Source organism: Cannabis sativa, chromosome 4, assembly GCF_029168945.1.
Source record: "Cannabis sativa cultivar Pink pepper isolate KNU-18-1 chromosome 4, ASM2916894v1, whole genome shotgun sequence".
Classification (NCBI taxonomy): domain Eukaryota; kingdom Viridiplantae; phylum Streptophyta; class Magnoliopsida; order Rosales; family Cannabaceae; genus Cannabis; species Cannabis sativa.
In genome coordinates, this window is record NC_083604.1 from 51702624 (window position 1) to 51774712 (window position 72089).

Consider the following 72089-nt stretch of genomic DNA (forward strand, 5'->3'; position numbering starts at 1 on the left):
TTTAATATAAAATATCATAAAATTGTGTCATAACATGAAATCTTATATGCCTTTATAAAATTTTAGATGACAATCGACAAGTCTTGGACGACATTGCGAAATCGTAGATGTCCGCAATATTGGAATGGTCTAAATGCTTTTTTAGAGATGGCTTCGAAATGTAAAGATTGCGATAGTAGAATTAGGTTCCCTTGTGTAAGATGTGTGAATAATAGGCTTCAAACTTTACCTGTTGTGAAAGCACACATATTCGATTGGGGTTTTTTTACTGGTTACGAGAAGTGGACTTACCACGGGGAAGCTGAATCTAGCGCCACTAATGTAATGAATGACCATGATGGCGCTAATGATGACCCTGAAATTGATGAGATGATTCCAATAGTGGATGACTTCCTTCAGCCGTCATTTGAAATGGATGATAATCCTGATACAAATCAATGGCGCGCCGAATTATTTGAAGAGATTGAGGCTGAGTTGTATCCCGGTTGTGATTGGATATCTTCTCTTAAATTTTTTGCAAAGTTATTGCATTTAAAAGTTAGGGGAAAGATTCCTAACAACATATTTGATGAATTACTGAAGTTATTAAAATTAGCTTTTCCAAATGAAAATAAAATTCCATCAAACTATTATGATGCCAAGAAAAGATTAAAAAAATTAAGGTTGGGGTATGAATCAATTCATGTGTGCAAGCACAATTGCTGTTTATTTTACAATGAACATGCAAATAAAGATTCATGTCCAGTTTGTGGCACTAGTAGATGGATAACTTCAAAAAATTCAGGAGCAAAAAATGTGCCTCATAAGGTGATGCGTTACAATCCGTTAATTCCGCGACTAAAGAGACTGTATACTTCAAGGCATACAACAAAATACATGGTATGGCACCACAGTGGTAAATCAAAAGATGAGGGTGTGATGCGACACCCTGTGGATGGTGCAGCCTGGAAGGACTTTGATGCCAAACATCCTGATTTTGTTAGTGAACCTCGAAATGTTCGTCTCGGTTTAGCTGTCGATGGCTTTAATCCATTTGGCAACATGAGCCAAGCTTACAGTATGTGGCCTGTAGTTTTGGCGAACTATAATCTTCCACCTTGGTTATGTATGAAAGATAATAATTTTATGTTGACCATTCTTATTCCTGAAGATAAATCACCGCGAATGGACATAGATGTATTTTTAAGACCCTTGGTGGATGAGTTGAAGGAATTGTGGGTTAACGGAGTAGATACGAGAGATTGTCGAACCAACACTGTCTTCAAGTTGCGTGCAGCTCTTCTGTGGACAGTGAATGATTTTCCTGCTCGTAGTTATTTGTCTGGTGGAGTGGTCAGGGATACAAAGCTTGTCCAACTTGCAATGAAGATACATCTTCTATTCGAGTAATTGGTAAGACATCTTACATAGGTCATAGAAGATTTTTGCCAAATAACCATCGAATGAGAAGGGAGATCATAATGTTCTACACAAAAAACATTTTCGTCTGTGGTTTCACAAGAAGGTGAATATATATGTGTAGTAAAGGTTTATTATTTTAAGTGGTGTTTGTCATATTCTAATGAGGTACTTATTTTTATAGATATATGACTTGCACAAGTCTGGATCATTAGAGAATGGCAAAGAGTTGCTAGCTTTAGCATCCGGGTCTGATCATATTTTTTTCGGATGCCGCAGGAGGATCTCAGACACAACCTATGGTTGGCAATATTGGAGGCTCATCCCAACAACAATACCCTATGTACGGTCAATTTGGGTCATTGTTGCACCAACAACCGGTGTATGGTCAAATGGGAGGATCTCCACAACAGCCTATGTATGGTCAGATTTTCAGTGCGCAGAGCCAGCAACAACAGCAACAACCTATTTTGATTCGCCCGCATACTCGACAGTTTGTGGAGATCTTACCTACACCGCAGACTAAACAACCTTATTATCCTGCCCCACCAGCTCAATCCCGTGATAATCTTGATTGTTCAAGACATAGCTCGAATGCGGATGAATTTTTAGAATATACTGATTTGAACAATGATAGTTAGGTTTTTTTAATTATGTCAATTTTTACGTTTTAAAGTTTATTTAAAGACAATATTCTAATTTTATTTAAGATAATATAGTTTATTTTGTAATGGACAAATTAATATTAATGCTTAATTTCTTATATTAATGTTTTATTTTTAATTAATAATATATTTATGAAATAATTATTATATATAATTATAATTAATTTAATTATAAAATATTCAAAATATTGTCTTTTTTTAAAATATTTATAAATATTAATACCGGCGGAAACTGATTGTGGTCTGCCGGTATTAATGTATCTGCGTGTAAAAGTGCAGATATTAATACCGGCGAACCCTACCGCTATTAATCCGCTGGTATTAATATCTGCACTTTTACACGCAGATGCATTAATACCAGCAGACCACAATCAGTTTCTGTCGGTATTAATATTTATAAATATTTTAAAAAAAAGACAATATTTTTAATTAACTTATTTAATTTTTAATTTTTTAATTTATTAATAATGAGAAAATATATAAAATTGTACATCTAATTTAATTTATTTTTGAATAGTATGTTTTAAATATTTTTAATTAACTTATTTAATTTTTAATTTTTTATAATTGTTTAATCAAAAAGATATCTTCAAATATTATAGTGAATAAAATATATGAAATTAAAGAATCCCTATATAAAATAGTGATTAAAAAAAGAGATAATTTTACAAATACACAAAAACAATAAAAAAAAAATTATAAAAATACTGTTTAACGGAATTTTAAATATTTTTACGAATTTTTTGATTTTATTTACCGAAAATACGGTCTTTTTATGATGCATTCATGTTAATTTGTTGTTGATTTTTTGTTATCTGTATGTTATTTTTTGTTGTTGGTTTGATGTTATTATCATGTTACTTTTATGTAGTTTTCTTGTTGTTTTCGTGTTGTTTTTACAGAAAACCGTAAAAATGTAAAAAAAAAAATCATTAAACGTAAAAATGTAATTTTTTTTACAAAAAAAATAGTAGCTTATGTAATTATCCCTAAAAAAGATAATTAAATCTACATATAATTACCATCATCGTATGTATCAAGTTCTCTATTTGACGTCTTTTTTGCTCATCTACAATTGACAAAAAATCAAAAGAAAGAATAATTTTTAGTCTTTTTATAAGTACAAATTATATTGAGACTTTTTGTAGTTCTATATTCATTATTATTATTATTATTATTATATAAATATAAATATTTTTAGTTTGGAATTCAATTTTGAACTATCTTACAAAGTGAAAGAATGTTATTTTTAAATTTTTTAATTACTTTCAAAATCTATATATATACATCTAGCAAACTCAAACTCGAAATTATAAATAAAAAAATATTAATAAAACTAATAATAAGAAAATCAAAATTATACAATGTTGACTTTATAAAAAAAGAAATTATAAGTCTAACAAACTAAGTAAATAATTGAAAAAAAAAATAGTAATGTAATTGACTGAAGTAAATATTTAAAAAAAGTTATATTATATAAATATTTTTATTAAATAGACTGTCATACATTATTAACAGTCATAAATATATGATAAACTTAATTTCTTGCCTAGTGTGTTTTACAATATATATTATATAGTTTATAGAATAATTTATATTATATAAAAATATTCATATATATATTAACCTTGTTAGGTTAAATATTATAATAGTTGACAATTTTGTTTTTAGCTAAGTGTCAAACCATTGATATGTTATATAGGTAGATTTCGTATAATACAAATTGTGTGGTTACAAAATATAAACTATGATATATGGCATAATTTAATTTTGTGAGTAATATGAAAGTGTATTTGTCATTATTCTCTTAAAAAATAATATCATAAATAATATAATTGGAACTATGTATAATATAAGTATTTAATTTTGTAAGTAAAATGTAAGTGTACCAATTATTACTCTCTTAAGAAATAATATCATAAATAATATCGATTGAAAGTTGTTATCCTAATTTCTGCACAAGGTAACATGGAGTTTATTTGGGTGACATGTGGAGAGAATCTTGCAACCGAATGAATAATTCCACTCGTAATGAGCCGTGCAAAGAGATTTAATACTTAAAGTCATAACAGAAGCTGAAACATCCAACCAGCTTGCATCACGCATGCAGCTCGCATACACCGACAAGAGAATGCGAGTTGGACAATTTCAAAGATATGCCTCATATATCTTCAAGCTTGTAAGACATGACAATATCCATAATTTCATGAGATAGATACGTAGTATCAATAAAGAAAGAAAACCTACTTAAGTTATATTTTTTCTTATTGTAATTATAGAAAGTAAATAGTTTCTCATTTTATTTCTTATTAGTTTTTAGAAACACTACAAGAAAAAAATATTTACGATAACACTAAAAAAAAAATGTAATTAAATGCATTTTATAATATTTTAGTAATTGTTATGACAACTCATGTAATTAAAAGTATTGACATTTAATTACATTTTTCACATATTATTAAATGGTATATTATAACATTATTTTACTGTTATTTCTAAATTGTTAAGTATTAATTTAATGTTATGGTTCATTTTGTTACATTTATTAATAACATTTTTAAAATGTAATTGTATAGGTTTTAATTACATTATTATTATGATAATCCTGAAAAAAAAAAATGTAACTAAATACATTTTATAATATTTTAACAACTGTTAAGACAGCTCATATAACTAAAAGTATTGATATTTAATTACATTTTTCACATGTTATTAAATGATATATTATAACATTATTTTAGTGTTATACATTCTAAATAGTTAACATTAATTTAATGTTATGGTTCATTATGTTACATTTATTAAGAATATTTTTTAATTACATTATTAGTATGTTATATATAAAGAACCATTACATTTTAATGTTGTTATATATACTTATTAATAACTATTTTTTATTGTTATTATTTCTTTTATATGTTATATTCATTTAATAATATTTTTAAAACATAATCGTATAACTTATTATTACATTATTATTATGTTATATATTAAAAATATTATATTTTAATATTGTTATAATTTCTTAATAATAACATTTGCTACTGTTATTTTTTTGTGTTTTTTTATAGTGAAATTATTAAATTTTGTAATGCCTATTCTTTGTTGAAATAACGTAATTACAATTTAATAAATCTAATATATTTTGTATATTATCAAAATATTTAATACATGTATTCCAAGTACAAAATAATGGCCAAAGCTCATGATCATGTAATGTCTAATGAGTCAAAAGTCTATTTGTAATATTTATCATCAATTTATTATTTGCGTAAACTGGTGTCTCTCCATCATCTCTTCATCTAGTCACTATCTCCATCACCTATAAAAAATATATATATATAATAAGTTTGACAATGAACAAATCTATATATCTATATAATTGTGTTGTTAAGGTAGGTGACATGACATCTTGTATGAACTTTGTTTCATTTTTTCTATTTTTTCTATTTTTCTTATTTATTTAGAGTTTCTAACAAAAAAAAAAAGTTGTATATTAATTACTATTTTTCAGTTTTAAGTTATAAAACTAATGAGTGTATATTGTTTTATTTTAGATTTTATAACATTAATAATGACAATAAAATATCAGTTACAACTTTTGGTTTTTTTATGGTATTTCACTTATTATTTCACTTTCATATGTCTATATATATGTACATATATTTGTTGGAGTGTGTAGTAATATTTTGATTTGTGTTTTGGTATATTTTTTTTTATTGATTGATGTGTAATGGCCAAATGAGTTATATATATACACATATGAGGAGTTTGTAAATACTGAAGTTTTGTTCTAGCAATTTTTTATTTGCTTTTATAATTCAGTTACAATTTTTGGTTTTTTTATGGCATTTCACTTATCATTCTACTTTCATATGTCTCTCTCTATATATATATATATATATGTACATATATTTGTTGGAGTGTGTAGTAACATTTTGATTTATGTTTTGGTATATTTTTTTTTATTGATTGATGTGTAATGGCCAAATAAGTTATATATATACACATATGAAGAGTTTGTAAATAGTGAAGTTTTGTTCTAGCAATTTTTTATTTGCTTTTATAATTCAGTTACAATTTTTGGTTTTTTTATGGCATTTCACTTATCATTCTACTTTCCTATGTCTATATATATATACTAGTATATTGTTACGTGCGATGCACGTATACTATGTTTTATATTAAGTATTATATTATGAGTTCGGAATGAAATAAATAAATCAAAAATAAATAATATTTAATTTAGAGAGATTTGAATAATAAATTTAAATTAAACTTTTATGTCCAGTAAAAACATATTGGAAAGTTCTTAAAATAATAGCAGCAAGAACATCTTTGACCTGGAAAAACAAATATTACAAAATTAAGAATAAGCAAAGCGTGTGTAAATTAGACAAAGAAGGAACCCTCAATTCTCAAAGTCTCGATTATAAAGTAACAAAGAAGTATTAAAATTTCATCTGCTCATTATAAAGCCACCTTCACTCAAAATAGCACAACAAAAGTCAGAAGTATTAAAGGTGTAAATTTTACCAAAAGCAATGAGAATTAACAACTGATGATTGCATTCTGTTTCAGTAGGTGAAATTAAGAGAGAGAGGCTTTTGTTGTGTTTGCCTGTATGGGTCATGAATGGGTTAATCGTAAAGATTATTTAATTTTTTAGTTTAATTATTGGGTTTATTTTTTGAAATTTGAATGAAGCACTACCAAAACAAGTGATACTAAAGATGAGAAGAACAGGACTGAGCAAACTAAAAGCAGATCATTTATTAAAGCAACTATTACAAAATGAAGATCCATCTCAACTTGGTCGATGATGATCCAAGTAAGAAGCTTATACCTTCCCTTAGATATTATTTGTAATATATGTGAAAAACATGAGGAAAGTATCTTCAACAACTCAATATGCATTTGTCTTATTCCTGTCATTAGAGATTGAGGAAGAAGATAATAAAATTGAGGGCAAAAAAAGGACTAAAACTTCATGCTTAAAATACATTCTTAGCTACTAAACTAAGATAATGAGGTTATACTGTCATTAAAGATCATATTGAAATATACCCAAATGGATTTAAATCACATAAAGAGAAAAAAATGTATTACCATTCATTGAGTACTGATCAGTAGCACTTTCATAATCCACAAGTCCGCGCACCAGGGTACACCACCCAAGTGCTATAAAATGATCATCTTTAGTGGCAATAATCTTACCAAGCTTCCTAGCTATTGCTTGGAAAATAAATTCATCTTGGAACAACCAGTTAAGAAGTATCATAGATTGGTCTCCATTAGAATGCTTCACGTTCTTCGATAAAACAAGGCACCGCCCCATTCTAAATAAAAGAAGTTGCTTTATCAATCAAAGCAAACTTAGCGAGATTGTGAGCTAGAAGGTCATCTCTACGACCAAAGCATTTAATTATGCCAGAAAACAAACAAAGAGAATCAATGTCCTTAAGGAAGGAGACCATCAACCTTACGGCAACCTCTAAACTTGGAGTTGATCAACTGAATCGCAGCTAGACAATCCGGCGCAATGCAAGTTTTTGGCAGCTTCTTTTCTACGGCCAAATTAACCTCAGCTCTAATGGCTGTCAACTCAGCCGCAAGAGGAGAAAGAGGCCGCATTTTTACCTCATTAGCAGCAGGAGAAAGTCCATTTCAGAGTATCATTAGAGGAGGCCAATTTGTTTGAATCCAAAGAGGAGTTTTAAAAATCTGCAACATACTTTGTGCACCATTCAACAACATCTTCAGCCTTTGGAATCATCTCTCCATGAACCCATTTATTTCTAGTTAACCAAATATGCCAAGAAAGGATAGAAAACAAATCATATTCAGCAGGGGAGAGTAAGGCCTTCACTAAGTCAAGAAAGTCAAAAGAACTACTGCAATGGTAGCTTCCACAGCCCACTCCCTTTCCATGTTGCAACTGTTGCCGAGCACTTCCAAATGGCATCCACAATATCCTTCTCTTGACTTCCACCACGTCTAGAACACTTCGAATTAATGTCAACTTTCCTGCAAAAGAGAACACAATTAGTTTAGTGGGGAAAGCCAAGGCCTCATTCCCACTTTCCTGAAAATATAGTATGATTTACAGATAATATATGGTTTTTTTTCTTTTTTGATAGACAAATAATAAATAAAAAGGCAAAAACAGAAAAGTAGAACTGAGTTTGTTTAGCAGCATCTTTTTTGAGTGCTTTATTCATTATCAAGAAAATTTAAGCGATCTTTAAACAAAAAGGAAATCCCTTCCTTCTATATGATGTCAATTAATTGTGAGAGGGTCAATCTTATAATATCACCATCATTGTTTGGTGTTACTCCATGGTAATACACATATGACTATTGCTTTCTCGATAGCCTTAATTACAAGAAATGTAAGGATAAAACAGAATAACAGATCCAATTACATGATGCAATTCCCATATGAATGATATTCTATTTTTGAGGTGATAATGAGAAACGATTACAAAAATATCCAGGCCTTTCTCTATGACAAGCATGTATATATCTTATTGTCAAAAACCGAATTATAATATTATGTTGGTATAATAAAATTCTAAACTCTTTTAGAACCCAATGATATATGTAATACCTGGATCATGAGGGAACTTGCATCAGGATCAGGAGTATTGATTTGAGCAATACTCTTCAAAGTAACAGAATTTCCAAAGTACAATATGTAGATAAACATCGATGAAAAGAATACTACAAATAAACAAATGATGAAAAGAAAGACAAACCTGGCTTAGAGAGCACAATAGAATAAAAAAGGGGTAAAGACTACGTTGAAGATTCTTCGATCAGTTAAGCAACTTACAAAAACCCCCTCGTCTCATTCATACCCCATCCCATATCTATATCAATTACAATCAGTTAGTAATAGTCACACCGCAGAAACCCTGTATCAATGAAATTTGGGCCGTCGATCACAATTTGAATTTAGCCGTGTAAAAAAATTTAAAAAAGGGTAGGATTTGTTAGAGAGATATGTGGGTAAGATATTTTTTTTTAATTTAAAAAAAGATTGTTTAATTTTTTGGGTTTAATTATTGGGTTTATTTATTTGTTAAAGTTTAACGTTAACAGTCTGTTAAGTTAATCGTGTAAAGGCTAAATAAAAAAAGAATCGTTAAACCAAGAATCGTTAAACCAAGAATTGCCGTTAGATAGGCACTTTTAATATATAAATATATGTACATATATTTGTTGGAGTGTGTAGTAATATTTTGATTTATGTTTTGGTATATTTTTTTTTTATTGATTGATGTGTAATGGCTAAATGAGTTATATATATACACATATGAGGAGTTTGTAACTACTCAAGTTTTGTTCTAGCAATTTTTTATTTGCTTTCAGTTATAATTTGTAATGAAATTGAGTTCTCTAGAAAATTGAAGGAAGAAGATTTCCTTAGTTATAATGTTCTTTTAATATTTTTTTTATCTATCAATATTGCATAATTTTGTGTGATTAAGTTATTAAATCAATTTTTTTTTCTTTTAATTTGCTAACATTCTTGTATTTGTTGGATTACTATTTTATTTATATACTCCACACTATATATATAAATATATATAAAAATTTGATGTATGTTTATTATTGTAGGGATAACTAACAAAAGGTGAATAGAAGTGAGAGAGCAACTGATGAATTTTATTATTTTGTGAGCTCAAAGCAAGTGAGGTTATAATAAATTTTACTATTTGATTTAAATTCTCATTTTTTTTCTTTCTTTCAATTTTTCATTTAGTTAAAAGTTACTGTTTATTATTTATTATTAATTATTAATTAAAAATAATAATGATGCGAAATTTTCAAAATCTTCATTAGCCCGTGCATGTTTGAACAAATACTTATTTATTTTTTCAAAATTTTTATTTAGTTTTAGGTCTTTATATTAGTTTACTTTTATCATTCATTACTAATTATTAATTAAAAATATAATTATGTGACCTTTGCAATCTTTATTAACCTGTGCGTGTTTCCAGCAAGTTATTTCAAGTCCTCATTTGCTCAATTTTTCATTTACCTTTATATTTAGTTTATTATTTATTACTAATTATACTAAAACTTAAATTTAAAATAATAATTTTGTGACCTTTGAAGTAGTAGTAATAATTATAATAATAACATCATCAAAAAAAATAATCATAATAATAACTATGTATACATATATCACATTACTATCAAATTTATTATTTTTATGTTTTTTTTTTTAACTTCTTTTAATTTTAGTGGAAGTTACAAAAAAATTATTGACCTTCTAGCTTTATTAATTTCATAAATATTAGTTATGTTAATATGCTAACTAATAAATAGAAACATATAAAATTTCAATTATTTATATAATTTTTTTCTCATCTCCAATTCTCTTAATATACCATTTATTCATATTTACTAATTTTTATTAGAAGCATACAATATCTTATGATATTTTACTAACAAGTTAATTATATGTTTTTTTCATAATTTATTATACTTAATTTTAAAGCAGTTATATATATTATGCATAAAAATAACATTTTAAAAGTATTATTTTACTTTAATAGTTTACAAAGTAACAAACAAATTATCTCTAAAAAAGTTTATATATTTATATAATCCTCTCGCAAGACAATCTGATGTGGCATCTTATATTAGTTTCCTTTTATTTTCTTTACTCTATAATTTTTTCCTCATTTTTTGTTAATTTTTCATTTAATCATATAACATTATTTATTTTAAAAAAAAAAAATAGTGACTTTTCATTCTTATAACTTCTATTCTATTTTATTATTTTATTAATTAAACCTCATAACAATCTTAAAGCTAATTAATATAATATAATACTTGAGAAGTATACTTATAGACCTGCTATACTCTTCCACCTTCTCATATTTATGACATATGTAAAATTTAAGCTATATAATACAATAGTATAATCATCATCAATATCAATATATATATATATATATAAAGGAAAACATTAAGGAGTTGAGGTGGCAATTTGTATGAGTTTTTCACCCTCTTATTTGATTTCTCAATTTCTCAATTTTTCTCATTTATTTATAATTTTTTATATATTATCAAATAATTAATGTGTCTTTTCATTTCTATAACTTACACTATTATGTACTCTCTATTATTATATCACTTTCTATAACTTACACTATTATATAAACTATATTATTACTATATTATAATTGGTATGTAAGCGACTTTTGATTGTATTTTCTTAAATGCAAAATGTCATAAGTTTTGACCATTTAGTTTACAAATAATATTATGATCTCTATATAAATACATATTTATCTCAAGTTTCTCCTAATTACTATTACCATAGAATACTAATCCTTCTAAATTACTAAAGAACAAATTATGAGTACCAATAGCTATTCTTAAGATATATTAATACATATACAATCATGCCTATATATATGATAAGAGGATGCTCTGAAGTGGAGAGTCAAGAAAAGTCAACGAGGTTCTTAAACTCTCTTTCAAGTCAAATACAAATATTGGTAGCTTTGAGTTTGATTCGTTTTCTCTAATTTAAAATTTCAATGCATTCATGCCAGTAAGTATGGTCACCTAACCATATTAGATATGAAGTTTTTTCAATTTCTTCTCAAAATATCATTTAAATAATAAATCTTTATTTTTATGGTTTTATATATTTTTTTTTTTTGCATTAAGGAGTTGAGGTGGCAATTTGTATGAGTTTTTCACCCTCTTCTTTGATTTCTCAATTTCTCAATTTTTCTCATTTATTTATAATTTTTTATATATTATCAAATAATTAATGTGTCTTTTCATTTCTATAACTTACACTATTATGTACTCTCTATTATTATATCACTTTCTATAACTTACACTATTATATAATCTCTATTATTACTATATTATAATTGGTATGTAAGTGACTTTTGATTGTATTTTCTTAAATGCAAAATGTCATAAGTTTTGACCATTTAGTTTACAAATAATATTATGATCTCTATATAAATACATATTTATCTCAAGTTTCTCCTAATTACTATCACCATAGAATACTAATCCTTCTAAATTACTAAAGAACAAATTATGAGTACCAATAGCTATTCTTAAGATATATTTATACATATACAATCATGCCTATATATATGATAAGAGGATGCTCTGAAGTGGAGAGTCAAGAAAAATCAACGAGGTTCTTAAACTCTCTTTCAAGTCAAATACAAATATTGGTAGCTTTGAGTTTGATTCGTTTTCTCTAATATAAAATTTCAATGTATTCATGCCAGTAAGTATGGTCACCTAACCATATTAGATATGAAGTTTTTTCAATTTCTTCTCAAAATATCATTTAAATAATAAATCTTTACTTTTATGTTTTTATATTTTTTTTTTTTTGAAAAATTTATTGGTTCAGTTCTATGTTATAGGTAGTCTTCTCAATAGACAAACATGATTTGGTTTTTTTTTACGAAGGCCACCAAGTATTTGGGAAAGATTTGTATATATTAATAAAAAAAAATAACATTAATAGATTAATAAAAAATATGGGAGAACATCGTATATCGTATACCATGAATATATACATATTTATCGAGTGTGATGTATAAAAAATCTCATTTACATATATATAATTATAAATATTATATTTTTTTTAATTAAATGTTAATTTATTTATTCTTCAATTGTACATAATATTGTATTTGAAATTTACTTTGATAGTTATTATTATTGAGTACACTACTATGTGAAATCAATATGTGATGCAATCTCTTAATATATTTGTACCATTTTGTTATTCAATACATTTTCACACATTTTTCTTAAAAAAAAAGTGCATGATGTCAAATAATTTATTGCAAAAATAGTACTTAATAAAAATAGTATTATTATAACTTTTTTCATTAAATATTTTAAATGACTAGCTTATTAGTAATATAATAGATACAATTCAATTGTGTAAATAATGTAAAATATAATGATAATAAAAAAAAAATAGTGGATACTCAAAAATTGATGAAAGCAATGATAAGTGGCAACCACGGGTATATATATATTAAAATATTTAGAAGTTGTGACATTATAATCTTTATGTTTTTATTTTTGATAAATGAGAGTGATATAATTAAATACTATGAATATCAATCAATATATATATATATATATATATATAAGAAATATAAAAAAAGCCATGTAGAACTTTATATGAGCTATCTTCAATCTTTTTTCTATTCTCTATTTTCTTATTTATTTGATAATTTTATTAATTTATCATAACTATTATTTTTTTTTATGAATATTATAACTATTAATTAATTGTACCTATGCTTATAAGTTATAAAAAAAATCAAAAGACATATATACAATTAAATTGCACTCTATATGAGTTATCTTCAATGTTCTTTCTTTTCTTATTTATTTAATGTTTTTATTAATTTATCATAACTATTAATTAATTGTGTCCATTTAAATTATATAATAAATTAAGATTTGATTGAAAAAATTAATAATAATATGTAGCTTATAATGTAATTATTAATTCTATATATATATTTTACATACTAACAATCTATATATGTATAAATATATATATATATATATATATATATTAATATCAATCATCAATAATTATTAATAAATATATAGGAAAATTTTCAAAAAGTGAGGTGGCTGTTCTCTAAATTATTGTTTTTTCTCTCATTTTTTTCTATTTTTATTTACTAACAATAATATGATTAAAATAAAATATTAATTAATAATTATTAGTGAATAGAATTCTAACAAACATATTATATTAATTTTTTATTTTAAAAGAAAAAATGATAATAAATCATCATTTATTAAAAAATTTAATGGTGTCTTTTCATTTTTTATAACTTAAATTATTATTATTATTATTATTAGAACATTTGACGGTTATTAATAACAAAAAATAAACATATTGGTGTATTAAAAAAATAATAATTATATTGTTTAAAAATAAATATATAATTAATAGTTAGGCTTTCTATTTTTTAATTGTCTTCACTCCCTACATGATTTTTATACTTATATATATAAATGTTTCACACTTTAAAACTTTTATTCATTCTAATTGAAATTTAGTTTCTCCATGTAGGCCTAAGAATAGTTATAAGTATAGATTTATTAAATGTAAAATCAAGAACTCCAAGATAAACACAAGGTTCTTTTTTAAAATAAAATTTAAAGTTAGTATATAAATACATATATATATTTGTTAGTCTTGCTATTTTTGAATTGTCTTTACTTTTATATTATTTTTATACTTTATATATATTTATCGTTCTACTCATAAATATTAATATATTTTAATCAAAATTGTAATTTTTGCATGTAGGTATGAGACTGACTATAGGTATAAAATATTGATCGAATTTTAATTCAACACATTCAAAAGAAAAGTAAATTCAAGATTAGTTAATTTATGTATATATATAAATATACAGATTTTTATTTGAAAGTAGTTTTTTTATATTTAAGTGTGTCTATATATTTGTACTATATATGTAGTATGAAAGTTTTTGATATGCGTGTACTCAAGCTATTCTATGTTTTTTTTTAAAAAAAAATCCATATCTATGTAATTATGATGCTATGTAAATTGGGGCGATATCTATCTAAAAAGATTGTAATTTTTTTTTTATATATATTTTGTGGTATTTTTAGATTATAAAATGCACAAATAAATTAGTAATAAATGTAGTAGAATTTTAAAAGAACATATACATAAGGTTTTTTTAAAAGTTTTTCTTTATACGGCTATATTTCTTTTTTACAATTTTAATGCACAAAATAGAAATATAATTTTCTCTCCTTCATAATATTATTAACCTATATTTTCTTGGATTGAATATTTTTATAATTATTCTTCTAAATTATTATATTTTGATAGTTCTTTCCTTTAATAAATATATTGATTTAAATATATATATATAAACAAATTAGAAGAAAAATATCCAGTTGAAAAAAAAAATCTTACTTTCATATTTATTTTATGTAATTTTTCTTTAATTAGTGGTAAAAATAATTCAATTAATTAAAATAAAAAAATTGAAAAGAAGGATAGAGTGAGTAGAGTGACCTTTTCATCCATGTTTTTTTTTCTTTATTTATTTGACCTTTCATTCTTAAATAACTATTATTTTTATTGATTTTTTATATTTTTACTTTAATTTTCTCCTATATTGTTAGTTTAATATATGATTAATGTTTAAAGTTCAATAAAAATAATAAACACTTTTAATTTATTGTGGTATATTTATTTTTTTCTTTTTCCTCTCAATATTGGGACAGAGGCTATAAATTTTTTTGCTATACTTTCTTAATAAATACATAAATCAGTATTTTTTTTATAATTTTTTTAAAATAATTACAATTTTTATAATCTATAATAAAAAGAAATCATACAATTCAATATACTCATCTTTTAAGTGGTTTTTTAGACCTCAAAAGCAACATGTATTTATATTTTACAGCTCTATAATTTTATTGTTGCCTAATTTATAGTAAGCTAAACGCTAATGAATATTATTTATTTTAAATTACATTTTAAATAAAATGTAAAAAAATTACATTAAAATAATTAAAAGAATTATAAAAGTGAGGTTGAACCCGCGCGAAGCGCGGCTTAGTTCCCTAATTAATAATATTAGTAATTGCTCATTTGAAAGTCCAATTCTCTATATTCATAAATATTATATATCGGCGTTAAAAAATTACTTTTTTTATATTTATTGGAGATATGAATATAATTTAGCTATTATTTATTTTATGGAACATTTTTCTTTCTCTTACAGTACAAGTTATTAAAAAATATTTAAGTAGTATATGTATCGTAGTTGAAAACATTGTCTTTATTTATTTATTTAATCTATTGGTGTTGTTTTTACATGATATTTTACAGGATTATCACAAAATAAAAATTCAACAAAAAAGAAAAAGTAATGTCTACAAATGCAAAAGTTCATTATGGTTGCTATGATTGCAAAATAATAATAATAATAATAATAATAATAATAATAACAATAATAAAAAAAAAATTAATACAAGTCATTTAATTTCTATTTCATATATTGTACTTCTTACAATATTATATAAATCTCTTCATATTTTCTATTACAAAATAAAAGAACAAACTTGCTATAATTTTCCTTATTTCTCATTATATATAGAAATATATATTTACACCTACTTTTTTTTTTTTTTTGAAAGAAAGACTTACCAAATAAATAAAAAAAAATAGCTTGAACAAATAAATATTATTTGAACAAATAGTTAGAGAAAAAAATATTTAATATTTTATATATATAAAAAAAATAGCTTGATCGTTATAAGTTTGATCATATTCTCAAATAAATAAATTTTTTTACATATAAAAAATACCTTATATTAAGTAACTTTCTTCTATTTTTATTATTTTTGTAAAATGTTTATTAACTAGATATTTATAAGTATTTGTCTATTTTAATTATACATTATACATAAATAGAATTATTTGATCATTTATTGCTTTTTTCTCAAAGAAATAGTGAATTTTGAAATCATCAATATATAAGACATATTATTTATTGTGAAAAAAATAATAATAGTCAAGGATTTGAATCTGAGAATTTTTTTTTTTTATTATATTTTTATAATTTGAATGTGATATGAATTTGGATTCATTTTGATTTGATTATTTGAATTTATTTTGATCATATTTGTTTGATTTATAATTTGTTTAATGTATGTGTTTTTTTTTTATGATTAATTAATAAGGATAAATAAGTTTGTGGCAAAATGGACCACAAAAGATATTTACAAGATAATGCAATATAGAGGGTTAAACAATAGCTGTACATCAAAAGAGATACGGTGATGCATGATATTATATATTTTTTTTTTGAATGATTACAATGTAGAGATGATGCTTTGCGAGGGAATGCACTTCATCAGCGAAGAAAATACTAACAACAAAGTATAGCTAATGTGAATGTCGAAAGAATAAATAAAGACTATCAAGATTTAACTCTTTCTTAATTTTGACTATTTACTTATTTATCGAGAATAATTGAATTTGAGTATGTTATGTTTTAATGTTTAGAGTTATTCTTTCACATCAAAACACGTATTTTTCTTCAAAAATTAAAATTAAAATTACTTTAAGGAATTTTTTTTTGTTGAGAATTTTAAGGAGTTGTTCTCATGTAATTACAATATTTTAAATTATTATTTTAATTGTATTAATAATTTTTTCTATTATATTTTAAGAACATTTTAAAGAAGAACCGCGCGAAGAGCGAGTATGTTACCTAGTTAAATAATAAAAAAGTAACCACATTCTTTGAGTAATGACAATATCGAATCCTAAAAATAACAGACAACAACAAACAATTATAACCAAGAAATTAAAATACTGATTTAAACAATAATACATGTTGGGTCTGGACTCTGGTGGCCCAAAATGTTTAGGCCTAAAGGTGACCAAATACACCAAAGTGTGAACTTTGATTCTAAACGTGACAAACTCTTACTAGTTACTAGTCAAGCTCTCATTGGTATCATAACCGAGAAGGAACTTATAACATATATATAACATAAATATATATATGATGAAGACTGTTCTAGCGAGAGACCAATCAGAATGTCAACCATGGTTTTATTTTTATCTTTGTGGAAGTTTCATGCCTATATATTATTCAGTATACAGAACTATAGATCGAGACTAATTAATAATATCAAAACATGTCTGAAAACTTGTCATAATTCCAATAAGCTGTGGTATTATTACAAAAATATCTACATCATATAAATAGCATAATAATGAATTTTTACCTCATTATAACTTTGTTAGCTGGCTAAGCAATAACATTTCCAACACTTTCTTCAATACAAGTTACCTTGAAGTAGGCCTCCATAGAAATGCATTAGGTTCTCTTACAAAATCAACACCAACCTTCATAGCAAATTGTCCAAGAGGAACACCAAGAACTGAATCTTGTGGATCATCTGAAATGAAATGAAATATCCAACAACAACAATATTCCCAGAACCAGTCTAATCCAAAAGGTTGCACTTTTGGCCTCGAATTTTAATATCACCCTATAATCATCCAAATATTACTATAGTTTGGAAATAATAAATCAACTTAGAAATATATAAATAAATGATAATAATACTAAAATCTTACCTGAGTAGGATGACTATGTGTGTTGGACTGCTCTCTGCTCGAGTTAGAATGAGACTAAGTATCACAAACAAAAGTTTAGATACAATAAATTTTTTCCACTAATTACTTGAGTAGTATAGCTAATAAAATACTTGAATGTATATAATAGTTAAAATCAAAATACTAGAGACAAAACAAAACAAAATGATTCTATAAACCTACATAAATACTCCACAAACCTTGAAAAAACAATTTAATAATTTACTTTAGAATTTATGAAAGATGTAATGCCCTAATGCTAAGGCACGCTACAGTGATTTTTTTTCAATTGAAATGCTGTCTTTGCTAATCAAAGAATTTTTTTCGAAAATCGTGTCAAATTAAAACCTTTAATATTAACTATGAAACTTTATAAATTTTACAAAAATATTTACAAGTGCTAGGATCCCGTTGATAAACTTTTTACAAATATTTAGAATACAAAAGTCAGGTCGCATAGCCACTACAAAATGATAATCCCAGATGTCCTAAGACCGAACACTCCAGGTCGCGCCGCCATGACATGTACAATCTCATCCTAGCTCAAGCTCACTCCTGTTAAGCTTTCGCCTTTTCTTTACCTACACATGGAAGTAGAACTGTAAGTCGACAGACTTAGTAAGAAAAGCATATAACATATCACATAATATCGACTTGTACCCATACACCTATTTACAAGGCTTAACAAATGAGTAAGAACGTTCCATACTAGGGTACAATCACTGTACCACATACACTTCGTACCAACATTGTACGAATGTTGGTAGGGTTTATTTCGTACCTTGAATACCACTAAGTGTTACACCACACACACCCTGTACTTCCCCATACTTATGCTGGTAACACCGTATGTACTCTTAAATAATATACACTATACCAATACACTCTATACCATTTCCGTACAAGTGTTGGTAGTGAATCAACCATAGCAAGTATGCATATACATTTCACACATACATACATTCACATATATATCACATATTATACGCTATTCTTACCTCTTTTTCGAATTCAAGTGAGTTGGCCGACCTGAACAAAATGTCTCGTGCTGGATGGATGTCCTAATCACATAATAAAATGGGGTAAATATCACACCAAAACCCTAATCCGGGAAACCTGAACCTCCAACTTAAGGTTCTACTATTACTAATTGGAACTACAATCTCCTAGGATATAGAGAATCACCCAACCAAGGCACTGAAATGGACACAAATCAAGGAAAATGAATTGTTCAGGAAATTTACCAAAACCAGTTAACCGGTTTGTACCAGGTTTCCCCAAACAATTCCAAACTTCCTCAAAACTTGTCCAAATACCACCAAACTTTTCAGAACATCTATAATGACCTTCCACAATATATTTAAATCAATAGAAACCAGAAAAACACCCTGAATCGAAACATGCCATTGATGACTCGAGTTTGACTTTTCAAACTCAAACTTGGTCATCCACCATAATATACAACAAAACTAATAGCAAGAACCTATTTCTAGCTTAATTTAAACTTAGAAATCGAATTATAACACAAACAAACCCTAATAGCCCCTATATCTCAAAATTGCATAATCAAGCTACCTTCAAGTTAAAAAAACTAAAGAACTAGGGTGCTAGAGCTTACCTCCTCTTGGAATCACTAAGATTACTTGCTGAATTCCAGAAAAATAGAAAGAAATCATTTGGTTCCCTTACACAACAATCCACTAATAATAGCAAATTCACCTAACCCAAAACGAGTCCTAGAATTACCAAAATCAAACCAAATTTCCTTAACATTTGCTTGATGAACTTCCCTACACAAAGCAGTATGTATAACCTGACATTGCATGTTGCACTCCTCAAGATCTAGAAAATGCCCAAAACAGGATTCTCAAAACATAGGAAGTTGCTTAGTAGTCAACCTATCCTTGATTTATGCAATAACACCCACATCGAACCAGTATATGATTTTTCCACAAAATCTATCCTCTGGTTTCAAGTAAAAATCCAAACCTGTAAGAAAATTTAAAAATAAACATAAAATATTTAAAAAGAAACTAACAAGTAAACTGTATTCTAAAATAATGAACTTAAAAATAAAAAGTAATACATCAATATTACTTTCATAATATTAAAAACAATAAAACAGTTTCTTTATTTTAATATAAAGCTAGATAAAAAACAATGATGAAATCAAAAATAGAAAAAACGATTAATTGCAACAAATAGGAAACCATCATTATGTTGATGAATATTCTATGAAAATACAATCTCTTTTGTTCATTTCTTTATTAAATTAAATCCAACATAGTTTCTATGGTAGTCAAGAAAAGGGGCATTAAGGCACAAAACTCAAAAAGTAACATATATAAGTGCTTAATCAAATTAAAACACCTAATCATAGATATATCCACAAGCAAATATTCACCATAACATTATTAAAAAGAAACTAACAAGTAAACTTTATCCTGAAATAAGTAACTTAAAAATAAAAAGTAATACAATGGTATTACATTCATCAAGCACAATCCTATTAAAAATATACTTAATAAAAAAACAAATACAACAGAAACTAATTAGTATACCAACAAAAATTATAGCCAAAAAAATCACTAAATCATAAATTGTTAATAACAAACACATTAAAAAAAAAAAAAAACACACACACACACACTGTAATGACCGCTTAAGTAATGTGGATTAGAAAAGGCAATTAGCACTAATTTTTATTATTTTATTATTATTTGTGAATTAATTTTGAATGTGGACCCCAATATTTAGAAATAAATATTAGAGTTATAATTTCTCAATTCTGGAGATTTTATTAAACTCTAGGGGTATTATTTAGCTTATATGTGAAATATGTTAATTTTGTAATTTTTGCTCGGCGACAACGGAAAATGCGATGGATGGCTAAATTGATCACATGGGTAAGTTTAGAACCCTATTTCATAGTGGGGAATATTTTAGAGAAAATAAATTATCGGGATTGAGCGGGGTTATGGATTTTGACCATTTTACCCCTAGCTTTGAAAATACCCTAGTTTTAAGTCTAAGGGCAATTTAGTCATTTGATCTATTTGAGGCTAGGTGGCTGGTTATTTTGGTGACACCTAGCACCCCTTTTTCTCAGCCAAGATAAGTTAAATATATTACTTAACTTAATTAGAAAGGAGAAAGAAAAGAAATTGGAAAATTAGAAATTGGTGAGAAGTTCTTTCTTCTCTCTCTCTCTCTTCGAAGGCAGCAAGAATCAAGGGGGAAGGGGCTGGGATTTTTCTGTGTTTTCAGCCATAGATTCAAGGGGAAACAACCTAAGGTAAGCTTCAATGGAACTCTTCTTTAGTTTTCAAGTTTTAAGCTTAGGTTGAAGGTGTGAAATTGAATTTCTGGGACTGTTAGGTTTTAAAATGTTTAGGATTCGAATTCTAGAGTTATTTTGAGTTGATTTAAGTCCCTAGTTGCTGGTTTTGATGCTTGATAATGGTTCTAAGCAAGCTTGAGTTTTGGAAACTCAAGCTTTGAGCTTTAATGGCATAAATTGAATTATTGGTTTGTTCTGTGATTGGTTGATTGGAAATGGATGTTTATACATTGTATACGTATACTGGAGAGTTTGGTAAAGTTTGGGATTGAATTGAATCAAGGGGGATAAATTTTTGGTTCCCAATGGTAGAATCGAATCTCGGCTGGGTGGTCTATACCAACCGGCCGACCGTTGGTGACCCGAATCGGGATGCCGGCTGGGGAACCGGCTCTACCCGTCGGGGAAATTTCCGTAACCCTAGTTTTGGCCAATTTTGAGTTATTTACGGTATTGCCATGAAGTCTATCGATAGGGAAACTTTTAGTTTCAAGTTTTAAGTCCCGAAAAGTGATTTAGCGAGTCACTCATCTGTGTTACCATTATTGTGATTAGGGCATCCATCTAGCACGTGAATTCGTTCGGCCAAAGACACTTGAATTCGTAAAACAGGTAAGAACTGTGTATAATGTGTGATATGAATATTCGAATGTATGTATGTGTTAATATATATGCATGCTTATTTGTTGTGATTCATACACTACCAACACTTGTACGGTTGCGATACAGAGTGCATTGGTAAGGTGTATGATGTTTATAAGTACATCATGGTGTTACCAGCACTTGTACGGAAAAGTACAAGGTGTCTGTGGTACAACACTTAACGGTACTCAAGGTGCGGTCCATACCCTACCTACACTAGTGTACGATGGTATACTGAGTGCATGTGGTACATGGTACATGGTCGTATCCTAGTTAGAACGTTCATACTCATCGTTAAGCGCTCGTAAATAGGTGTATGGGCGCCTATTTACGGAGTCGGAAATTATATGATATGTTATATGCATTTCTTACCGAGGTACGATTGACCCGCGCTCGCTTCCATGTGTAGGTAAAGGAAAGGCGAAGGCTGAACAGGAGTGAACCTGAGCTCGGGTGAGATTGTACATGTCAAGCAGCGCGACCTGGAGTGTTCGGTCTCGGGACATCTGGGAGTTGTATTTTGAAAGTCGTTGTGCGACCTGTAAATCTGTATATTTTGAATTGTATGCTTGAAAAGTAAAGTTTGTAAAGTTTTAAAAATCGGGATCCCGGCACTTGTAAATATTTTATTAAATTACAAAGTTTAGTATTTAATGCCAAAGTTTTAATTTGATACGTTTTTCGAGAAATTTCTTTGGTTAGCAAAGATTGCACAATTTTTGATAAAGCACTGTAGCGTGCCTTAGCATTAGGGCGTTACAATTTTGGTATCAGAGCCGCCAGGTTTGTCTACCGAAGCTTGCTATGACATGTACAATCTTCATCAGAGAAAGCTCGGTTCACGGTTCAGTAAGCCCGTACTTGTTTAGTACTTTAAATAAGTGTGATGTGAAAGCATGTTAGGAAGCATATTAGATTTAAATTAAATATATTTCTTTAAAAGGAAAGAAAGTGTGTTGCCTTTTACTTATTAAGAGCGGTGTTAATTTTGATCGCTGTCTAACCTGCCTGGCTTATGGATTCGCAGGCTAAGTCCTATTAAATGGACGCCCCGCGAAATACAAGAAGTCAGGGTGGCATGGTTGAGACCGGAGGCGGTCGGGGGAATCCTCAAAATCCTCGTGGCCGCGGCCGTGGCCGTGGTGGCGAGCTCGGGTGGTGGTCGCCACAGCCAAATCCACCTCAAGCTCCTCTGATTGGGGAGCAAAGATTTGCGGACATGCAAGATAGAATCCGCCGGCAAGATGAAGAGATTCTGTAGGTTGAGGCAAGCAGGTCCTCCCCGCCGTGCCTCCTCAAGAAGTTCAAAGCCGTTGCGGTTCCGGCGGTGCCGGGGAATAACCTCGTTGTTGGCAACCGTATGGAACCGTTGTACGAAAGATTTCGAAAACAGGCACCTCCAGTGTTTCTGGGAGGCCCTGATGTGATGAAGGCTGAGCAATGGCTTTCGATGATTGAGCGTATTCTCAACTTCATGGGAGTGGTTGGAAATGATCGGGTGACCTGTGCTACCTTCCAGTTTCAGGAAGATGCCCTTGTGTGATGGGAATTGATAACCCTCACTCGGGACGTCACGCTGATGACCTGGGAAGAGTTTAGGGAGTTATTCAACTCCAAGTATTACAATGAAGCGGTCCGCAGTGCAAAGCGGAAAGAGTTCACTGATTTAGTTCGACGGGGAATGTCGATCCGAGTACACAACGAAATTTGATCGGTTGGCTAAATTGGCGGCAGGAATTGTGCCCACGGACTTCAGTAAGAAAGAAAAATACTTAGCGGGTTTGAGTGCAAAAATCCGACATGATCTGGTTATTACCACTACTGAAGCAACCACGTATGCAGATATGGTTGAGAAGGCTTTGAGAGCCGAGAGTGCAGTAAAATTTCTTCAGGAGCCCCGGGTGACTCCGAGTGTTGGTGGAACCCCCACTGTTCCTACTCCTGTTTATGGTAGGGATGGTGGTGACTCCACCACTGAGCAGAAAAGAAAAGTTGTTCCAACTTCAAGGTGTTCGGGGGGGCTAAGCCCGTGGGAACCAAGGCGCAAGGAGGACGCCAGGGTTACTCTTATCCTGAGTGTCCAAGGTGCAAGAAACATCATCTAGGGAGAGTGTAACGGAAGACATGCTTCCTATGTGGCATGGTGGGGCATTTCAAAAAGATTGCCCCCGAGCAAAGAAAGAGGAGCCGAAAGCCGAAGTGAAACCGGTTCTCGCTCGTGTATTTGCCATTACCCAAGCCGATGCCGGTCCTTGTTGTGACAGTCGCGGCTTCCCGTCAACAACTTGTTATTTACAGTATTATTTGACTCGGGAGCTACACGTTCATATGTGGCTACAAGGGTGATTGATCTTTTGGGTAGGCCTTGTGAAATTTTAGAAAGAGGGTTGGGAACCCTAATGCCTAGCGGGGAATTGGTTATCTCTAATAGGCGCATTAGGTCTATGCCGATTAGGATTGAGGATAGGGAATTGAGTACTGACCTTATAGAGTTGAAATTAACTGAGTTTGATATTATACTGGGAATGGATTTTCTATCCAAGTATTCGGCCAGTATAGATTGTAGGCGTAAAATGGTGACTTTTCAGCCGGAAGGTGAAGATCCATTTGTTTATGTTGGATCGGTTCAGGGGTCTCGGATCCCGATTATTTACGTGTTGAGAGCTAGGGATTTGCTATGCAATGGTTGTGTAGGATTTCTAGCGGTAGTATTTGACTCAAAGCGGACACGAAACATTTGGGGCCCGAGGTGAGTCCGGTGGTGAAAGATTTTCTTGATGTGTTTCCCGAGGAATTGCGGGATTGCCGCCACAGCCGAGAGATTGACTTTGTAATTGATTTGGCACCCGGAGTCGAACCCGTTTCTAAAGCTCCATATAGGATGGCTCCGTGAGAACTCAAGGAGCTTAAGTTACAACTTCGAGGGATGCTTGATATTGGGTTTATTCGACCCGTGTATCGCCCCGGGGAGCTCCTAGGTTCTTTTTGTGAAAAAGAAAGATGGTTCCCTCAGAATGTGTATTGATTATCGGGAACTAAACAAGCTGACGATTAAGAACAAGTACCCGTTGCCTAGGATCGATGATCTGTTCGATCAGCTTCAGGGAAAGACAGTGTTTTCGAAGATTGATTTACGGTCTGGTTATCATCAACTCAGAATTCGGGAGGAGGATATACCGAAGACTGCTTTTAGAACCAGATATGGGCACTATGAGTTTATGGTAATGTCGTTCGGATTGACCAATGCTCCTGCAGCCTTTATGGATCTCATGAATAGGGTGTTCAAGGATTTCCTCGATAACTGTGTTATAGTGTTTATCGATGACATTCTTGTATACTCTCAGTCAGAAGAGGAGCACGAGCATCATCTTCGAATGGTGTTACAGCGACTTAGGGATCACAAGCTGTATGCCAAGTTCAAAAAGTGCGAATTCTGGTTGTCCGAGGTGTCCTTTCTGGGTCACATAGTTGGGAAAAATGGAATTATGGTTGATCCAAACAAGATAGAATCAGTGAAGAATTGGCCGAGGCCCAAGTCTGTAACAGAAATTCGAAGTTTTCTCGGGTTAGCAGGGTATTATCGACGTTTCGTCGAAGGATTTTCTAAACTTTCTATGCCCCTAACCGAATTGACCAAGAAAAATCAGAGATTTGTGTGGTGAGATAAGTGTGAATCAAGCTTTCAGGAGTTGAAGCAGCGATTGATAACAGCTCCGGTGTTAGCTTTGCCATCGGATCAAGAGAAATTTGTTGTTTATTGTGATGCATCCTGCATACGAGTCTGGGATGTGTTCTGATGCAAGCTGACAGAGTCATAGCTTATGCCTCTCGCCAACTGAAGGATTATGAGCAGCGTTATCCAACTCATGATTTAGAACTCGCTGCTGTGGTTTTTGCTTTAAAGATTTGGCGACATTATCTTTATGGTGAAAAGTGTGAGATTTATACGGATCATAAAAGTCTTAAATACTTTTTCACCCAAAAAGATTTGAATATGAGGCAGAGAAGGTGGTTGGAGTTAGTTAAAGACTATGACTGTGAAATACTATATCACCCCGGGAAGGCCAATGTTGTGGCCGATGCTCTGAGCAGAAAAGGTCCCGGTCAAGTGTGTACTACGGTTATGATAGCTCCTCAACTAGCCTTAGAAATGGTTAGTGCAGGAATTGAGTTCGTGGTCGGGAAATTACATAATTTAACACTCCAATCTGATCTGTTGGAGAGAATCAGAAAGGCACAACTGGAAGATCCCGAGCTAGTTAAAGTTCGAGATGAAGTAGTGGCTGGTCGGCCTAAAGGTTTTTCAATCTCGAGCAGTGGAATGTTGTTATATAAAGCTCGAGTCTGTGTTCCTAGTGATGATGAGCTTAAGAAAGAGATACTTGATGAAGCTCACACCACGCCATATTCGTTGCATCCGGGAACCACCAAGATGTATCAGGATTTAAAACCCTACTTCTGGTGGTATGGGATGAAAAGAGACGTGGTGGACTATGTGTCCAAGTGCTTAACCTGTCAGCAGATTAAGGCTGAACATCAGAGGCCGGCAGGGTTATTGCAACCTTTAGTTCTTCCAGAATGGAAGTGGGAGGACATCGCAATGGACTTTGTAACTGGATTACCTAGAACTATAGGGATGTATGATTCTGTATGGGTCATTGTGGATAGATTTACAAAGTCGGCTCACTTTCTACCAGTGAAAGTTACCTATTCAGTGGATCAGTATGCTGAATTGTATGTGAAGGAGATACTTCGTCTCCATGGAGCCCCTAAATCTATTGTATCAGATAGGGATCCAAAGTTCACATCAAAGTTTTGGGTGAGTCTTCAGAAGGCTATGGGTACCAAGTTAAAGTTTAGTACAGCTTTTCACCTCGCATCGATGGTCACGGTCGAAAGAACTATCAGTTTTGGAAGATCTACTGCGAGCCTGTGTCATGGACTTTGAGGGTTCATGGAGTAAGTATTTGCCTTTAATTGAGTTCTCCTACAACAACAGCTACCAAAGTACAATAGGGATGGCTCCCTATGAGATGTTATATGGTAGAAAATGTCGTTCTCCTATTCATTGGGACGAGACAGGAGAAAGGAAGTACCTGGGTCCAGAGTTGGTGCAAAAGACCAATGAAGCTATTGATAAAATCAAGGCTCGGATGCTTGCTTCTCAAAGCAGGCAGAAAAGTTATGCTGATCCGAAGCGCAGAGATGTCTCATTCCAGGCAGGGGAACATGTTTTCCTGGGAGTTTCACCCATGAAGGGTATTCGGCGCTTCGGGAAGAAGGGTAAGTTAAGCCCTAGGTTCATTGGGCCATTTCAGATACTCGAGAAGGTCGGGCAGGTAGCGTATCGGCTAGCCTTACCACCAGCATTATCAGCTGTTCATGACGTATTTCACATCTCTATGTTAAGGAAATACGTGTCAGACCCGACTCATGTCTTGAGTTATGAAGCCCTTGAACTACAACCAGACTTATCCTATGAAGAGCAACCAGTTCAGATTTTGGATAGGAAAGAAAAAGTTCTTCGCAACAAGACTATTGCACTGGTTAAGGTGCTCTGGAGGAACAGTAAGGTGGAAGAAGCCACCTGGGAATTGGAGTCAGATATGAGGACTCAACATCCAGAGCTATTCAGGTTAGATTTCGGTGACGAAATCCTATTAACGGGGGGATAATTGTAATGACCGCTTAAGTAATGTGGATTAGAAAAGGCAATTAGCACTAATTTTTATTATTTTATTATTATTTGTGAATTAATTTTGAATGTGGACCCCAATATTTAGAAATAAATATTAGAGTTATAATTTCTCAATTCTGGAGATTTTATTAAACTCTAGGGGTATTATTTAGCTTATATGTGAAATATGTTAATTTTGTAATTTTTGCTCGGCGACAACGGAAAATGCGATGGATGGCTAAATTGATCACATGGGTAAGTTTAGAACCCTATTTCATAGTGGGGAATATTTTAGAGAAAATAAATTATCGGGATTGAGCGGGGTTATGGATTTTGACCATTTTACCCCTAGCTTTGAAAATACCCTAGTTTTAAGTCTAAGGGCAATTTAGTCATTTGATCTATTTGAGGCTAGGTGGCTGGTTATTTTGGTGACACCTAGCACCCCTTTTTCTCAGCCAAGATAAGTTAAATATATTACTTAACTTAATTAGAAAGGAGAAAGAAAAGAAATTGGAAAATTAGAAATTGGTGAGAAGTTCTTTCTTCTCTCTCTCTCTCTCTTCGAAGGCAGCAAGAATCAAGGGGGAAGGGGCTGGGATTTTTCTGTGTTTTCAGCCATAGATTCAAGGGGAAACAACCTAAGGTAAGCTTCAATGGAACTCTTCTTTAGTTTTCAAGTTTTAAGCTTAGGTTGAAGGTGTGAAATTGAATTTCTGGGGCTGTTAGGTTTTAAAATGTTTAGGATTCGAATTCTAGAGTTATTTTGAGTTGATTTAAGTCCCTAGTTGCTGGTTTTGATGCTTGATAATGGTTCTAAGCAAGCTTGAGTTTTGGAAACTCAAGCTTTGAGCTTTAATGGCATAAATTGAATTATTGGTTTGTTCTGTGATTGGTTGATTGGAAATGGATGTTTATACATTGTATAGGTATACTGGAGAGTTTGGTAAAGTTTGGGATTGAATTGAATCAAGGGGGATAAATTTTTGGTTCAAGAGAAGCCGAATTCCGGTTCTGGGTGGTCTATACCAACCGGTCGACCGGTTGGTGACCCAGAACCGGGATGCCGGTTGGGAACCGGTCTACCTGTTGGGGAAATTTCCAGAACCCTAGTTTTGGCCAATTTTGAGTTATTTAGGGTATTGCCATGAAGTCTATCGATAGGGAAACTTTTAGTTTCAAGTTTTAAGTCCCGAAAAGTGATTTAGCGAGTCACTCATCTGTGTTACCATTATTGTGATTAGGGCATCCATCTAGCACGTGAATTCCGTTCAGGTCGGCCAGCACACTTGAATTCGGAAAACAGGTAAGAACTGTGTATAATGTGTGATATGAATATTCGAATGTATGTATGTGTTAATATATATGCATGCTTATTTGTTGTGATTCATACACTACCAACACTTGTACGGTTGCGATACAGAGTGCATTGGTAAGGTGTATGATGTTTATAAGTACATCATGGTGTTACCAGCACTTGTACGGAAAAGTACAAGGTGTCTGTGGTACAACACTTAACGGTACTCAAGGTGCGGTCCATACCCTACCTACACTAGTGTACGATGGTATACTGAGTGCATGTGGTACATGGTACATGGTCGTATCCTAGTTAGAACGTTCATACTCATCTGTTAAGCTCTGTAAATAGGTGTATGGGCGCCTATTTACAGGTCGGAAATTATATGATATGTTATATGCATTTCTTACTGAGTCTGTTGACTCACAGTTTCTGCTTCCATGTGTAGGTAAAGGAAAGGCGAAGGCTGAACAGGAGTGAACCTGAGCTCGGGTGAGATTGTACATGTCAAGCAGCGCGACCTGGAGTGTTCGGTCTCGGGACATCTGGGAGTTGTATTTTGAAAGTCGCTGTGCGACCTGTAAATCTGTATATTTTGAATTGTATGCTTGAAAAGTAAAGTTTGTAAAGTTTTAAAAATCGGGATCCCGGCACTTGTAAATATTTTATTAAATTACAAAGTTTAGTATTTAATGCCAAAGTTTTAATTTGATACGTTTTTCGAGAAATTTCTTTGGTTAGCAAAGATTGCACAATTTTTGATAAAGCACTGTAGCGTGCCTTAGCATTAGGGCGTTACACACACACTAGAAAACCTAAAATAACAAATATATATACGATCCATTAGAAAACTATACAATAAACTTTAATCTTTAAATAACAAATAAACATACATAAAAAATAAATTACTCAATACAATAAAGTACTCGGTAAACAACAAAACTACTAAAAAAATAAAGTGTTAAACAACCTACACTAACAAAAAAAAAAAAAAAAAAAACTATCCTAACATATATAATATTCACTAAGAAACTATACATGGATCTCTAAACAAAACACATAAAAAAATGTGAACTACTTAGAATACCAAACAACTCTATACAAAAAAAAAAAAAAAAAAACTAACATATAAATGTGCATCTACACTAACAAAAATCAAACATAAAAATACACGATTCAGTATAAACAACCAAGATACTAACCTTCAATTTTTTTGGCAACACAATAGGGACTTCATTGTATTCTAAATCAAAATCATCATCATCTTCAACAACACTCTTTAACTTCTTAGAGCACCGATCGTCAGAAGAAGTCTCAGATACACCACTCCTCTTCGAAATGGAAACATTCTTATTTTTCTTCTCCTTATTAGAATCAACAACCTTCACACCAGATCCAGCCATTTGTTTTGAAGCAACTTCCTTTGTTTTTTCCAGTTTCTTCTTCGAACCAGACACCTCCGATGATGGAGACATTGAACTCTTTGTACGCACCATAAACAAACTAAAAATGTGAAACCCTAACAGAGAGAAACCCTAAAACTTTGCTGAAATGAATATAAAAAAGAAAAGAAAATAAAAGTGATGGAGTGATGGCTTGAGAGAGAAATGGCATCGTGTTTAACACTCAAACCACTCTCAAAACAATTACCGTGTACACGTGTCAAAACTAATTTAAAAAAATGGCTACTTTTACCAATTAAAAAAATATTCGGTATATATAGGAATAAATTCCAAAATTCCTCCTAAAGCATAATTTTCTCTTAATTTAAGTGTTATTAGTTTTAACCAATACTAATAAATGAACGTTGAGCGTCAGCCCTCCCTTTGTGCTCTGTGGTAGTTATAGTCCATTATCTGGTTTTTACAGTTTTGATTTTCACCATTTCAGTTACTTTGTTCTTGCTTTTCTCTTTTCCTTTGTTATTCTACTGCAATCTTCCTTCTGTTTCATTCATGGATCCTTTTATTCATAAAATGAAATCAACCATGACTTTGTCTGACAATGAGAAATCGATTTTTTTCATTACTGATGATGGCTCTTTTGAGGAACAACCCCCTGAAAAATTCTCTTTATTCGCCAGAGTGATCACGCATAAGAAAGTCTGGCTTTCCACTTTCCAATGTCAAATGGCGGAACATTGGGACGGTCGGTTTAAGGTTAACATTAAAGAACATTTCTCAGGACTCTTTATTCTTTGTTTTGGGTGTGTAGGAGATAGATTAAGGGCACTTGATAAAGAATCTTGGCATTTTCAAAATCATCATATTGTTCTTTATCCCCCTACTGCACTGCAAAATGTGACCCCAGAATCTATGGTTTTCTCTCCTTTTTGGGTGCAAGCTTATATACTTCCTTTTCTTAGTAAGTCAAGATTGTTGGCTAAATCCTTGGGGAATCTTTAGGGTGAATTTTTGACTGTTCATGAAGATTCATTGAATGAAGGTTAGGGGCCGTTTTTACAATTCAAAGTTCGTTTGAATATAACGAAATCGTTGCTTCGTGGCAAGATGATTACATTACCCAAAGTCCGGGATGAATTTTGGGTTGAATTCCGTTATGAACGTCTCCCTGAATATTGTATGGAATGTGGTGTTATTGGTCACTTTGGACAATCTTGAGAATGGTATTGAACCAGAGTTGGCTTATGGCCCTATGTTGAATGGATCTGCTCTTCCGTCTTCATCTTATGACCGTTATCGATCTGATTTTTCCAAAGGCAACACGTGGCCCTTACTCACTCGTCTGGCTGAGAACTCAATTACTGCAACAATTCCACGGATTAATTCTGGTCCCCCTGCGCATCCAACAAGTTTGTTGATTGGAGTCTTCTAATTCTCAAGCACTTCCCTCTTCTACTGGTACTGGTTATGTCTCAACAACTGCCCCAACTTCAATGGTTCAATCCTTTTTCTCACCTGCTTTACTGGGTCAATCTTCTTTGATCTCCTCTGGTGTGGTTCAAACTTCAGCAACACAAATATCCTCCTTCACATCTGTTATGAATTCTCCAAAGGTCAATCCTCCTACAACATGTAATTCAGTTGCACATCTTTTGAATGTGTACACACCTGATATTGGCAATATCTTTGTTACTAGTTCTGTATCACCACTCACTCATCCCATTGCTACTTATCCCCCCATGGCCTCTACCACATATTCAACTAATCTACCTGCTTTGACCATGCCACTCTCTACTACCATATATTCCACATCCCAACCTATTATTAATTCCACCACATGTCACAGCTCCACTTCCCAGATTTTTTTAGGCCAAGAAAATCTCCACCCAAACCGTCAGTATAAACGTCAACATGACTCAAAATCTTTGAGACAATTACTTAAAAGATGTCGGGGTAATCATGTTCCTCAAGCTTCTCCTTTGTCAGTTGAAGTGGACTCTCTCCATTCAGTTTCAGATACTTCTTCGGATTCTGATGAGATCATTGACAATACAGCGGTGATTGCTATGCAATCCTGCTCTTCATCATGAAACTCTTAAGTTGGAATGCACGGGGGTTGGGGAGCCCGAGTGCGTTTCGTCGTCTTCGATTGCTTATTTCTGAGCAATCTCCTCAGGTGTTATTTCTTATGGAAACTAAGTTGTGTGATGATGCTCTTTCTCGTTTTAAAAATTGTTTAAATTTTAGTAATGGTTTAGAAGTTCCTCGGGTTGGTTTGAAGGGTGGAATTATGTTATTATGAAAAGATGGTGTGGATGTAACTCTTTTATTAATGAATACAAATCACTTTGATTGTTATGTCTTGTTTGATGATGGTCCTCGTTGGCATTTTTCTGCTATTTATGGTTTTCCCGAAGTAATAAACAAAAAACATACACGGGCCTTAATTAGAAGACTTGCTGATGTTTCTCCACTTGATCCGTGGCTTTTAATTGGAGATATTCTAAATGAAATTTTTTCTACTGAGCATAAAAGTTGTGGTCTGCTTCGACATGATAACCAAATGCAAGCTTTTAGAACAATTTTAGACCAATGTTTTTTGAATGCTTTACCGGCTGTTGGTGATGACTTTACTTGGGCCAGGAATAGGAAAAATGCTATTGGTTTGAAAGAGAGACTTGATTGGTGTTTTATCAATACTGTGTGGAAAGATAATTTGTTAATTAAACCCAACTTTGACACACTTGGACTATTTTGGTTCGGATCATAGAGTACTTTGTGCGGATATTACATTCTCTCAACCGCAAAATCCTATTGTTCGGAAGAAATCTCATTTTCGATTTGAGAGGATTTGGCTTAATGATGAAGAGTGCACTGATATTATTTCTAATTACTGGTTTAATTCGGAACATCAAGATCCAGCTGCTGGTTTAACATCTTGTTTACAACAGTGTGCTTCGCACTTGCAAGATTGGCACTATAAAAAATTTGGCAAAATGAAAAAGGACATTTCTAAAGCTCAAAAAAAGGTGAATCGACTGAACTCTGCTGCAACAACATCAATGAATCATTCTCAGGAGGTTCAATCGGCTGAGAAAATTTTAGAGGAGTTGTTAGCCAATGAAGAACAATATTGGCAACAAAGGTCATGAGTTTAGTGGTTGCAATCGAGAAATAGAAACACAAAATTTTTTTCATTCAAAAGCTTCGGCAAGGCAATCCAACAATCGAATTAAAGAACTTTAGGATGCTGATGGAAATGTCACAACTTCAAAGGAGGGTATTTCTCAAGTTGTTGCTGATTATTTTACAAGACTTTTTACAGCATCGGAGGAGGATCATTGGGCCACTATCTCATGTCTTGTCTACCATCCCAACAATTATTACATCTCAGCAAAATGAATTCTTGTTACATGATTTTACTGCTTCGGATGTGTTGGCTGCTTTGAAAACAATGGGTTCTGACAAAAGTCCTGGTGTGGACGGTATGTCAGCTATGTTTTATCAACATTATTGGCATATTGTTGGTGATCTGGTGACAAAGGTGGTCCTGAATGTTTTAAATCATGGAGGAAATCCAGCAGCTTTCAACAAAACATTAATCACTTTGATTTCGAAAATAAAAAAACCAAAGGAGATGAAGGACTTTTGCCAAATCAGTCTTTGCAATGTTATTTACAAAATTATTTCAAAGATGCTGGCTTTGCGCTTCAAAGAAGTTCTTCATTCTGTTATATCGGAAACACAAAGTGCATTCCTTTCTAATAGATTGATTACGGACAACATACTTGTGGCTTTTGAGTTGGTGCATAGTTTAAAACATTGAAAGAGAGGGTCTAAAGGTTATGTTGCTCTCAAGTTAGATATGAGCAAAGCATTTGACAGAGTGGAATGGTCTTTTCTGGCTGCTGTTATGAGCAAGATGGGTTTCAACATAAGATGGATTACTCTTATTATGACATGCCTACATACGAACTCCTTTTCCTTTCTTATTAATGGAGAAGTCTCGGGTTCAGTCATTCCTCAACGAGGCTTACGTCAAGGGGATCCCCTCTCACCATATCTCTTCCTTATTTGTTCGGAAGGGCTGTCTAGATTACTCAAATACGAAGAACAAATTGGACGTTTACAAGGCCTGGCAGTCTCACGTCATTCTCCAACAATCTCTCATCTGTTATTTGCGGATGACAATCTTTTGTTTTGTCAAGCAAATGACAGATCTTGTGGAGCTATTAAAAGAGCACTTGATATTTATCATTGTGCTTCGGGACAAGAATTGAATACTGACAAATCTGTGATGTCCTTTTCACCTAATACTCCGGTCGTTGCTCAAAATTCCTTCCAACAAATCTTGGGCATGCCAATTTGTGATTGTCATGAAACTTATTTAGGCGTACCTGCTTATAGTGAATGTGATAAATCTCAATTGTTCAGCAACATTAAAGAAAAGATTTGGAAGCTGATGCATGCTTGGAATGACAAGATTTTTTCAATAGGCGGCAAAGAGGTGTTATTGAAAGCTGTTGTTCAATCCATTCCCACATACACTATGAGTTGTTTTTGTTTATCACAGAAGTTTTGCAAAGAAGTTGAGGCAATGATGGTGAAATTTTGGTGGGGTTCTTCCTCCGACAATAAGAAAATTCATTGGAAGAAGTGGAAATTTCTTTGCAAGTCAAAGGGTGATGGTGGTATGGGGTTTAGATCTTTTGTGCATTTCAATCAAGCTTTATTGGCTAAGCAAGCTTGGCGTATTTTCCAACAACCGGATAGTTTGCTCAGTCGTGTTTTGAAAGGTCGGTATTATCCTCACACTGAATTCATGACAGCTTCAACAGGTGGTTTATGTTCTTTGACTTGGCAGGGTGTAGTTTGGGGTAGGGAATTGTTAACTAAAGATTTAAGGCTGAAAGTGGGGACTGGACATAGTATTATATGTGGTGTTGACTCATGGATTCCTGGTCATGACAATTTCAAGCCTTTTTGCTATTCTAGTTCTCCCTCAAACCATGTTGCAGATTATATCACAGCAGAAAGAGAGTGGAATGTTGAGCTTTTGAAAGCTGACTTTTCACCACTAGATGTCAATCACATTCTTGCAATTCCTTTATCTTTCATTGCTGCAAATGATAGATGGATTTGGCATTATGATGTTTCGGGTGACTACTCAGTAAGTACAGGGTATCATTTTGCAAACTCATTGGAAGAAAGTGAACTTTCTTCTTGCTCTAATTCACAGGACACATGGTGGAAGACTTTTTGGAGCTTTAATTTGCCTGCTAAGGTTAAAATATTTGGCTGGAAAGTAATTCAATCTTCCATTCCTGTCGCTAAATCACTATTTCATAAGAAAATTATTACTTCTGCAACCTGCTCTTTATGCCAATCGGCATGGGAAACAATAGGACATGCTATGTTCTCCTGCTGTCATGCCAAGGAGGTATGGAAAATCTCAAGTTTTTCTTTCAATCTTACAAGTGCATATCGAATGCAGGATGGTGATTACTTGATGTACTTATCTTCAAGGTACACTAAGTCTGAGATGGAAAGAATCCTGTACATTATGTGGTTTATATGGTCTGATCGCAATAACTTCATCCATGGGAAAAAGACTAAAGAACCTATAATGCTGCTGTCGCAAGCTGATGCTTATTTGCAGCAATACGAGAAACTTAATACTGCTGCACTACCGAATACTGGTTCTCAAACCAGTTCAGCAGCTGGTGCAACAAAGTGGCATGCTCCTCCAGTGAACAAAATCAAAATGAATGTGGATGCGGCAATTGATTCTTCGAGGAGTAAAATTGGTATTGGTGTTATTTTAAGAAATTCTTGTGGACAGGTTCTTGCTGCTATATCTAAACCAGCAATAGGAAATTTCAAGTCACAAAAAATGGAAGCTAAAGCGATGTTTTTAGGGCTTTCTTGGGCGAAACAATTGAATCTTCCTATTGATTATGTGGAAACGGATTGTTTGATGCTTGTGAATGCATTGAATGGGCGTACATCTCCAAATTCGAGTTTTCATGATCTAGTTTCTGATGTTTCTTCTCATTTATTCTATTTCTCTAATGTTTGCTTACCTCACATTAAAATAGATGCTAACCAAGCTGTACATGGTTTAGCTAAGCAAGCATTACAGCTGGATAATGATTGTATATGGTTAGATGAAATCCCTTCTACAATGTTCTCTATTGTTGTAAATGACTCTATTTGATTTATAATAGCAGACTTTTTCTAAAAAAAAAAAAAAAAAACCAATACTAATAAATCAAATTTTCCTATAAAAAACCTAAATAAATATTATAATTTTAAATAAAAATTAGGAATACACTACTACTACTACTACCTGTGTTGTATAGCCCATAGGGCACCATATCATTTGCACAATTTATTGTTATATTCTTGAAGCTGTTGGAGTTGAAGGAATTCGCAGTCTCCTGTGTCGCTTTATACTCGTAGTAGAAGGCAGGAGGGAGGCTTGTGCAAAGCAAAGTGAAGAAACAGGGTTTTGGAGAGAGAGAGAATGACGGACAAAGTGCGAATAGAAGAAGTTCAGTCCACCACCAAGAAGCAGCGTATAGCCACTCATACCCACATCAAAGGCCTCGGTCTTGAGGTTCTTCTCTCTGTACATTTATACACTTGCCATGGAAGTTGTTATTTTCATATGATCTTCCCCTCGTTGCTGTATTCTTAGTGTTTTTTTTTTCTTTCAAGAAAGATATTTAGGGTATAGGGTTTTAGAGTTTGTTTGGAGTATTTTTTTTTTTTTTTGTGGTTTCTCATTGTTGTAAACTTTATCAGTTACAGGGTTGTAGAGTGATGCTTTTGATGTTGTTGAAGAAAAAAAGATGGTGTTAGTTCTGTGTTTGTTGTTTAAGGTGTATTGATATTGTAAGATGATTATATTAGTTTTCAATTTTCCGTATAGAATAATTTCTTTGACTTGAAAACGTTAAAAAAATTTATTTGGTGCCATTTCACAATTGATTGCATTAGGAAATGTTTTTTAAATTTCAAAATCTTTGGTCAAGCTGATCTTCTGCTTAAACAGAATGGTATCTGAAATGATTTCTTTTTCTGTTGTACAACGGATTCCAAACGAAGCCCCTGATAGTAAATGTGGCTATTGTTGGTGTTTGTTTATCAGGGTAATGGAAATGCAATTCCTTGGGCTGCTGGTTTTGTGGGTCAGAGAGATGCGCGGGAAGCATCCGGTCTTGTTGTCGATATGATACGTCAGAAAAAGATGGCAGGGCGGGCTCTTCTAATGGCTGGACCCCCTGGTACTGGTAAGACTGCACTGGCTCTTGGTATATCCCAGGAGCTTGGGAGCAAGGTAATAAATTGATAGTTTGTGATTCATACCTTATTTGAATTATTTTTTTCTACTGATTGAAATTAGTTGATTTTAAATGGTCAGTGATTTGTTTCAATTTTAGGTTCCATTCTGCCCAATGGTTGGGTCAGAAGTATACTCATCAGAAGTAAAGAAAACTGAGGTTTTAATGGAAAATTTTCGAAGAGCTATTGGTCTACGTATAAAGGAGAATAAAGAAGTTTATGAAGGAGAGGCAAGTATTGGCTGTCTTGTGCTTATTTGATTTCGTCTTTGGCTTGTTTTATGGTTACTGATGTATTAGTAGTCTCATTTCAGGTAACAGAACTCTCACCAGAAGAAACTGAGAGTGTGACAGGTGGCTATGGTAAGAGCATTAGCCATGTAATTATTGGACTAAAAACTGTTAAAGGAACCAAGCAACTAAAATTGGACCCTACTATTTATGATGCACTGATCAAGGAAAAGGTAATGTTTTTTCTCCCAAGCATATTTAGCCAGGAAGTTTATTTTGATTCTGTTTATTGAGATCTTCCTGTACAATTTGCAGGTAGCTGTTGGTGATGTTATATACATTGAAGCAAATAGTGGAGCGGTAAAACGGGTTGGTAGATGTGATGCTTTTGCTACAGAATTTGACCTTGAAGCAGAAGAGTATGTTCCACTTCCTAAAGGAGAGGTTCACAAAAAGAAGGAAATAGTCCAGGTTTGTTTTTTGTGGACTGAACTTTTGGACATGTTTCCTTATGTCATTTGGAAGATGCTAGTCTTAAACTTTGGGCACTTCCTGTTTGGTGCTGATTTTGGATATTGTGACTCCTTGAGTTTGTTCAGAAAGCTTAATAGTTGCATCTGCACATTTGCTTGTTTCAGATTTTATCAAAAAGAAAGTTATGTGAAAAATGTAAAAGGCTTTTACCAATTTACTCAGTCATGTACTCTAGACCCTAAAACTTATTTTTTCACTAATGAGGAATTTGTTTGAATCCCACCCTGACTAAGGGTGGGATTGATTGGTGGTGGGTGGTTTATAAATTGCTAGGATTCCACATCGACCAAGTATGGGGTACCCTCCTCCCACAGCTAATATTTTAGAAGTCTTCCTAAGTGGTTATAATAGAATTAAGTAGAAATTTTCTATATTATCATCAGAAGACAAACATAAGAACTGGAAACACAAAAAGAAAATTTGCCACCTCGACAAATAAATTCAAACTCCTTTAATGGATATTATGAATTTATGTATTTTGGCATCGAACTGCTCTAGGGTTTTTCTTAAGCTCTAAATTCACTCTTTAAATGAAGATTACGATAAGGAATATGCTATCCAAACAATAATTATTTGATTTGCCTCTCCTTGTTGAAAAATCATATAAAAGTGTCATCTTGAAAATCTGTGTGTGAAACCTTAAATTTTCACTAACCTACAATCAGTATAATGAGATTTTTGTGATCAGCCTAATGTCAAATGAGTCTTGGAACCTGACCATTGACTTTATTTGGTTTGGAACTTTACCATCACAACTCTCTGGAAATACTTCTCTTTGAGGTTCTAGAATGGTTTAGCATAAAGAGTTCTCATATGTTTATCATAGTTCTGGGTCTTTAACTGCTCCTTTTTGTCTCATATTTTCTTACTTTTTTAAAAGATATATTTGTTTCCTACCCTCTTATGTATTTTTCCATTTACAGGATGTTACCCTACATGATCTTGATGCTGCAAATGCACGACCACAAGGTGGGCAAGATATATTATCATTGATGGGTCAGATGATGAAGCCTAGGAAAACTGAAATCACTGACAAATTACGACAAGAAATAAATAAGGTATGAATCAAGAGGGTGTTAAGTGTTGACTTCAATGCCTTATTTCTTATAGGTACCAAAAGTTTAAAGCTAGTAGGTAGGATGGGAATGCTTTATTTGTGGAGAAGTACCAGAAACCTCAATTTTAAAATATTGTTGAATTTGATCTAATTCATCATCAAATATTCTTGAAGGGCCCTTATGATTTATTTGTGAACTTATTCAATGACAACTTTTTCCCATTTTAATTTATTATTTTCATGGCAACTTTATATATCTAATGGTCAGATACTTCCTCGCAATAACAATTTTAACCACATCTATTTGTGAGTGACCTTGTACCTTTTTTCACACTTATTCAATGACATGGTTTATGGTAACCTTATCTATTTTTTTCCTTGTTGAGAGTGGGAATGTGGGTAGTGCTGCAGCGGGGAGTGGGGGAAAGGAGGTTCTGATTTAGATCTACTGAGAAATATTGTTACAACTGCTGCAGCTCAAGAAGAGTTTATGAAGCCAATGCTCTAGTTTTTTAGTTTTCCTTTTGCAATTTGAGCTTTGAACTTTGTCTTTGTCCTAATGAATTACATTGCGTAATAGTATAGTGAGTATTTGCATTTATATTTTAATGATCCTCCCAATCTGGCAGGTTGTTAACCGATATATTGATGAAGGTGTAGCAGAGCTTGTCCCTGGAGTTCTGTTCATTGATGAGGTACTGTTACTTTTAACTTTTTGTTTGTTGTTATAGCCTTATGTATATTTGAAATTTATACATGCATCCTTAATCAAAATTAACAGGTCCACATGTTGGATATGGAGTGTTTTTCTTACTTAAATCGTGCCTTGGAGAGCTCATTATCTCCCATTGTTATATTTGCTACAAACAGAGGGATTTGCAACGTGAGGTACGTGCACTAAAATATAATACTTCTAGTGATCTTCAACTCTTAAATTGATATTACATGTGTTAAATACTGTGTTGAAACTATTAAATTGACCCTCTATTTTTATAATTATTGAAGCAGTATGCTTTTAACTTTATAAACTAGGTTTTTTTTTTGATCGGCTATAACTTGGGCTACAGTCATTGATTGATATTATTACTCTTAATTGAGTAAAAAACGTAAAAAACTATGCATGGTAGTATAGTGTAGACACTTGGTAGTTGGTAATTTGTGCATATTGACTATAAGTTGAATACTTTATTTTAATGCAAGGACATCTTCTACGATTGGAACTTTTGTTTATTAATGACTTGGATTGTTATTTTGAAAACAGTAATTTTTATTCTCGATAATCTAAGATTATGTATATTAAATGACGTAGTAATGTTCACAACTTAACTTTATATATAGCATATGTATAAATATTTATATTTAGTGTCATCCTGTAGATTAACTCTGTTCTTAAAGAATTAAAGAGTATAATTTTGTTATGCAGAGGTACAGATATGGCTAGTCCTCATGGAATACCTGTTGATTTGTTGGATAGGCTAGTGATTATCCGGACACAAACTTATGGTCCTGATGAGATGATTAAGGTATAAGCTAACTTTTTGTGCCTTTTCTGTCTACTCCGCTTCTCCCCACCCAAATTAATGAAAGGAAAAGATGCAAATATTTTGTTTTCCACTTCTGAGAACGTTACGACCAGACACTGATAAATATCCCGATGATTGCTTGGACTAGATTTTAGCGATTCGTGCACAAGTAGAGGAACTGGTTATTGATGAGGAGAGTTTGGCTTACCTTGGGGAGATTGGACAGAGAACTTCTTTAAGGTCCTGGCTTACATGTTAGATTTATTTATTTGTTTTGTCCTTGCTGTCAAGTGTCAACCAGTGTATAATTTGATCTGAATGATGCGATTGTGTTTTGTTTTCTCAGACATGCTGTTCAGCTTATATCTCCTGCTAGCATTGTTGCAAAAATGAATGGTCGGGACAGTATCTGCAAGGTATCAATAATTTGGGACTCAGTCATTATTACAATGAAGTGGTTAAACCTTATTGTTATCTATGATTTCATGCTTATATTTGCACGATCTGCAGGCGGATCTCGAGGAAGTCACCTCATTGTATCTGGATGCCAAGTCTTCAGCTAAGCTTCTCCAAGAGCAGCAAGAGAAATACATATCTTGAAACACTAGTGAACATTCCTGTGATTTTGTTTTTTTGTTTTGTTTATTTTCATGTGGAAGTAGGAACAAATGGGTCGATTTGGTTATTTGGTTAAAATATGCGGCTAGTGAGCCTGAGTAATGAGTTTTCATCAAGGGGTTAGATTAGAAAAGGGGTGTTAATTTATTAGCATCTTATGCTGCTTAGATTCTTTGTAATTGTAACTTAATGTGCAACTCGTTCAAGGTATTATTCTCATTTGATGTGGCATTTGCAAGGCAAGTTTTAAAGGCCAGGGTCATAGCATTGACTTGTTCCCGTGGGGAAAATAGTGTCATGACTCATCTACAAAGCAAAATTGGCCTACATGGCACTATCCAGGTCAGCATAGGCATGCTTAACATAAAACTAAATCAAAACCCAATCCATTTTTTTTTCCTTCTCTGGAACCATCAGGAAACTACCACCACTACCTTAACCCATTTCTTCAACACACCCTTCAGCCCCCACCACTGCCCACCACCAGCCCACTGAAACCACCACCACCATCACACCACAATCACTACCATTATTACCACCACACTACCATTACAACCTCTGTTATCACCACCATGCTAGCATTACCAGTGCCACCACCAACAACAACATTTTTCCAAAATCAAACAAAAAATAATAAGTCAAGTTTTGAAAAAAAATCCGGATTACATAAAACAAAACTAAATCCAAATACAAATATTCAATCCAAATAAAACCACGAGTTTTGATTTGTTGAACTCATTAAACATAATCATCATTACACAATAAACTCAACTTCAAATCAAATAGAAAAAACAAAGGAAAAATTACTTTTCTTGGTCGACGGTGAGAGAATAGAGGTGGATGAGACAGAATGGAGAGCAAAGAGTAGGCGGAACGGAATAGGAGATGACGCAATTGGGGTCGAAAAACTTTGGAGAGAGAGAGAGAGAGAGAGAGAGAGAGAGAGAGAGAGAGAGAGAGAGAGAGAGAGAGAGAGAGAGAGAGAGAGAGAGAGAGAGAGAGAGAGAGAGAGACCTTAGGTTCCTAGGTTTGGCTTTCGCTTGAGCTGATGGTGGTGGTGACGCTGTTATAACGAAAGGGTCGAGAAGAGAAAGGGAAAGCGAGGGAGGTTGGGCTTTGTGGTTGGGGATTTTCGGGGTTCTGAGTTTCGTGAAAAGGGACCCGAGGTCCACTTGAGGTGAGCGGGGGACCAGAGATGGTGACTCCGGTTTGTGTTTGGACGCTGCATGAGGGAGAAGGTGTTGACTTAGATTTCTGCACTAAACTTCTAAGCCACACCCGCTTGCTAGATTGGCGATAATAATAAAGTAGTTAAGTAATTATAAGAGAGACACATCAATTTATAGTAGTTTACTCCCTATATCGCGACAATAATGGAGCTACATCTACTTTGAGTTTTTATTTTTCACGAGATGGTATTACAGAAAAATGCTAAGTATCAAAACCCCTAATTTCTAAAGAGAGAAGCTCTGACATTGTGGGTAGTTTTCTAAACTTAAAAAATGAGCTAAGCAAGCTCCTTTTATAGGTGAAGGAGGCCCACAAAAATAGGAGAAAAATTAAAATTTGATGTTTTTGACCGTAGATGATAATCTAATGATAAAAATTAGCTCTTGGTGGCGATGGCCATTTTTCGGAGGCCAACGGGTCCTACTGCTGGGAACTTGGAGCTTATTTTTGTAAGTCCTTTGGGATGAAATTTGACGATGATAACTTCAAAATTTTGATTAAAGTGAGACATGACTTGATAGAGCATTGAATTATCTTTGAACTCAAGTTGAATTGCGTCAATCGAATCAATATTGAGTGAGTTATGAATGTTTTATTGAAGGTAGTTCATAACCCATCGCCCAGGTTAACATCCAGCACCTTTGTTGACTTCCCAGAGCCCAGGTTAACATATAACGTCAACTTGGAAGCTGGGTAAGTGTAAAAATGTCCAAGAGATGTACTTTAAGATGCCTAAGTGATATTTTGACATCATTTACCTTGTTTATGTGCTCTGGTGAAGTTGGTCACGACTTCTCGAAGATGTTGCTGTTCTGCAAAAATGAGAGACTCGAAACTCTTTATTTCCGAGCGAGTTTCCCATGTCAGAAATGAGAAATGAGAAATGCGAAATTGTGAATTTGACTTCTCTGACTTCATGGATCTTAGTTATTGTGAAAAACTAGATGGACGGTCAAAACGAAATTAGAATTGGATAAGCAGAAAATTAGTGCATCAGGCCGTTTGTCAACCTAGGCATTGGGTACTCGTTCCCTGAGCTCCCGTGATCTCGTTTTGATACACCTAAGGTTCTTGAACTTGAGGATGAGGTCTCCTACCCCATTTTTTATCATTCCAGATTCATTGGTCGAATTAGATTTGACATTTGAGCAATCGAAGGTAGCACCCCAGGTTGATTGTCAACCTGGGCACTAGGCGCAGCACTAGGTCAACTTGGGCACTGGGCTCCACTTCCAAGGGCTCAAGTTTGTGGTTTTCTCCCTGAGTTTGCTCGAATCTTTATTATTTCTGATGACGAAAAAAATATCTGAAACACTTTTTAGTGAACTTGATTGGAAAAAGCCCAAGTTGACAATATGTCAATTTGGGCGCTGAGTCCCCCTTTTGGCCTTTCAGAAGTTTTGTTTGGTTCCCAAAAATAGTTGAATCTTAATATTTTCTGAAAACGGAGAAGATACTCGGAAGAGTTCTCATAAAAATTATTGACATCGGCCCAGGTTGACAAAATGTCAATCTGGGCACTTGGCCTTGTTTCTGGCACCTAGAAAGTGCTGTTTCTTCCCCAAAAGGACATATTTCCCCATTTTTGATGAAGATTACGAAGATGAAAATTTTGGATCGTCGATTTGATACTTGGAAGGCGCCTAGATTGACAAATTCTCAACCTGGGCGCTAGGTTGCTAAGGGCCTAAGGGCCCCGGTGCTAAAAAGGAACTTGCTATGATTTTGATTCTAATGCCTCAAATATATCCGTGAAATGTCTAGTTGATGTTCTAATGCAAGTTTTGACCCATTTTCCCTAAGACCATCCCGAAAGCTGAAACCCTAGTTCGAAACATCAACTTGGGTGTTGGGTCAAACCCTAGGTGCCCAAGTTGGCTGTAACGTCCCTGCTTCAAGCCTCCATTGGGCCCTTACACCCACGGAATGATGGCTCTTGTACACGAGTACGTCACTCTAGCTGCTTCATGGACTGACGACTGACCCTACAGACCAACACGAGTATTTCTAGCGTGCTTTGTCCTCACTCGCACGCTTCTTGGGAAAACTTTCCCAGGAGGTCACCCATCCTGAAATTATCCCAGGTCAAGCACGCTTAACTGTGGAGCTCTTTTGTGATGGGCTACCAAAAAACAAGATGCACCTTATTGATATAGGTAGTACCAATTAATCTATTTAAGCCCTCTTCAACTATGTAGTCCTATACCTACACAGCCTTAGAATCATCCCACTTGACCTTCCCCAGGCGACGTAGGATTGCACAGCTTACCCAGTGTTTTTCCCCTTACGGATCACGGGACTACTGACTGTCACAGGTGTAAACATTGATAAGCTTCCAATCAACTCAATCTTCAGGTTCGAAATGTAATATATTAAATTTTCTTCGGATGTAAGTATGAATGGTTTGTTTTGGTACCATTGACGGGCGACGCAAACACTAGTGAAAAAACCATTACTTTCTATCCTGTTACCGTTTGTGTCCCACCACTTGCACCTAAAAATAATAACACTACAATCCTTCATATAAGTCAACTCGTAGACTTGTTTGAGTACGCCATAAATTTTTTTACCATCTTCTCTAGGAACCAAAATACCACTGTTTTGGGTGTTACGATTGTCATTCTAATCTTCAACTAGGAATTTAACACTATTAATAATAAATCCAGGATAACAATAACATGTTGGATTAGAGGGATATGCGATGGCGTAAAACTCATCTGATACTTCCCCAGGGTTATCTGATCAGAGTTAATTGATCTATCATTGAGTGAAAAATGTAATCAATACTAGTACAAGAAACCGTATTTGAATGACAAAATTAGTATAAAGCAATACTAACTCGAGACTTGAACCAACTAGAAAAATCGTTCTTTTGAACGGTGTTAAGATTTTGATCACCCCTAAGTTGTAGCGCGTTCCTATGCTCACCACACAAATAGATTTTTGTAAGAGACGGTCATGAGTGCTAGAAAACTAAATTAAGAATGCAAAAAGTATCTTACTTGATATACTTCTTCACTTCCTTACGATTGTACAAAATGTACCAGTCTGCCTTAAGCTTTTCTTGCATTGGTAAAGGCACGATGGTTCTCTTACCAATGGGTCGCCCAACATGCTTGAATATAGAGAATTCTCTTTCAGGCTTATTCAGGATGACATCACTATTTTGATTTGGTCGGTTAAACCGAGTTTCAACATCCCAAAAGTACATAGAACAAAAGCTTAATGCCTCGTTAACTGCATAAGCTTCACAAATTTGATCCTTCTGGTTGAGAACGATTTTTTACATATTGTTTATATACGGACATGGCTCATTCAATTGAATACATCCACCTATAGTGTACTGGTCCCCCAAGTATCACTTCTTTAGGTAAATGTATTGCCAAGTGAACCATTATGTCAAAAAATGCCGGTGGGAAAATGGTGTCCAATTTGCAAAGAATGTCCAAAATACTTTTTGGCATGCTCTCCAAGTCTTCAACATTCAATGTCTTTGAGCACTATGTTTAGAAAAATACACAGTTCAACTATTGTATCCCGAACTTATTTTTTCAAAAAAATTCGAATGCCCCTCAGAATCAAGCATTGTAACAACACATGGCAGTCGTGAGACTTCAAGCCAAATATCTGTCTTCATTCTCATTCACATTCTTCTCTAAATTTGAAGCAAATCTGTCTGGAAACTGCACATACTTGATAAATCTGTAAATTCACGTCGTTTAGGAAGACTAAGCATTTAACTAGCAGGCAGTTTCTTCTAATTCCCATTGCGGTCTTCATACAACCATAACTCATGACGTATTTTGAGGTCTTTCAAATCAAATCTTGCTTTGTTGGTATCCTTGGACTTTCCCTTGATACTTAAAAGAGTTCTAAGTATATTGTCGCACACATTTTCTTGATATGAATTATGTTGAGATTATGTCTGAGAGACATGTCCTTCCAATACTCTAGTTCAAAGAATATACTCTTCTTTGACCAATTTAGCTCAGCTACAAAATGTTTACGCTTAGCTCTACCAAATTGTTTATGTTTTCTAAGCAAACAAAAATGTATCGGCTCGAGGTGAGCTAAAACATTTACCCCTAAAAGTTCTGAAGGAGGTGGTCGTTTCTCAAATTTTCTATCTTATTTTTTACTTTTTCGTCTTAATTCATCCATTTCAAGAAACCGTCTGTGCCCAACATAATTAATATTTCTACGCAATCTAATGGAAGGGATGTGTTCGTTACAAGTGGGGCACACCTTGTACCCTTTGGTGCTCTAACCAGACATCAAAGCATACACTGAGAAGTCATTAATGGTCTACAAAACAGTAGCACGTATTGTAAACACAGTCCCATTATAAGCATCTCGAGCTTGGACACCTGACTCCCATAACTCTTTCTATTCATCAATTAATGGTCTCATGAAAATATCCATGTCTTTTCTAGGCGTAGTGCGCCCTATCAATTGAGACTACATCAAAAATTTTGCTTTCATGCACTTCCAAGGGGATAAGTTATACAGGACTAAGATAAAAGGCCACATACTGTAAAATTTACTCATGTTACCAAACAGATTGAATCCATCCGTGCCCAAACCCAACCTCACATTTTTGGGTTCAAGGGAAAAAGATGGGTGGCGCTTGTCAAACTGCTTCCACTCCTCTGCATTTGCAGGGCACCTAAGCACGCCATCCTCTTTAGTTATCTTAGAATGATGTCACCGCATGTCCTTAGCCAATTGTCTTAAATTGTATAACCTCTTTAGTCTTGGAGTTAGGGAAAGTATCGTATAACTTTCTGAGCAACTTTTTTTTTCATCTTCCTTTTTCTTTTTTTTTTAAACGACTCTCACCACAATAGGACAATTTTCTTTTCTCACTCTCCTTCCAAAACAAGGCACAAGTTACTTGCACACATCAATGGAGTCATAACCTAAACCAAGGTTATGCAACTTCATCTTTGACTCGTAATGGGACTTGGATAATTTTGTACCCTCCAAAAATAACTCAATTAATATGGAAAGTAACATATCAAAGAATGGTTACTTTCCTCATTGAGAACTTTGCAGTGCATCAGCTTCACCAAAACATTGAGTGCTGATTTTTTGCAACCCGAGTACAATTCACTTTCCATATCCTTGAACAAATTATCGTACTTACCACTACCATTCAGTGGAGGCTCGTTGAATGAATTAGTGGTAGGTAGTACTTCTATCGTCAAAGCCAAGATTTTCTCTTAAAATACCAGCCATCACATCTGCCATTTTTTCTTCATCATTGTCTACTATTTCTATAGCCAGTTGCGTGAACGACTCCCCATGAAAATACCAGGTCGTGTACGATCGTTGAATGCCATGCATAAACAAATGTACTTGTATATTATCTGGAGTGTCGAAGTTCACATTCAGACATCTCATGCAAGGGCATCGAGTAAGTCCATCATAATTTATTTGCATTCGAACAACTCCAATAAACTTGTTCACACCCCTACGAAACTCTATAGACCGTTTGTTTAAAGTCATCCAAACTTTATCACTCATCATATTTTTACATAATATAAAAAGAAAAAGTTCAAAACAAAGTTCAAAATATGCAAGTTTCCTAATCCACCTTCTCACTCTATTATTAAAAGGGTAGAGAACCTATTCCATTCAGGTTTGTAATATGCATTTAATACAATTTATGCTCTTAAGATTGCTTCTTTTTCGTCAAAATTTTGGCAACACCTCTCCACAATTATTATAAGTAAGAAAACTATTAACAAGTCTGCCAATTTACAAGAACGTGCAAGGAGATGACGTACCAAAATCTTAGTAAAGAAACAATCAAATGTGCAATAAATCACATTATAAGTGTACAACAAGCCCAAATTATCCACGAGGACAAAAAAAGTCCTGGATAATTTAAAGAAACGTATTTAAGAGTCCTTACTGACTCAGTCTCTCCAAACGATTCTAAAGAAAATTATGCGCGTGAAAAAAAATTATCACTAGGTGATAATACAAACACAATTGTTCTAGCCTACTTTGGTTTATAATAACCGAAGAATCAAATCAAGATAAGAATTTCATTTATGCTATCTTAGAATATTTTATGCTATTTTATTTTACCACTTATAAATTTTTATTGTCAATTTCAAAATTATGAATAGTGTTAAATTAACCTTATTACTTTGGGATTCATAGCTCAATTAAAACCATAACTTCACTATACTTGCAAATAAAGTCTAGAACAATTTTTCTATATTTAGTTTGCTAGTATACCAAAGTTATGGTATATTTGCAAGTATACCAAATCTATAATTAAAATTTGAAAACTAATTATTACTAAGTAAAAGTATTTACTAACATTTAAAAATTAAATAAAATTATTATTTTAAAATTTTCAACTTATTATTTAAACTAACAATTATTTTTTCATTTCAAAATTTTCAATTTCTTAAAATTAGCAATCTTTATTTTCATTTTCAAGTTTCCAATTTCTTAAAATTAACAATCCTTATTTTTATTTTAAAATTTCCAATTAGTTTAAATTAACAACTTTATTTATCATTTCAAGTGTTTAATTTGTTGAAATTAATAATTTTTTATCATTCTATAGTTTCCAATTAGTTAAAATTAATAATTTAATTTTTAACTTTTTAAAGTTACCAACTTATTAAAATTACTAATTTTTTATTTATCATTTTAAAGTTTCTAATTTATTACAATTAACACTTATTTTTTAATATTAAAGTTACCAATTTATTATAGTTTGACCATTATTTTTAATTGAAATTTAATTTTTTTAAAATAAAGTCTAAACTAAGTTAATATCCATATTTAAATTAAAGATAATTAATACAAAATAAATTACTTATAATATTTTATATTTTTTAATTTAACTTATTTATATATATAATATTAGTGATATTCTTACTATTTTGTAAAAAAAAATTAATTGATATTATATTTTTTAATTAAATTAAAAATGTTATGCTACCAAAATTCGGCAGCATAACAACTTAAAATTTATCATTCTTAAATTTTCAATATTTACAAAAAAAAAAAAAAAAAAAAAAAACTACAAACACAATACCTAAACAGTCTAAATATTAATATTTGTCACCCATCCGACTGCAATAAATTTATCACAGAACCCACTTCACTATAGATGAATATATAAGATATTCAAACTCTAGTAATAGGCATTTTGAGGTAAATTTATAGCTTGGTATACTTGCAAATAAAGTGTAGAACAACTTTGTTCTATAGTGTATGTGCAAGTATACTATAACTTTGAATTTGTTAATAATAGTATTAAAACTATTTTTTATTAACATATTATAAAAGCATAAGAAATTTTTTCCAGGCAACAAGTAAAGTGACACCGAAAACCTGTTTACCAAAAAAAAAATTAAAATAGAAAAATAATAACTACAATTCTACACTAATATACGCATATATACATTTACATACATATACATACACATATATATATTTAAGTATACTAGGTGAATGTACGTGCCGAGCCACGTATTGCTAGTTTCATTTAAGATTACAAATTTTAAAAAATTAAATATTTATATTTGAAATATTATTTAATAATGTATTAAAAATAATATTAGTGTAATTATAAAATTGTAAATAAATTTATTATTGGAGTAGTAGATTATTCTATTTAGTTCTTTTTTTAGCATAACATTGTAATGTAAGTTTATGTCTATAAATATTCTGTAAAGTGTTAATATTATATGAACATCTCCATTTATAAAGCTAAAAAGTGGGTCAATGACAGAAGTGGTATATCTGCAATCACACAAAGATACAAGTGGTATTTCTGCTTGTAAATAAAAAAAATAAATAAAGATTTTTCTTTTTAAAAAAATAAATAAAAAAAATTATTAATATTCTCCCAAGATATTAACTTTAATATATAAAGATTTTTCTTTTTTAAAAAATAAATAAAAAAATTATTAATATTCTCCCAAGATAGGTTTGTTAGAGAGATATGTGGTTAAGATGATTTTTTTTTTAATTTAAAAAGAGATTATTAATATTTAAAAGATTATTTAATTTTTTGGGTTTAATTATATTGGGTTTATTTGTTAACGGGAGATCAAACCTAATCTTTAAATTTAACAGAATATTCTTTTATTTTTAAGTATATTCTGTTAAACCAAGAAATGCCGTTAGCTAGACACTTTCAATATATAAAGATATATACATATACTTATATGGGTATGCTCTTAATGGTTATTACCCATATATGAGTATTTTATTCTTGACCATTAGATCAAATCTAATGGTTGATATTTTATTCTTTGATTTTGTTATTCTCTATATTCCTAAAATAGATAAAAATATTAATAAAAATAAAAAATTTATATATAGAAGTAAAACACACTAAAAAAACTATCAAACTATTTTTTTTAAATAAAAATCATTTTGAAGATTAAAAAGAAAAAAGGTGTACCTTTATCTTTTTATAAAATTTGTTCAAACTAGAATTCTAAATTGCATTACTGAGAACAAAAAAACAAAATAATTTTAAGCTTTAAGCTTAATACATATAAAATATATAAGATTTTTTCTAAACCTAGAATCTTTAATTTCATAATAATTAACAATTATTTATATGCTATTATTTTTTAAAAAATACTTGAGCTTACCAAAACCTATAAGAACAAAACCAATGATGAAAACTTTAACCAAAAAAAAAAATGAACGAAGAAAAAAAGTGTCATAAACATTATTGAATAATGACAATTGCCAACACAAGAATTTCAGCACAAAAAATTATACTTGACTCCTAGACAAGATTATCATCTTCCAATCCTAAGAATATAAATAATGAACAACACCTCATTAGTTCTTTTAGGAGAATAATACATGGTAATTGTAAAAAAAAATCATTAGATGATAATAATATTTTTCTAACAATGATACCTAAGTAAGAACTAAGAAGTATTGTAGCATTTTATTTTTAAGAGCATAAATAATATTAAGACAATTAGATTCCACAATCAAGCTCTTATTCTCCTAATAAAAAAAAAACACATTAATATACATGTAAAATTAGTTTTACAATAATAAATGATTAATAAACTCACAATTTCATAAAATAATAAAGTAATAATTTTAATTAATTTTTAAAAATAATTTATAACTTTTTCATACTATTGGTTGTAATTATTATATTCAATTTTATAAAAAATAAATATATTTCTTTAAAAAAAATAATTGTTGGGAACTTGCTATAAAAGGTTATCAGATTGTTGCCTTATTAATTTTTTTTAGTGCTCATGAATGGGTATTATGTTGGGTTTTGTGCCCTAAATAAAACTCATTTCAATATAATCAAATTTACTAATTAATAAAGATCAGAAATCATTTTATATTGCATGGTTCACATGATTTATTTCATGTTTATATTTAATGTATAAATTCTATTAAGTCTAGAACATATGTATTTGTTCATGATTATAGTGTTGTTAGCACAGTGGAATATAATCATGATTATATGTTCAAAAGTTTAATTCCCTGATTTGTCAGTTTGCTGAATTTAGACTGGCATGATAATCAACGATAGGTATACTTACACCTTGGATAAGTGTTATGTCCTTTCTAGGGCATTGACAAAGTTTACCAGTATCGGATGTATGGAGTATACATTGGAAGGGACCGATATTGAACTTGGATTAGATATGATAAATTTACCGTAATATCTATTCAATTCAATATCACCTAGTTGATTCTAGATTAAATGATCTTAATCCTGACATGGTTAGGTTCGATCTCAAGAGTGTTATTTGTGTTCTTTGATTTGTTAGTTAAGCTTACTTTTTGGTCAGGGTGATACATGTTGGAAATTATTTTACCAGGATCTTAGATCTACTCACAAGTATGTTTATTAACACCCTAAATATGAACTTTCTAAAACGATAAATTAAACACATATAAAGTTTAGGAAACCTTACATTGGGTGCAGCGGAATTAAATGACTCCTTCCGTTCAGATATCTAGCCCTTGATTCCTTTATGTAGCAGAGCATTATCAATATCTGAACCTGGATCTCTTTCTCTGAATCTTTGATGCTGAATGTCTTTCTTCACAATCTTCCTCACTATGATTGAGGTATCACTTGCTGTGTGTGGGCACTACTCTCACACTAAGATTTTCGAAATTCAAGAGGGAAGAGAAAGAAGAAGTGGCAGCTATAGATAGGGAGAGAGAAAGGCTCAGGTTTTTCTCTGAAGGAAAAATAGAAAAAATTTAAGTGTAAATTTCCTGAAGCCTTCACTATCTATTTATAGCATTCCACTAGGGTTAGGTTTGAATTATTTGGCATTAAAATAATGAAAATATCAGTTTAAATTTCCTACAAAAGTGGCTGGCCCTATACTAGTGGATTTGGGCTTCACTTTTTACAATTTTGCAGTTTTACTTTTCTGCATCTGATTTTCTCAAAAATGTCAATTTTCTAATTCAACCATTTAAATGCCAATTCTAACTATTTAATAACTATAAATAATTATTAAATAATATTGTCATTTATCATATTTATTAATTGAACCATACAAAGTATCATAATTAACAAATATGCCCCTATAAACTCTTTCTTTACAATTTCACCCCTACTTAGTGAAAAATTCACAAATAGACATAGTCTAATTTGAGAATTATAATTGATTAATCAAAACCAATTACATGAGTCTTACAAGCAATATTATCTCAACTAGTGGGGGGACCATGGGTCTATATAACCGAGCTTCCAATAAGTAGATCAAGAATTTAGCACTAAAATTCACTAACTTATTAATTCTTCGTTGAATCCACGCATAGAACTTAGAATTGCACTCTCAGTATATAGAATGCTCTATATATTCCACCATATAGACACATCATTAGTTATCCATTGTTATAATCCTAATGTGATCAATGATCCTCTATATGAATGATCTACACTGTAAAGGGATTAAATTACCGTTACACCCTACAATGTATTTATTCCTTAAAACACTTGACCCCGTATAAATGATATTTCAGCTTATGTGAAATGAGTACTCCACCATTTATTTTCGTTTGGTCAAGCTCGAAGGAGATCATCCTTTGCTTACTATTCGCCAGATAGAAGCTATAGATTCCATGTTTATGATAGCGCTCCCACTCAATTGCACTACCGTGTTCCCAAAATGTACGTATCACCCTGACCTAAAAGTAGGCTTAACTAACAAATCAAAGAACACGAATAGCCTTTCAAGATTGAGCCTAATCATAACAGGATTAAGAACATTTGATCTAGGATCAACTAGGCGATATTGACTTGAATAGATATTACGGTAAGTTTAATTAAATCTAAGTCAAAGTTCAATATCGGTCCCTTCCGATGCATACTCCATGCATCCAACCTGAGCTTTACTTTAACCAATGTTCTGGAAAGAACATAGTATTTCTCCAAATACAAGTAAACTCTTGTTGTAGATTATCATATCAGTAAAACTCTGTGTCTGATAGATCTAGAAAACTTTATTCACATAGTCATGTTTACTTTTCAATGTGTTGACGGCACAATAAACAGGATCAAGTATGTGAAAAGGGTTTCAGATGAATCTATACATTATGTACATATAATCATGAAATAAATCATGTGAACCATGCAACATTAAATGTTATTTCTGATATATATTAATAAGTAAATATGATTATATTGAAATGAGTTTTATTTAGGGCATAAAACCCAACAATACGTACATTTTGGGAACACAATAGTACAATTGAGTGGGAGCGCTAATCATAGATATGGAATCTATAGCTTCTATCCGGACATAGAAGTGAAACGATGAGTTTCTTCGAGCTAGGTTAAATAGAAATAAATGATAAAGCGCTCATTTTAGTTATTATATTAGTTCACTAAAATATTATTTATAGGTGGCCAAGTGTTTTAAGGATAAAATACGTTGAAAGAGTGTAACGGTAATTTTGTCCCTATGCAATGTAGATTATCTATAGAGAATCATTGATTATTGGGATTATAACAATGGATAATTAATAGCGTATCTATATCGTGGAACATATAGAGCGTTCTATGTAACTGAGAGTGCAATTCCAAGTTCTATGGTGGATGCAATGAGGAATTAATAAGTTAGTGAATTTACTTGGTAAATTCTAGATCTGCTTATTGGAAGCTCGGTTATATAGGCTCATGGTCCCCATACTAGTTGAGACAAACTGCTTGTAAGACTCAGTTAATTTATTTTAGTTAATAAATTATAATTCTAAAATTAGATTATGCCTAGTTTATGAATTTTTCACTAAGATGTGGCTTGATTGTGAAGAAATAGTATTTTGGGGTTTATTTGTCGATTAAGAGACTTTATGGAGTCTAATTAATAAATATTATAAATGACAATTTTATTTGATAGTTATTTTAATTATTAAATAAATAATTTTAGCAGTTATAGGGTTGAAATTGCAAAAAGTAGTATTTGTGAAAAATAGACAAATGGTTGAGAAAAATAGCAAAAATCTAACTAGTGTTGGGCCCATTCATGGTCGGCCACGAGATGGTAATTTTGGTCCATTTTTTATCATTTTTTATTCCAAATAAATCAATCCTAACCCTAAGAGAAGTAATATAAAAGGAAAAGAAAGTCTCATTATCCAACTAATGTTTCAAAGGCAAGAAAACCTAGCTTTCTTTCTCTCTAGGTTTTGAGACTTCTTCTTCTTCCTTTTCTTCTCTTGATTTTCGAAATCCTTAGTCTTTCTTCACAAAATAAAATTCAGCCATTAGTGATTGAGTAAATGCCTACACATAACAAGTTGGTCCTCAATCATAGTGTGTAAGACTATGAAGAATCCAAATTCAAGAGAAGGAGAATCAGCGTCAGATCTTGGTGATACTCTGCTACAGAAAGGATACAAGGGTTAGAGATCTGAGCGGAAGGAGTCATTTAATTCCGCTGCAACTACTGCAAGGTTTCTCAAACTTTATATGTGTTTAAATTACATTGCTTTAGAAATTCATATTTAGGATGTTAAATAACACATGTAAATCTAGATCCTGGTAAAATATAATCCAACATATTACGCATTAAGAAGTGTTCCATACTTATATATATTTATGTATATACATATACGGGTGACTATTCAATGGTTACATTTTTATTGTAACCATCATAATTACATTTTTTTTATCTGTAATAGCAGGTTACGAATAGATAAAGATTCTATTTTTAGAATTAATTAATTATAATTAACTTTTTTTTAAATAATTAAATAAATATTTAAAAAGACCTTTTTTAGCAATTAAAATTTATAAATATTTTTTTTATTTATATTTAAATTCCTACTATAATTATTTTAACAATTAAACCATTTAATTATAATATTTATAATTATTTTAACAGTTAAGCCATTTAATTATAATTATTTAACACTAATCAATTGATTCAAGTTAATCCCACAAAAGATCAAGCATTTAATTAGAAAAGAGAGTTTGATATCGAGAAAAGTTAATTAATAGTCGAGCAAAAGATTTATCAGTCACATAGGTTAGTAATGTAGAAAGAAGAAAAGGAACATTGAAAAAAAACCAATACAGTTGAAAGTTCCAAATAGATTAAGCAAAAATAAAAGAGAAAAAACAATTGAAGGTCCGAGTAATAAACTATAATTCGTGGAAGATGAAGGTATACTCAAATTTCAAATCATGGAAGAAAATAATGTACTCAGTAAAGGGTCATCCAAAAATCAAGGCAAAACATATATTTAAGCCAACAAATTTGTCGTCCAACACATTGACACATTTACAAAGAAAACTCTGGAAGGGAAGTAGGAATTAAAACACTTTCTCCATCTAGGCCTAATACAAATACCACAATAAGGAACATGAATCAAAAGACAATGCTGCAATGCTAATTGATAGGGAACAGTGCAAGATTTCCAACCATCTGGCGAAAGAATTATTTGTCATTACCACAAACTATTGAAAGGAAGCATTGTTCCTTCTTTAACACCAAATATAAAGTAGTACACTATTATAATAAGAACATGCATACATAACTTTTTTTCATGTCTAATCAAGGTCCATGTACACATGTCAAGTAGAAAAGGACTAAGGATTCAAGAAAGAAATAGTAAAAAAAAAAATAAGTTAAACAAGCACCATACTAGAAAACATAGTAATGAAAGCATTCCTCAACTATTTGAACAAGATCTATAAAACTATTCGGTGAAACAGTTTACCAGAAAAGCTCTAATATGCTTTTAAAATAAGTTCAACAAGCAAATAACATCAAGATCCATAAATAAACTAGAAGACAACACAGAGATGTATGAAGTGAACCAACAACAATTTTTTAATGATTCATATAATATATCCAAGAATTTCATTCCCTACATTTCACGAAATTACCACAAGCATTTAAAGCATTGGCTCCCGAGAAGCTTCTCATACACCTCAATAATAATGCAGTAAGCTCTGATACATTCCACCAGGCGAACCCCTGGGCACAGGCGGAGGTTGGCTATGCTGAGCTGGTAAAGAAGATGAAGTTAAACCATACTGTGAATGGTCTAGGTAGCTTGGTCCTGCAGAACTGGGAGGCATCGAACCACTAAAATCTCCGGTCATTGGACTGCTGTACGAACCTGGAAAGTTACTATTATATCCAATATTTGAAGGCGGCACCTGGTTACCCATAGACGGCGACCCATAATTATTAGCAAGCAGTGGTTGAGGAGGGCTCTGTCCATGATGTCCTCCACTTCAAACACACTTTCAAACTATTGCCATTAAGTCCCTTTTTTCTTTCTCCTAATCAATTTTATTTTTCACTTTTTAAATATTTAAATAAAAAAAAATTAAATAATGAAATTTTAATTATGAAATTATATGCGTATAATTTTAAATTATAAAGAATTTTGTTATAAAAATTTAAATAATTTAAGTGTAAAAAAAATAAATTGCTAAAAGATCATTACTTAATAATAAATTGCGAAAAGTTAATTAATAATTATACTTAATTTAATTTTAAAATATAATTAATCTTAATTAAAGTTTTATAAGGAAATAAATTAACAGGTTAATATCAGGTTACAAGCCATTTTTTATTTATTTTATTTAATTTCCAAATTAATCACAACTATTTAATAGTGATCCAATGGCTAAAAAAATGTAACTATCATGGTTACAATAAAAATGTAACCATTGAAACCTCCTCCATATCTATTCTATATATAAAGTGTGTCTATATAACTGGAATTCTTGGTTTATGAGAAATTCATGGGTGATTTTTTATTTTTATTTAATAAAATAATAAAATATTATTTATATATAATAAAATAATAATAAAACAAAGGGGAGTTATATTTGCACCCCATAAAATTATAAATACACCCCATTATTAAAAAAATATAAACTTAAATAATTTTTAAAAATTACTCTTAATATTTTTTTAAATTTTTTTCCTCACATTGTTTTATGTTAATTTCAATACTTATATAATTTTTTCTAACTCATGTATATATTTTTTTTGAAGAAAATTTCAAGAAATTTTTAATTTTTAATTTTTTTGTCATAATTTTTAAAATGTAATTTAATTTTGTTTGATAGGTATATTTTTTAAGAATATAAATTGAAAGAAAAAAGTTAAAAATACTTAGTAAAATTAAAGATATAAATTTTATATAAAATAAAAATTATTAAAATGGGGTGTACTTAGAAATTTTTGGGGTGTAAATAAAATTTCCCTAAAACAAATCCTATTAATATTTGAACTGATATTAAATATTCGCTTATACAATCAAAATTTGCACTGCCCACTTCGCCTTCTCTGCCTTTTGATCGATATCAAACCTCAAATCGACGTTTGATGGTGGAGTGACATTGATTAGAGCAGGCTCAACGAGAAGAATGACAATATCTTACTATTATTAACACCATTTGATTTGGATGTAGAAAAAATATTTTTGGATTGAGGCAGCAATAAAAATAACTGATACTCTCTAGAATTTTTATTACATGTCATGTGACGCATGTCATAAAAAAATAGATTTATACAATCGCGATGAAAAAATCATATGTGACAAGCCAACATGCGGCCAAGAAGGATTTCCTACACCACGGTATATTACAAAAAAACATATGATGTTATTGAAATTAAGTTAAAATAAAAAAATATACTAACAATCTTATTATGCATTTTACAGTGCTATAACATATGTTGAACTTGATGACAATACAAATAGCCTATCTGCTGTCATGTTCGCAGATATTGTGGAAAAAATATTTTTGTGTAATGCTACCCAACTAATGAAATATACTGCAGAGGTGTAGTTTTTAAAAAATTAAATAGTTTTACATGCCTTTCATAAGTTGATTTTTTAATTAAATAAATTATGCACACCATGTCTAATCATCTTAAATGAAAATACATCACTGTTTGCAGGAACACCGCCGCTTTGTCGACACTACCATATTCAATTTATCAAAGAAAAAATGGATAATATATATGCGGACCCGACTAGAATAAAAAGTGCAAAATACAAAAATCACGTCTCTATCGAAGAAAATGAAGATTGAAATCCACCAATGACTATCATTAGTTTTCTTATCTACAATTTTTAGACTAATGCTATCTTCAATTATCAGAGATTGATTTTTAATTTTCTTTTTATCTTACCCCTATTTAAGTAATGTTTCTTTAAGTATTGGAACATCAATTTTTAGTTTATTTTTGGATTAACTTAAGAACATATTTTAATCATTAAGCTTTCTTAAACACTAATATATTGCATTCAGTATTCAATAATAATCTCACTTTCAAATAACATAGAAAAAACCTAGCATAAAATTTAGTATACGTGCCTCGCACGTAGTTTTTTGCTAGTATTTATATATACATACACATATATACAAAAACATATGTATATACATATACACATACATACATACATACATATATGTATACATACACATATATATACATACACATAAATATACATATACATAAATAAAAGTTCACACAAATACTCATATAGACATATATATACACAAATTTATACCCAAATAAAAATTAATACTTACCTTCACTGAGAGAGGGGACGTCGGAGGCAGCAGTTAGGGCACGACAGTAGCGCAGTGGTGCTGTAATTTTTTTTTTAACAAAGAGAAAGATGGAGACAAAGGCGAGAGAAAAAGAAAAAAAGGGTGGATATGATGATAGTGGTGGGGATAATCGGAGGTTGTGGAGATGATGATGGTGGTGGGGATGATAGAAGTTTGGTGGAGAAGAAGAGAAAGAAGAAGAAGAAGAAGAAAAGAGAGAAAGAAATGGGGAAAAGGGGAAAAGGGGCTTGGGCTCGAGTTTTATTCAGGTTCAACTTTGACCGACGAAGTTAGGCTCGCCGGTAAAGGTTTTTACCTAAAATAAACTTGAAACGCAGCGTTTCATTTAATGCAAAATATTTTATTGGCGAGCTTAACCTCACCGACAAAACTTTTTACCTAATTTTCTGTGCATTTTTTTACTGCATGGGAATTAAACTACCAAAAATTTCATGACTTTTTCCAGCGCACTTGCTTGCTGGTAAAAGTGAAATTAAACCGCAAAATATTTATTAACTTTTATCGGCGCATTTACTTTCGCCGACAAAAGTGAAATTAAATCGCCAAAGTTAGCTCTTTTTGGTGGTTGGTTTACCACCTTTTGCCAGCAAAACTACTATACTTAACCGGCATATGTCACTTATGCCGACGAAGTAGTTACTCGCCGGTATAGAAGTTTCTCAAAGTAAAATGGGGGGATAATTTTGCCGCCTTTCGTTGGCGAGGTTCACGAACTGCGCTGGCAAAAGTTAACTTTTGCCAACACAGTTCATGAATTGCGCCGACAAAAGCTCTTTTTCTTGTAGTGTGGGCGCAGGGCTAGGATTTCCTCCCATGTCGACTGCTATGACTCGAATCTACTCAACTCCGTGATGTCATCCCTCTTATCATGTGTCAAATATTGATGTCCACGTCATCCTGAGTAGAACCAAAGATAGTAACTCCGGTCTGATTCCGACGTCGCATGAGGGAGAAGGGAAACTAGAAAGAGATAGAGAGGTATCGCCAAAAGAAGAGAGCGATAAAGAGATTAGGATTTTTTGTTATAATTTTTTTTCTGTAATTTTATTATTTTATTTATTCAAATTATTTTATATTTTGAAATAATTTTAAAATATTGTGGGCCACTTAAATTTTGCCATTTGTATATATACCAACATTACATATTGACATTTAATAATATTATTTTAATGGAAGTGTAAAAATCAAAATAAAAGTGTAATTCAAGTAGTTTGGTCGCTAAAAAATCAATTTATGTGATTAAGTCATAAATGGGATAGTTCAAATAATTTTGTCACCAATACCCAAAAATATTTTCTACTTCATTAAAGTATTACAGATACTAAATAAATAAATATTTATGAAATAAAATAATATCCATAGTGTTTGATAAAATTTTATAAAAAAAAAATATTCTTTTTACTTCTTTTTTTTTTTTTTTTTTTTTTTTTTTGTGAAATCACTTTATACTTTATACTTTATAATTGTACCATAGGCCCGTAGGCATCTAGCAATTATAATAGTTTTTTTTTTTTTTTGAAAGAAACTTAGTTCAGCAATTATACTAGTTTATTTGTACCATAAACATTCCCATTACATGTTTGTTTTTACTATTTCCTCAAGATATTCTAGATGGATGACTATAGGGGCTGCCACGTCAGCTATTATATATTTTAAAAAATGTTTCTCAACAAGCGGGCAAGAAAGTGAATCATGAATATGTAAATTTAAGTTAATTGTAATCACCGATTTTGTGTGTATTGATTTCCAGTTATAACTTATACTAATCAACAAATATATTGTATAGTGTGTATTAATTTTCTAAAATTGTTGCTTGATTGTACGTAATCCCATCTCATATTTCGATTTCCATATTAGAAACAGAATTTGATTAAACTCTTTAATTTGTAATTATAGAAACATATGCAGTAAAACAGGATAAAGGATACGTCATATTCATTCCTCGCACTAGAAAAAACACACGATCAAAACAAAACAAAACACATGATATTTAGAAACAATAAAGCTACGTAACACGTTGCTCTTGGTTACTCAACTCACAACTCAGTTTTGGTTGGCCTGATATCCTCTCCATTAATGGCAGCCTTGTCATGTTCAGCAATATCAATTACCTTGGGCTGTTTCTTCTTCTCTTCGGTCACTTTGGGCACCGTAATCCTCAAAACTCCATTCTCAAGCTGGGCCTTGATCTGATCCAACTCCGCATTCGCTGGCAGCCGAAACTGTCTCCAGAACCTTCCACTGATCCTCTCCGATCGGTGCCACTTCTCTCCTTCCTTTTCCTCCTCTGGTTTGAGCTCACCGCTGACTCTCACCACTCTGTTCTCCTCCACCTCGATCTTCACATCCTCCTTCTTCATCCCCGGAATGTCAATGGAGATCACGTGCTCCGTCGCTGTCTCCTTCCAGTCCGCACGTGCCAGCGCCACCGTGTTATCTGCGCCTTTGGGAATGGACAGCGGCGTGTGCTCGAGGATTCGGAATGGGTCTTCGAAAGGGACGACGTTGTTCATCATCATATCCCAGAGCGATGTTGTGTAAGGAACTAAGGCATTGGATTGGACAGTGATGATTGAGAGTATGAGAAGTGCAAGGGCTAGTTTAGTTGGTTTTGGCGCCATTATTGTTGGGTTGGAAAATGTGTGTGGTGTGTGAGAGAGAGAGAGGTTGGTCGATTTGGTGGGAGGGACTGATAAGTGATAATATGGATTTGAATTAATCTTGTTGTTTTGTGGATGACATGAAAATGTTTGGAGGTGAAATGAAGTATATATAAGAATAATTATGCGGCTTCTCTGGATTGTTCGTAAGTGTTCATTTGGAAAAGATTAATTATTGGGAAAATTCTGGTAGAACCTGGCTGTTGACCTGGAGAAATCTAGAAGGCATTAGTTTTTTTTTTAAGGTACAATATGTATTATTACCCAAGAATTACACAGTTTTATCAAATTCATTTTTCTGTTCCACCATTGTATAGAAGCATAATTTTAAAACATTCAAAAAAAAAAAAAAATGTAAAATGTTACAACTTGTTTTTGTGCTTGCAAACAGAAATTAATTAAATTACATGTTGTCTGTCTTATTGCAACAGAAGAAATTTTTAATTTTTTATGTGTTGTAAGATTTAAAGACTATGTTTTAAGGTATGCTTAGAACAAAAGTTTGTTTTTTTTAAAGATTTTTAATTTTAATATATAAATTATTGAAAAGAAAATTATAAATTAGTGTGTTTCTAACTATAATTATAATTCCTTACCGAAAAAACTATAATTATATGGATTTTTTTTTTTATTTTTACATTTTAAAATAATTTATTTTTAATTTATTTTATAGAATTTTACACAAAAACTCTTATAACAACTAACAGAGTAATTTAAATGGCAACCAAAATTGGTATAACAACCCACATAAAAACTATCGGAACAACCTAAATCGTAAATTAAAAAAAAAAAAAAGTTAAAAAAATAATATATAAACTAATTTCCTTAACTATAATTATTTAAAATAAAAATTATTGTACAAAAGCTTTTTTTAAAATGAAAAACAGTACTCTAATTATAGTATAATGTATTTATTGTGTATATTGTCCCACATAAAATAAATGGTAAAGAATGAAGTCATATATAAGAACATGACTACTCCACTCATTGCCAATTGATTTTAAGATGGAATCCCATAATTCTCAACATGGTATTTTGAGATGGAATCCATGATTCTCAACAATATTATTAATGTTATTTCACATATGAAGATATATAAGTGCATCTCCAAGTACATGTATTTTTTAGTCTACATTCATAAAATTAAATTTTAATAGTGGTGTTAAGAGCATCTATAATAAAAGTTGTTCCAGGAGTCGTCTTTGCCATATGTATTTTAATCAATATTTCAAACTTTTTATGAATATTATTGTCCAAAATTAGTAATAACTGTATGACAATATTTATTTATTTTTGAAAAAATTATTTTATCACCAACTAATTTTTTTAAAGTATATATATAATTTATAAAATTTAATTCAAAAATAGTATATGATTGTGGGATCATACTGGTAACTTTTGGAGTTGCATTAGAGTAATTTTCAAATTTGGATGAGAGAAAAAATTAAAAAAAAAAAAAACTTCAAGATGATGTATGTATTTGAAACTATAAGATGCTCTAATGTGATTTAAGTTTGCAACATGTTAAAAATTATATTAAATTTGACACAAAATACAGTATAAGTCGAAATTTACACCATAATAAATTTTATTTTTTATTTAATCTTTTGCTACTTAGTACCTTTAATTTAGGAGATATTACTCATATACTATTTTTTAACTTTTGTTTTTTTTTTTTTAAAAAAAAATTTACGGTTTGGATTTTTCCGGTAGTTTTTATGTGAATTATTATACGGATTTTGGTTGCGCCGTTAGTTGGTAAAGGAGTTTCAATGTGAAAATCCGTAAAAATACAAAAAAAAATATATATATTTTTCGGTGTAAAAATAAAAAAAAAAACCCAATATTTAATCGGATTTTTATACATTTTTAATCAAAATTTAATGAATTGGTTGATTTTTTTTTTACACATTTTTATTAAAAATAAAGTTAATTTACTCTTAAATATATTGGAGCAAAAATATAAAATTTAGACTAAATATAACATTAGTTTATTTTTGAGATTTTTACAAAAATATTGAATTTTGGACAAAATTTATAATTTTACTGCGCACAGAAATTTTAACAAAAATATTGTCTCTTCATAAACAACTATAAAACAACAAAACAAAACAATTAAAAATAACAGTAAAATAACTAAAAAATAACTGTGCAACAATAGTGAAAATTTAATATAGTACACAATATTTTTGAAAAAAAAATCGCCCTACAATAATAAAAAAAATAATAAAAAATTTAAGTATGTGGTATATAAAAATCTCTTTGGGCTCGTTTGGAATGTCGTATTAGGTCGCATTATATTGTATTATATTAAATTGGATTATATATCATATTTTTATATAATACTATGTTAAACTTTAATTTATATTAAAATATTATATATTTAGGTGTCTATAAAAGTTAATACCACATTTAATTTTACATAAAATTATTGCATAAAATACAATTTAATATAATATTATATAATACAATGCGGTGTAATACCGATATCAAACCAACCTTTTATTTTTTTGAAACAAATTTAATTCAAGATTTATACAATCTATTAGAAATGGTCTAATACTACACTAATATATCACTTTATAATTGGTTAATTATTATTTTTATTATTTATTAGCTTGTACACAAAACCATATAAGGTTTTTTTTTTCTCAAAACAATAATAATAAAAAATAATAAAGCATACTACCTTCGAGACTCCTCCTCGCCTATTCCAGACTCAACTAGATTTTCCTTCATTTTATACACCAAAAGCACGAACGATCTAGAAATTAAATCAAACACACCACCCATATCTATATATAACCCCCCTGATCCCTATACATCACTCCATCAACATACCAACAATCAACAAATCTCAAAGCAACAATTTTTACTCATCCATATATACAATACAACCTCTCTCTATAGTTGCCTCGGTTTCCTACAAGCCAAACAAACACCCCAATCAACACTAACTAAAATGGCCAAACCAATAATGAAACTCCCCATTGCACTTCTGATTCTCCTAATCATCACAGTCCAATCCACTACTGCCCTAGTTCCCTACACGGGAGGATCGCTTTGGGACGTGATGCTGAACAACATTCCCTCCGATGACCCTTTCAGAATCCTCGAACACACGCCCTTTCCTGTTCCGACTAAAGCCTCAGAGCCCTTGGCCTTGGCACGTGCGGACTGGAAGGAGACAGCGTCCGAGCACGTGATCGCGGTGGACGTTCCGGGGATGAAGAAGGAGGAGGTGAAGATCGAGGTGGAGGAGAACAGAGTGCTGAGAGTGAGCGGAGAGATGAAGGCTGAGGAGGAACGAGAGGGCGACAAGTGGCACCGTTCCGAGAGGATCAGTGGAAAGTTCTGGAGACGCTTCCGGTTGCCGGAGAATGCAGATTTGGATGCGATCAAGGCTAAGCTTGAGAATGGTGTTTTGAAAATTACAGTGCCCAAACTGGCCGAGGAGAAGAAGAAACAGCCCAAGGTTATTGATATTTCTGAACACAAGGCTGAATTGTGAGAGCAATATTGGAGTCTTACAAGACTAATAAAGTTGGTGTGGCTTCTCTTCTGAATAATATGACTGACTTGGCTTTACATATTAATATGTACTTGCCAATTTCACTTTTATATAAATATATATGTATGAGTATTAAACTAGGCTTATTATATATGTTATGTGTAATAATATTTTTGTACTAGTTTTAATAAATAAGCGTGTGTTTTTTCATGGTAATGTGATGTGGGTTTATTACTTGGTAGAATTAATTTATAATATTACAAAAATTAATTTTTCCATCGATATTTTGCCAAGATGAACTGAAAGATTTAATTTAACGTTGGTAAATGAATGAGGACTCTTAATTTTTAAATATCTCTTCAAAATTTTCACCAATATATATTGTTAAATTTTGCTCGGTCTTCTTCTTTTTTCCCCTAAACATTTACATTCTTAGTAAAGATCATATGCTGAAGCACAGCAATTGGAAATAACATATTGTATTGAGATAGTCAAGTTGTGTGTCTAGCACACAGTTGGATCCTACGTTATATGAGCTAACGAGCCCAACATATATAGATTTTTTTTTTTTTAACAGCCCAACATATATAAATTGATTTTCACGAAATCTTTTAAGTAGTACTAGTATTATAATAAAGAGGTATTCATAAAATACTTAATTCAATTTAATCCACATGATACACACTACCAAAAAAAATATTCTATCAGCACGATAAAAGTAGTGCCTAGTGAAAGAAAATAAAAGAGAGGAGAATTTGAGAGAATCTTAGTTTATCACTGTGGGAAAATTACGATTAACATACAAAATTAAAATAACTAAACTTTAAACAATTAATAATGACAAGATGAAAAAATCACGAACAGTAATCGAAAAAAAAATAGTGATGAACAAAATAGGAAAAACCGAAAAACGATTAAGGCAGAAAACACAGAGATCAACACCAAGATATATACTGGTTCAAGTAGAATAGATCAATATGATCTATGGCTCTACTCTGTTCTGGAACACCACTAAATCTTCTTTATTGATTGAGTAAGAACATGTACAGTACAGTTGAGAAGGATTCTCTGTTGAGTTCTCTCAAAGTATTTCAACTCATACACTCTTACCCAAGAATTTTCTTCATCTACTGAAAATTCTTATTATAAAATCCAAACCAAATCTCTCTCTTTTCTCTGTACCTCTCAATCTTTACTCTCTCAAACTCTCAATCTCAATCTAAACCATCTTCTGAAATGACAAGCCAATGTGGTATATATAGGCTTAGGATCAAGATCCTAAATTCGGTAGCTGCAAGAATTGAAGTTGTTAAGTTAGTTAGGCAGTAACTAACTTAACCAATTTTCTTTTGAGTGAGATCTCCACGTCAGTGTAAGTCTTAGTGCATCCAGAAATGTATATGAGCTTCCGTGATCACGGACCAAAGGTCACTCATAGAAGACCCTTCTCGAGGATTGGCTTCCAGGATTGGCTTCCGCGAGTGAACAAATTTCTAGAAATAACTTTTGGATACCTTTTCATTTGGAAGAAATACCACAACCACACTTGAAATCTTAGTGTGATAAGTGATTAAAAAGCTTTATATATACCTTATTGAATCAATACAAAACAAAGTAAATTTATTATAACTGAGAACATTGTAGTTAGCACAAGTGGACAACTAACACTAACTAACTACAAACTTAGCCGTAACTAACTTCTTAACCAAAATCAAGTTGTTGGTTATCATCTCCCCTCAAACGAAAAGGGGTATTTGTTGGGTTTTATGCCCTAAATAAAACTCAATTTCAATGTAATCTATTTTATTCAACATCGATAAAGAAACAGAAGTATTTTTCATTCATTTGTGTATGTTTTGGTTCACTTTATCAATTGCTTGTCTATTTGATTTATAAATTCATCTAAAACCCTTTTCACATACTTGATCCTGTTTATTGTGTTGTCAACACTTTGGAAAGTAAGCATGACTATGTGAATAAAGTTTCCTAGATTTATCAGACACAAGGTTTTACTGATATGATAATCTACAACAAGAGTTTACTTGCATTTGGAGAAATGCTATGTTCTTTCCTGAACATTGGTTAAAGTAAAGCTCAGGTTGGATGCATGGAGTATGCATCGGAAGGGACAGATATTGAACTTTGACTTAGATTTATTAAACTTACCGTAATATCTATTCAAGTCAATATCGCCTAGTTGATCCTAGATCAAATGATCTTAATCCTGTTATGATTAGGCTCAATCTCAGGAGGCTATTCGTGTTCTTTGATTTATTAGTTAAGCTTACTTTTAGGTCAGGGTGATACGTACATTTTGGGAACACGGTAGCGCAATTGAGTGGGAGCACTAACATAAACATGGAATCTATAGCTTCTATGTGGCGAATAGTAAGCAAAGGATGATCTCCTTCGAGCTTAACCAAACGAAAATAAATGGTGGAGTACTCATTTCACATAAGCTGAAATATCATTTATACGGGGTCAAGTGTTTTAAGGATAAAATACATAGTAGGGTGTAACGGTAATCTAATCCCTTTACAGTGTAGATCATTCATATAAAGGATCATTGATCAATTTAGGATTATAACAATGGATAACTAATGATGTGTCTATATGGTGGAACATATAGAGCATTCTATATACTGAGAGTGCAATTCTAAGTTCTATGCGTGGATTCAACGAAGAATTAATAAGTCAGTGAATTTAGGTAATAAATTCTTGATCTGCTTATTGGAAGCTCGGTTATATAGACCCATGGTCCCCCCACTAGTTGAGATAATATTGCTTGTAAGACTCATATAATTAGTTTTGATTAATCAATTATAATTCTCAAATTAGACTATGTCTGTTTGTGAATTTTTCACTAAGTAAAGGGAAAATTGTAAAAAAAGAGTTTTAGGGGCATATTTCTTAATTATGATACTTTGTATGGTTCAATTAATATTTATGATACATGACAATATTATTTAATAATTATTTATAGTTATTAAATAGTTAGAATTGGCATTTAAATGGTTGAATTAGAAAATTGGCGTTTTTGAGAAAATCAGATGCAAAAGTGATAAAACTGCAAAATTGCAAAAAGTGAGGCCCAAATCCATACTGCCATGGCCGGCCACTTTTATAGGAATTATCCTCTGATATTTTCATTATTTTAATGCCAAATAATTCAAACCTAACCCTAGTGGAATGCTATAAATAGATAGTGAAGGCTTAAGGAAAATTACACTTTCATTCAGAAAAAACTGAGCCTCTCTCTCTCTCTCTACCTTGGCCGACCACTCCCTCTCTCTCTTCTTCCTTAAGATTTTGAAACACTTAGTGATTAGAGTAGTGCCCACACACATCAAGTGATACCTCAATCATAGTGAGGAAGATCGTGAAGAAAGACTTTCAGCAAGAAGGAGTTTCAGCACTAAAGAATCAGAGAAAGAGATCCAGGTTCAGATCTTGATAATACTCTGCGACAGAAAGGATACAAGGGTTAGAGATCTGAACGGAAGGAGTCATATTATTCCGCTGCACCCAATGTAAGGTTTACTAAACTTTATATGTGTTTATTTCATCGTTTTAGAAAGTTCATATTTAGGGTGTTAATCAACATACTTGTGAGTAGATCTAAGATCCTGGTAAAATAATTTCCAACAACTGGCCTCAGAGCCATGGTAATTAATTTGCTTGCAAGAAATTTGGACTTAAAACGATTGTTTGATGTTTTGGATGGTATCATGTTGTATTGAATGTTATATGATGATTGATTGATGTTTGTGAATTTTCGTGAAAAATAATTGAATATCTGTTTCTAGAATTATTTTTATTGGATAGTATGGAAAAAATTAAGCAATCTAATTTTTTACATAATTCAATTTCGATTTAATTTGAATTTGTTATGATTTTTTGAAGTTTCGAAAAAAAAAAATCGGGATCGTGCATCACCACACGCGCGCGCGGACGAAGGGCAACCTTCGGACAGCACGCGTTCAGACATGATTTCGTGTCTCAATTCCAGCTTTCGCGCGCGGAAATCATGCTGGAACCCCCCTGCACCGAGAAACCTCGGCTGTGCACTCCCCTGCGCGCGCGGACGAGTATGCACAACATACTGTCCGTACAGCTCGCATTTTTTTCGTTTTTCTTCGATTTGTCATGCTTTTTAATGGATTTAACTTTCGACTTTTTGTGTAGTTCTGTATTTATACATTTACTATTCCTAATTCAATTCTAATTATCATAATTAAATTAATTAATATTTTTTTTTTAATTTAATTCATGATATTAGTGTAATTTGAATTTGAAAATAGTAAATATCTATCTTTTTTGCTTAATTATCTATCTTATTTTTAAATTTGATTATATCTTATCTTATTTTTAAATTTAAGGTCAGATATTAATTTTTTTTAAAAATAATTTGACCTTATTTAAATTTAAAATAAGATAACTATAATTATGTAATTTTAAATAGATGTAAGATATTTTGCTAACTTTTAAATTTTTTTATTTTATTTATTTAAATTAAATGATATTTAGGTTGGTTGAAACCTAATTTTTCAAAATTGTAGGTTTAATTTTAAATACTATTATATTAATTTCAAAAATTCTTAAATTTTATTTTATTTTATTATTTTTTGAAAATAAATTTTTTATTATTATTATTTAATTAATTTTTAAAAATTATTTATTTAAAATTAAATAAATCCTACATCCAACTATCCAGCTAACCTTGTTGCAGGAGTATGTGTTTTAGCTTGTTTGTAAGTTTTTAAAACCTATTATTGCTTGATTACAAATAGCCATGGTTAACTTGTTGACAGATCCAATGATCTGATTTTAACTCATGGCTCCCTTGGTCAAGTAAATAATCTGTAACAGGTATATTTACAATCTTCTTTCATCTGTGTATGACCTAGCAACATGATAGGATCCATCCAAATTGTGTGCTTGTGTGAGCCTATGTGTTTAATTTTATTATAGATGCATATAGGTTGTTGTTGCTAAATAAAATATCATAGTTCTTGATAGATTTTATTTAGGCCCATTTAGTTTTGGGCCTATTCAATTAATAACAGTTGTTCATTTTAAGATTAAATTCCTCTCTTTTGGGCCTTGTGTGAGAGTTGGGAGCCATAGAAGTGGGTACGACATACTGAACCCAGCACCCCCTCACATGAACCACCCCAATTGTGAAGGCCCATTTGCCTGATTTGAATAATTGTACTAGGTTAATTAAAGTAGTTTAACCTAATAAAAATTGATTAGCAACATAATTAATTTCATTTATTTTGAAATTAATTTAAGAAAACCATAGTTTAAAGAATTTTATATTCTAAGCTAAACTATATGTATTTTCTTGTATTTAATTAAATATAGAATTATAACCATCTAGATTCTTTCTGAAGCTTAATTTAAATTTTTCATTAAATATTCCTATTTAAGTTGATATTTAGTTATCTATAACTAACCAGCTTAAATCTGAATATCTTTTGGATTTAAAATTTCAAATTAAGTTGAGGAATTTTAGGCATTGATTATTAAGATTCTTTAGATATTTTTTAAGTTGATATTTTTTCAAGTATTAACTTAAAATAGAATATTTTCAAATTAAGTGGTTACAACTTAATTTTAATTTAATTAAGTCTAATTTGAAAAATATTTAAGTTGATT

The 72089-nt window shown here is 31.6% G+C and overlaps 4 protein-coding genes and 1 long non-coding RNA gene across 5 annotated transcripts; 3 read left to right on the plus strand and 2 right to left on the minus strand.

Moving 5' to 3' along the window:
• Positions 1–147: 147 nt before the first annotated feature.
• On the plus strand, positions 148–1389 carry LOC133036985 (uncharacterized). The gene has a single exon (XM_061113774.1). It carries the CDS (start codon positions 148–150, stop codon positions 1387–1389), a length of 1242 nt encoding a protein of 413 aa, XP_060969757.1.
• A 5423-nt stretch (positions 1390–6812) lies between these two features.
• LOC133037256 (uncharacterized) lies at positions 6813–9040 on the minus strand. The gene is made up of 2 exons (XR_009687378.1): positions 8822–9040; positions 6813–8090 (listed from the first exon to the last, which is right to left on the minus strand). It is a non-coding gene; the product is annotated as an uncharacterized LOC133037256 (long non-coding RNA).
• Positions 9041–36894: 27854 nt separating this feature from the next.
• On the plus strand, positions 36895–42160 carry LOC115714270 (ruvB-like protein 1). The gene is made up of 12 exons (XM_030642905.2): positions 36895–37239; positions 37774–37962; positions 38066–38197; positions 38281–38430; positions 38513–38668; positions 39655–39789; positions 40418–40483; positions 40570–40676; positions 41212–41311; positions 41460–41551; positions 41658–41727; positions 41822–42160. The coding sequence occupies exons 1-12, from the start codon at positions 37147–37149 to the stop codon at positions 41909–41911; spliced, it is 1380 nt and encodes a 459-aa protein (XP_030498765.1). The 5' UTR covers positions 36895–37146; the 3' UTR covers positions 41912–42160.
• A 20005-nt stretch (positions 42161–62165) lies between these two features.
• On the minus strand, positions 62166–63038 carry LOC115712164 (16.9 kDa class I heat shock protein 1-like). The gene has a single exon (XM_030640411.2). It carries the CDS (start codon positions 62876–62878, stop codon positions 62294–62296), a length of 585 nt encoding a protein of 194 aa, XP_030496271.2. The 5' UTR covers positions 62879–63038; the 3' UTR covers positions 62166–62293.
• Positions 63039–65682: 2644 nt separating this feature from the next.
• LOC115712088 (22.0 kDa class IV heat shock protein-like) lies at positions 65683–66635 on the plus strand. Its single transcript, XM_030640318.2, has one exon. It carries the CDS (start codon positions 65880–65882, stop codon positions 66426–66428), a length of 549 nt encoding a protein of 182 aa, XP_030496178.2. The 5' UTR covers positions 65683–65879; the 3' UTR covers positions 66429–66635.
• The last annotated feature ends 5454 nt before the right edge of the window (positions 66636–72089 follow it).

Coding starts and splice junctions, on each gene's coding strand:
- LOC115712164 (XM_030640411.2), bottom strand. CDS start 62,878: ATGGCGCCAAAACCAACTAAACTAGCCCTTGCACTTCTCATACTCTCA.
- LOC133036985 (XM_061113774.1), top strand. CDS start 148: ATGGCTTCGAAATGTAAAGATTGCGATAGTAGAATTAGGTTCCCTTGT.
- LOC115714270 (XM_030642905.2), top strand. CDS start 37,147: ATGACGGACAAAGTGCGAATAGAAGAAGTTCAGTCCACCACCAAGAAG. Junction 38,198..38,280: donor AAGAAGTTTATGAAGGAGAG/GCAAGTATTGGC, acceptor GTCTCATTTCAG/GTAACAGAACTCTCACCAGA. Junction 41,728..41,821: donor GTCGGGACAGTATCTGCAAG/GTATCAATAATT, acceptor CACGATCTGCAG/GCGGATCTCGAGGAAGTCAC.
- LOC115712088 (XM_030640318.2), top strand. CDS start 65,880: ATGGCCAAACCAATAATGAAACTCCCCATTGCACTTCTGATTCTCCTA.